Source organism: Juglans regia, chromosome 10, assembly GCF_001411555.2.
Source record: "Juglans regia cultivar Chandler chromosome 10, Walnut 2.0, whole genome shotgun sequence".
NCBI classification, from domain to species: Eukaryota; Viridiplantae; Streptophyta; class Magnoliopsida; order Fagales; family Juglandaceae; genus Juglans; species Juglans regia.
Window position 1 is genome coordinate 20,289,687 of NC_049910.1, and position 72,089 is coordinate 20,361,775.

At 38.0% G+C, this 72,089-nt stretch overlaps 1 protein-coding gene across 4 annotated transcripts; it reads right to left on the reverse strand.

Moving 5' to 3' along the window:
- Window positions 1-29,024: 29,024 nt before the first annotated feature.
- LOC109014226 (serine/threonine-protein kinase EDR1-like) lies at window positions 29,025-56,746 on the reverse strand. Of its 4 annotated transcripts, none has more exons than XM_018996595.2 (17): window positions 56,433-56,746; window positions 52,292-52,688; window positions 49,312-49,515; window positions 48,154-48,342; window positions 47,767-48,026; window positions 47,531-47,650; window positions 47,267-47,356; window positions 46,016-46,111; window positions 38,221-38,316; window positions 37,367-37,478; window positions 36,325-36,625; window positions 31,162-31,285; window positions 31,047-31,066; window positions 30,724-30,883; window positions 29,510-29,798; window positions 29,313-29,385; window positions 29,025-29,237 (listed from the first exon to the last, which is right to left on the reverse strand). In XM_018996595.2, exons 2-17 carry the CDS (start codon window positions 52,538-52,540, stop codon window positions 29,155-29,157), a joined length of 2,466 nt encoding a protein of 821 aa, XP_018852140.1. In that variant the 5' UTR covers window positions 52,541-52,688; window positions 56,433-56,746; the 3' UTR covers window positions 29,025-29,154. The 4 variants fall into 4 exon arrangements, with proteins under 4 accessions (XP_018852140.1, XP_018852141.1, XP_035550568.1 ...); XM_018996596.2 differs by having other exon boundaries at window positions 38,221-38,307; window positions 56,433-56,733; XM_035694675.1 differs by lacking the exon at window positions 46,016-46,111 and having other exon boundaries at window positions 38,221-38,307.
- Window positions 56,747-72,089: the final 15,343 nt, after the last annotated feature.

Below are 72,089 nucleotides of genomic sequence, written 5' to 3' on the forward strand. Positions count from 1 at the left end.
AGATTGATGTGAGTTGAGACATTCCTTTACTCAACTTCAGCTATATAAGCTATATTTACTAGTTCTTGAAAGTTCTCAATATGAAAACAAACCTCATGACTCCTAAATTGAGGTTGCAAGCCTCCTTGAAATTTATAAGCTTGCATTCTCTCCGTCTTTTAAATGAGGAGCGAACCTTCCCAGGTCCATAAACTTTGTAGCGTATTGTTCCACTGTAGTATTACCTTGTACCAAAAATGTGAATTCTTGTACCTTTTGCTGCTTAGTTGTTTCTGGAAAGAAACAATTATCAAATTCTTCTTCGAATCTGTGCCAAGTTAGGGCAGTTATATTTCCTAACTCCCTTATTAGGAGTTATCTTTTGGTATCCCACTAGATACATGCTTCTCCTTGTAACAAATGTCCGGCATATTGCACTTTCCGCTCCTCAGTGCAGCTACTGATCTCAAAGGTTCTTTCAAGATCCAGTAACCATTTGTTTGCTTTCAAGGGTCCCTCTGTTCCCATGAAATTTGGATATCGATATACCAAAAATCGTTCAAAAGAGCAACCTCTCTCGTCGGCCCTCTCTTGCCTTTCCACTTGATGCTGCTGCTATTGTTGATTTTGCTTAAGAAACATTTCCTTTTTTGTCTTAGAGTTTCAGTCATTTGGCGGATCTCATCTGCCAATACGTGTCCTCCATCCAACTAATGATCTTGCTCTCTTCGATTGTTGGATCCGTCGTTATTTTGTTCTCGTTTGTCTCGTGCCATCTAGATTCTAGTTCCTAAGATATATCTCAAATCGAGCGCTCAACATTAAAATTCAAGCCTACTCATACTAAAGATTAAAGCCTATTTGTTGGTACAATATTCCAATGTAATGTGGATTTATCTAGAGATGTAATTTGTGGCACCCCCGACCCCCACATACAGAAACTCGGGAATCGAGATGCCCGGATGATGACAACACGGTCATGCATCCCAACGATAAGTGCCAAGTGTGTGTTCATGCAACAATGTACAATGAACAAAGTAGCGAATAATTTAAGTAAGTCGACTAAGTACCATAATTGTTTAATACAAATTTACTTAAATAAAACGTTTAAAAAAAGTTATACAGTTATCCTGAAAAATAAAATACAAAGACCAAACACATGAACGAGTGATCCCATATCACTCCTCTGGCAGATCCGAATCCTCAGATTCAACATCAGCATCATCTGCATCAAAATATGCGATACCATAAAACGGTACCACAGGTAAATAATAATCCAAACAACCCACGAGATAAAAATGCATTAATGCAACCAACAATAATGCACACATATGATGAAATATGCATTAAACCCAAAACATCATTTTCAATTAAAATGAATATTTCCAACGCACGCCAAAATCTCATTTTGGCCCAAAACATATCCATAAAAACATTTTCCACCATTTTCCCTGAAAATGGCCCAATACAATAATCCATCATTTTCCCAGCAAATGATTCGCATAAAATCATTTTATCCAACACACGCCATTTTCCCAGAAAATAGCCTATTAACCCATTTTTTAAACCGTATGCACCATGGTCTCCCCTAGGGACCATCCACACACCCTAGCTCCCTTCGTCACACCATGGGTAATGACCATACGAGTGACTTCATAACGAGCGATGCCCAGTTCCGTGCCCAGCGCGTTCGTGGCCATGCATCCTCTAGCCCCCACCAGCAAGAAGCGCCATGGAGTTGGCACGAGAGCGTTGCCATCCCGTTCGATCCCGTTGTCGCCCAGCGACAACCCAGGGGACGTCACTCAGTATATTCCGTTGGATCGGGGCTGAGGATGGGTGGGTTAGGTAGCTGGGGGGCCAATGGTGGTGTGGTGAAGAGATGGTGGCCAATAATGGTGCAATGGCGGTGCGCGAGTTCAATGGGTGTCACGGCTTATAGTTGCGCGTGGGGGATAACAGCGGCAAGGGAGGAGCTGAAAATGGATGGGTGAGGTCTCCGGCCGGTGGGGAGAAGAATGGGAGGTGCGATGACGTTAATGGGCGGCGTACTACGACGCTAGGGCGGACGAAACAAACGGATGAGAGAGAGGGGAGGGGCGTCGCGCATGGGAAGGAAAAGCAGGGAAAAAAATAAAGGAGAAAAAGAAAGAAGGAAGAAGAAAAAGAGGAAAAAGAAAAAGTGAGCGAAAGAAATAAGGTCCAGTCTTTCAACTCGGGATCACAAAATTGATCCAACGATAAGAATTTCAAAACAGTAAGTTGGGTAAAATAATTTAAACGTAGTGGCTAGCTAAAATAAAATAATAATACAAATCCAACAATACAATAATTTTAAAGTCCAATGTTAAACTGATTTAAAGTAAAGAACAATTTAAATGCAAAACAATAATTAATATTAAGAAAGCCTATCAAGATAAATTTCATAACTTAAAAATTATAAAAATAAACCAACTAGAAATCTCATTAATTTAAACAAGGGAACCAACATTTAAACTAATTAAAATACTCCTTAAATTAAAATACACTTAAATACAGGGTATCACATCCTCCCACCCTTAAATAAATTTCGTCCTCGAAATTGTTAAGGTCAAACATTAAAGCTAGGATAGGGATAAGATTTGACTAAGAGCAGATTTAAGAAACATACCGCCAGGATCAATCAAACAAATACGGATATTGCACCCTCATGTTGGCCTCTCTCTCCCAAGAGAAATCTTGAGCCAACGGATCACCCCATGACACTTTCACCAAAGGTACCATCTTGGACCTTAACCTTTGCTCTTTCCAATCCACAATCTGCGTCGGGGCAACTTCGTAAGTAAGGTCAGGCTGAAGTTGAATGCGTTCTGGGTCAACAAAACTTAGTTCTTGTTGTCCAAAACTCTTCTTCAATGATGACACATGGAACACATTCTGAACTTCCCCAAAATAGTCCGGCAATGCAACTCTATAAGCAACAAGCCCAACCTTCTCCACAATCTGAAAAGGGTCAACATACCTCAGACTAAGCTTTCCCTTCTTACCAAAGCGCTTAACGCCATTCATATGAGAGACTTTGAGGTAAACCCAATCACCTACCTCAAAGGATAAGTCTCTTCTCCTTGTATCTGCATAACTCTTCTAACGACTTTGTGCTTCCGCCATTTTAGTCCTTATAACCCGAACTTGATCTTTCATTTCTTGAATTATCTCAGGCCCAATTAATTTACTCTCACCAACTTAATCCCAACACAAAGGTGATCTACACTTCCTTCCATACAAAGCTTCATATGGGGCCATCTGAATGGAGGCATGAAAACTGTTATTATAAGCAAACTCTATTAGCAACAAATGATTTTCCCAACTCCCTTGAAATTCCATGACACAAGCCCGCAACATATCCTCATGAGTCTAAATAGTGCGCTCTGATTGACCGTCAGTTTGAAGGTGATATGCAGTACTAAACTTTAACTTAGTGCCTAAAGCTGCCTGCAAACTCTTCCAAAAATGGGACTTGAACCGTGGGTCCAGATCCGACACAATACTCTTGGGTACTCCATGCAAATGTACTATCACTTTGACATACAACCGAGTTAGCTTTCCCAAAGAGTAGATATTATTGATAGGCAAGAAATGGGCACTCTTGGTCAACCGATCAACAATCACTTAAACTGTGTTCTTTCCACTAGGGGTCCTTGGTAAACCCACAACAAAATCCATAGAAATGTCATCCCACTTCCACTCAGGAATAGGGAGAGGTTGAAGTTTACCTGCAGGTCTTTGATGCTCAGCCTTAACTTGACGACACGTCCCACATTTCTCAATAAACATGGCGATATCCATCTTCATCCCTTCCCACCAGAAACTTCTCTTTAAATCTCGGTGCATCTTTGTGCTCCTAGGATGAACTGAATAAGGAGCCGCATGAGCTTCTGCCAAAATTCACTCTTTAAATTCTGAATCTCGGGGAATCACTCTACATTCCCAAAATCGAAGAATACCATCTTTACCCAAACTGTAATGCAAGGGTCATCCAGACTTCCTGACTCTCTTCTTGATGTCTAACAACTTTGGATCCCTTCTCTAGAGTCTTCAATTCTTCAAAATCAGTACAAAATTTGAACTCCTAATTACAACCGAAGTTTCACGCTCTTGCTACGCACTCTGATAATTCTCCACATGCATAAAATTTATGTCCTTATAAAAGAAAAAACTAACACCATCGAGTACAAGGTGGCTCCATACCTACTAACCAGAAAACTCTAACCGCATTTTGGTAGAAAATACTCAACTATCTTTCCCAAAACCATGAGTTATCACTCATATTCTTCAATTAACTCCTGCTACCTTAATTAAAATCAATATTCCGCAAAATACATCCATTATCATAGACAGAAAACCAATATCAATCAACCTCAACATCCCAAATTGAAAACAAGTAACATCACCCCAAAATACACCCGTCTCATCTAAGATAAGGAACATACCCTAAAAGGCTCGAATCTAACCCGGCCAACCAATAAGAGCGCCTATAAACTTCTACCCGACAACCTAAACCCAAAAGCTCATCACCTAAATTCTGAATATCATCTAATCTAGCGGTGACTAAACTCACTAAGAACCACCATTGACTTCTGCAAAACATTATCGAAACCTTTTTGGTAACTCGCTCATCTACTTCTACTCCTACAAGCTAGTATTAGCACGACTAGTTCCTTCAATAGCACATCATTATTAAACCTCAAGGCAAGCCATACTGCTCAAATCTTCAATCCACCAAAAACTATTGCACAACACCTATGGATCCTAATGCTTTTTTAACTCAGATACTTGATTATGTTATCCACCGTTGATGCCTAAGCTTCAACTTCCAAGATTTAATCATACACCATACATGGCGACCCAACAATCTCTCGACTGGACGCTCAATCTCCAAAGGAAAGTATGCCTTCACAATTTAAATTCCTACATGACCTCAAGTCACAATTAATTCCTGAAGGTTAATCACAACAATCATTGCCAACCATCACTACATTGAGTAACCCGCTTCGATTATACACTTCGATCAACTCATCAAAAACTCAAAGCCAAGGTCTCTTGAATTTAATACTATTGTATTTACTCCTCTTCAACACCTACCAAAGCCACTTCTTCCAAGCCAAAAAATGAGAATAGGACCTATACTCTCTGAAATGCATACACACTCACCACTACTTCACCTCGATCTCATGCACCCTTAGCCAAAACCAATAATCCTCCAAATGTGCAAGTGATCCATCACTACCATTTCCATCATCTGGACCTATATCCTTGAAATCAACAATAATCATTTCCTAAATCCACACCATCTATCATCTTTAAAATTAATATGGATCAAATCCTTAACCAATCACTGTAACCTCGAGCTAAAAACAATCATTTTTTGAACTAGATCAACATCTTCAATCATAAAAAAAGACACGAATTAGATCATTACCCTTCATCTCCAAAGAAATTCTCTCCTGAAAAATTCTCATATCAATAACTCAATTCTGATCAATCCAATTTTAATGGTTACCGACTAATCAATCGCTAGAATAGATCAAGCTAGCATACCAAGTCTACAAAACTAAGAACTCAAATTCTAATATAATTCAGCCCTTCAACTCTGCAATTCCAAAACCATAAACCAGATAAGAATCATTTCCCAAAATCCTCAAGATCGATGACCTTAAATCTAAAACATTCACCTTATCAAGCTTGTAAATTCTAAAGCCCCAAATGTTATCAAACTGCTAATCAAAGTCTGCAACATCAAAAATTTCTAATCTAATTAATCTTTCAAATGCTTGTTGAACCTACCACCTTAAATCCAATAAACTTATTTCCTAAAAACTATAGGGCCTGAAACCTTAGATGAACTTCTCATAAATCTATCATTGAAGTTTGTTGAACTTACAACCTCCTACTCCATAGACTCATTACATAAATTCTACAGAACCTAAGACCTCAATTATCCCAAGCGAATCAAAGTTATTCCCCTCCTCGGTTGCGATTTGAGTTCCTACTCCATAGAGTTCACCTAGACCATGGAGTTCCTTTCAAACCTCGATATTATAAAAGCAAACCAAGTCAATAAAAGTTCAAGCCTACTACATTAAATATTTATACCTAACAATGGCATTTTCGATCGTACCATCTTCCTGCCATAACTTAACCCTTATCCCACTTTTCAACTTCGGATAGAATGAACAAAATAAAATAAAACAAATAATATAAAATAAAATAAATTTAAAGAATAAAATAACATACAATAAAATAAACAAACAAACAAAGTAGTATACAATAAAATAAATAAAACCAATACAAAAAACATACTTCAAATTAAATAAGTTCAATTTACAACTTTAAAAATTTCTAGTACTTCACCTACAGGACATATGGTTTTCGCCATTGCCAAACTGCTCTGATACCACCTGTGGCGCCCCCGACCGCCACGTACAGAAACCTGAGAATCGAGACACCCGGAAGATGACAACACGGTCATGCATCCCAACAATAAGTGTCAAGTGTGTGTTCATGCAACAGTGTACAATGAACAAAGCAGCAGATAATTTAAGCAAGTCAACTAAGTACCAAAATTGTTTAATACAAATCTACATAAATAAAATGTTTAAAAAGAATTATAAAGTTATCCCGAAAATAATAATACAAAGACCAAACACATGAACGAGTGATCCCATATCACTCCTCTGGCGGAGCCGAATCCTCAGGCTCAACATCTGCATCATCTACATCAAAATCTATGATATCATAAAATGGTACCACAGGTAAGTAATAATCCAAACAAACCACGGGATAAAAATACATTAATGCAACCAACAATTATGCATGCATATTATGAAATATGCATTAAACCCGAAACATCATTGTCCCTTAAAATGAATATTGTCAACGCACGCCAAGATCCCATTCTGGCCCAAAACATATCCATAAAACATTTTCTGCCATTTTGCCTAAAAATGGCCCAATACAATAATCCATCATTTTCCCAGAAAATGATTCACATAAAATCATTTTATCCAACACACATCATTTTCCCAGAAAATAGCCCATTAATCCATTTTGTTTACCGTATGCACCATGCTCTCCCCTAGGGACCATCCGCACACGATGGCTCCCTTCGTCACCCCATGGGTAACAACAATGCGAGTGACTTTGTAACGAGAGATGTCCAGTTCGGCGCCCAGCACGTTTGTGGCCAAGCATCCTCTAGCCCCTGCCAGCAAGAGGGGCCACGGAGTCGGCACAAGAGTGTTACCATCCCGTCCGATCCCATTGTCGTCCATCGACAACCGAGGGGACGTCACTCAGTAAATTCCACTCCCGAGTGACCAGAGGAGCTCCACCGAGATAATGCCCCATCTCAGCTTAGGGTCGTGATACACACGCACCCAAAAACCCTTTGTCATATGAAAACCCAGTTTTCCAATATACACATGAACATGTATGCAATTATGTGAAAACCCAGTTTTGATTTACAAACATGAACATGCGTGCAATTATGCAATGTACATTATACGACTCAATATCCAACAGCCAACAACTCTCAACATACTCCAATCACACAAACAACTCCATCCTCCAACTCAACTGACCCCCTTACTCCTCGAACTTAGTCCGGCACAACCAATCAGTTCACAATAAATATGAGTTAGTGCAAAAATACATTTAAATCTCAAATGTTCTTTGGGAAAATACTTACAGTGCTATAATATATTTTTCGAAAGATCAGGGAGATGCAACAGTGTATAATTAACAAAGCAGCGGATAATTTAAGTAAGTCGACTAAGTACCAGAATTGTTTAAGACAAATTTACTTAAATAAAACGTTTTAAAAGAGTTATACAGTTATCCCGAAAAATATAATACGAAGACCGAACATTTAAACGAGTGATCCCATATCACTCCTCTGGCGGAGCCAAATCCTCAGGCTCAACATCAGCATCATCTGCATCAAAATCTGCGATACCATAAAACGGTACCACCGGTAAGCAATAATCCAAACAACCCACGCGATAAAAATGTATTAATGCAACCAACAATTATGCATGCATATCATGAAATATGCATTAAACCCAAAACATCATTTTCCCTTAAAATGAATATTTCCAACGCACGCCAAAATCTCATTTTGGCCCAAAAGATATCCATAAAAACATTTTCCACCATTTTCCATGAAAATGGCCCAATACAATAATACATCATTTTCCAAGAAAATGATTCACATAAAATCCTTTTATCCAACACATGCCATTTTACCAAAAAATGGCCCATTAATCCTTTTTGTTTTTGCTGTATGCACCATGGTCTCCCCTAGGGACCATCCACACACCCCGGCACCCCTCGTCACTCCACTAGTAACGACCATGTGAGTGACTTCATAACGAGCGACGCCCAGTTCCGCGTCCAACGCGTTCGTGGCCAAGCATCCTCTAGCCCCCGCCAGCAAGAGGGGCCACAGAGTCTGCACGAGAGCGTTACCATCCCGTTTGATCCCGATGTCGCCCAGCAACAACCCAGTGGACGTCACTCAGTATATTCCGCTCCCGAGTGACCAGAGAAGCCCCATCGAGATAATGCCCCATCTCGGCTTAGCGTCGTGATACCCACCCACCCAAAAATCATTTCTCATATGAAAACCCAGTTATCAAATATACACATGAACATGTATGCAATTATGCGAAAACCCAATTTTCATTTACAAACATGAACATGCGTGCAATTATGCATTGTACATGATGAGACACAGTATCCAACAGCCAACAAATCCCAACATAGTCCTGTCACATAAAAAACTTCATCCTCCAACCCAAACGACCCATTTACTCCTCGGACTCAGTCCGGCACCACCAACCAGATCAAACTAAATATGAGTTACTGTAAAAATACATTTAAATCTTAAAAGTTCGTTGGAAAAATACTTACAGTGTTATAATATACTTTTTGAAGGATCACGGAGATGCTAGAAGTGGCAACACAGAAATGTAACAGTGAAAAATGTACAAGGGTCGTTGGTCTCAAAATCCATCTTCTAAACTGGGACAAACGAAGACTTGAGATTACTAGGGAAGGGCTTAGGGGTGTTGGTGAAGCTAATGGTGGTGGTGGTTGGCCGTGGGTGGCGGCATGGGCAACGGTTGAAGTCCAAAAATCTCAAATCGAAAATGGAGATGGATGGCCTTCACCGGTGGAGGATCGGGGCTGAGGATGAGTGGGTTAGGTAGCTTGGGGGGCAGATGGTGGTGTGGTGAAGAGATGGTGGCCAATGGTGGTGCGACGGCGGCGCGCGAGCTCAATGGGTGTCGCGGCTTAGAGCTACTCGTGGGGGCTGACGGTGTCGAGGGAGGAGCTGAAAGTGGATGGATGAGGTTGCCGGCCGATGGGGAGAAGAATGGGAGGGGCGGTGACGGTAATGGGTGGCGTACGATGGCGCTAGGGTAGATGAAACAAACTGATGAGAGAGAGGGGAGGGGCGTCGCGCACGGGTGGGAAAAGCAGGGGAAAAAATAAAGGAGAAAAAGAAAGAAGGAAGAACAAAAAGAGAAAAAGAAAAAGTGAGGGAAAGAAATGAGATCCCGTCTTTCAACTCGAGATCACAAAATTGATCCAACGAAATGAATTTCAAAACAGTAAGTTGGATAAAATAATTCAAACGCAGTGGTTGGCTAAAATAAATAATAATACAAATCCAACAATACAATAATTTTAAAGTCCAACGTTAAACTGATTTAAAGTAAAGAGCAACTTAAATGCAAAATAATAATTAATATTAAGAAAGCCTATCAAGATAAATTTCATAACTTAAAAATCATAAAAATAAACCAACGAGAAATCTCATTAATTTAAACAAGAGAACCAACATTTAAACTAATTAAAATACTCCTTCAATTAAAATACACTAAAATACGGGGTTTCACACAATTGCTCTGATACCACCTTGTGACACCCCCAACCTCCTCTTATGGTGAAACGGAGACTTAGAGCATCAGGAAATGTAATACACGGTCACTTATCCCCATACATGACAAATAATATGCAATGCAACCTAATTCCTCTAGCAATATGTAATAACTGCAACGAAAATGTGACTTGTAAAACTTTTTGCCCCAAAATAATTAAAAAGAAATATCACTTCATTAACATTCATTCATGCCTTATTTAAAAGTCCGTAACAAAAGTTGGGTACATGGCACTTAAAAACAAATGGAGAGTATATCTCCTTATTCAAGTTGTGGTTGATGGGGGGTTTTAAAACAGAACTTTTTCAGTGCATTACTCGAATGCGCTGAATGGCTTGCAGGACCATCTCTAAAAACATCATAATCAACTCCAACTGGCTGTCTGGATCTAGCTCGTCCTCAATAATTCTCAGCCAGGGGTTGGCATTCATCACCATTCTCAGGTCCTGCTACAACTTCTACCATCCCTAATGGAATGGTAATTGAAACTAATATAATGCGATTCCTTGAAATTTCAATAAGTTAACAACCAACATACATAGAGATAATTTGAACATGATACATAATAAACTTGAGATGAATGCATGAGATGCAGAGAAAAGGATTATATTTGTTTACTATCCAGATTCCTCAACATCTTTTAGAAACTTATAGGCACATTTTCTTACAGAGAACATTTCACACTTTTCCTCCTTTTATCAATCCAGTTCTCTCTTTTTTCTTCTTCTCATATGGTATCAACATGGCTCCCCATTTTGAATTGTGAGTACCTACTGGTTACTGTGGCCCAACTTTTAGTTGAGACAACGTCATCAAAGCTGCATAGATAAATTTTAATGCATTGATCATAACTTTTCATAACATGGTCACCCACCAATGTTAGGTGCCATAATAAAACAATGCCCTGGAATCTTTCAAAGGCAAACTAGTCGAAGTTCGTTGACTATTCTTCCTCAACACAGGGGTTACCACTCCATTTTAGTCACTCTAGAGAGGACAGAGGAGTTCCACTAGGATGTACTATTTTCTTTTTAACAAGTGACATACTTCATGTAAAATTTCATAATTTCATGCATCATGTTAAATGGTACAAGTTTATGCAAAAATAGTTATGTAAGTGACTAAATGCTTATCATATCTCACAAGGCTTTTCATGCTCCAAATAACATTTATAACACGTATGTGGTGTTTACACAAAGTCATATAAACATAATCCAAGAGTATGTAAGAAGTCAACTTACAAACGTTCTGAGTTATGAATGTGAGGTGGTTGAAACAAGAGATATGTTTAAAGTTAGAACTTAAGTAGTCACTAAAATCCATACACTTAACCAATTAGCACTTTTAACTTTGTAATATTTGCTAACCTTAATCAAACCATTCAACTTCCAAACTTTCATGTTTTCAACTCCTAAAAACCTTTCAAGCATCTTGAATCAAGTGTTTACCATGAAAATTCTTACCTTTGCCGTTGTATGTAATCATGCTAATTTCATAAAGAAATCAATACCAATGATCATGCTATTACCTATATGTTGCTTCATATGAAACTTACACTTATTCACTAATCCGAGTTCTTCATGTGATGCTGATAATACTTAAAATTTATCTAGAGTACTAAACCTTAATATGATGATGATAATGCATTTATAAGAAGCAACTTTAACCAAACATCATGATCAAAGTTTTAATTTACTAGTAGACCGAGGCGTGCTTGATGATCAACCCAAGATATTACTTCAATACCTAGCACGGCATGTCATTAGTTTTCAAGATACCAACCTTCACTTGATTTTTCGAAAATCATAACTAGACTTACAACTTCATATCATAGCCCATCAAGATCATATATTAACCATAACAAACTTATTCATGCTATCATCAAAGACATAACACGATCATGCATCTCTTTTCATTCTCATTTCAAATCTTGAGCTTAAATTCCTCATGACAACAAGAATTCATACTTAGCATACTCGTTCATCAACCAATAAATATATCAAGATAAACTAATTACCAACTTGAAGCTTCCCTTCAAAGTGCTTGGCTATAGCTCTCTCTTTCTGTAATGACCCGATCTTATATTTTTTTTTTAGGGATAAATTACGGATAATTTTTTTTAAGCTCAATAAATGAGTTAAAGCCCATATGAGAATTATCAAATAAATTTTTATATTTTTAAACCTAGAGTTAAGGCTTTATTATTATTATTTTATTTTATTAGTTTTTATTTTTTATTTTTTTTACTCCAAGCACTTGAGTGTTAGAGTCCAAATACTATTACCATTATTATTTTTCTTTTAATGATAAAACTCCTACCTATCAGTTTTTCTTAATAAAACTCCAATGCATGTACGTCTCTTCCCTTTGATTTCTCTAGGGTTTTCCACCATGCCTTTTTATATACATACGAGAACCTTCTTGTTGATAATTATCAAACTATGGTTACCGCAACAGCCCTCCATCATCCAGACTCCTCACCATGGTAGATTTCTCTTCATGCACAGTTTAGTTGTGTTCCATGTCCGTCTATCACCGCATACACGGCTCCATCATATCGCTTCCTCCGCATACACGTTTATCACCTCTAGAGCTTTTCTTTTGTTTCTCATCCACCTATGTTTATAAATATGCATTAGCCCTCAAAGAAAACTCCACTGCAGCCCAACAGCCGTGCAGCCTCCATACGTTGCACTCGTCCAAACACTAGCCAGATTGCACCGCATCCTCTGCCTAGCACTACCGAGAGACCACGTATGCCCAAACCTCCCACCACCTCATCACCTGCAAATCCACACCGTTGCAAACCACATTAAGACATTCTACGTAACCAGCCACCAAATAGCCACCCAACAAACCACCTGCACTACGGAAACCCGTGCGTTAGCACTACCCAGCCCCACGTTTAGTTCCGCAGCATGGCTACCCCGCTGCACCACCTTGCCCAAGCCAAGCAAACCACGTCTCAGCTCCTCCCTCTGTCCACCTCATAGCCCAGCTACCAGAACCACTGCACGGCCTGCCCTCGGAAAAGCCAACAAGCCACTACCATCCTCCCCTGTTTTAGCCCATCAAAATAGAGTATTTTCGAAGCCCACTGTAGAGCCAAGTTCCCACCTTTTCAACCGTTGCTCCTCGCCAGAAACGTCCACACAACACGGCCGCAGCTTGGTTACTCTACGCCCCGAACCACCACACGTAAGTCCATCTCCCTCACGCCGCGATTCTCACTCTTCGTTCTCCCTCTATCACTCACTGCATGTAGTTCATCTCGTACACACTCTCTCACTCTTCGTCTCTCTCTCTCTCTCTCTCTCTCTCTCAGTTTCACAGTCAGCTCGCCAAAGTGCCACCGCGCTTACCACCATCGAGTGCAACCTAGCCTCAAGCCTAGCTCTCGGTATGCCCTGTTGTGTGTCCATCTACGTAGTTGTTTCAAACAAAATGCCAATAATATGTTCTAGTTTGTAACAATATGACAATTTTGCCCTTTTAGTTTAGTTTGTAATGTAATGAGCCTAAACAAGTATGTTGTGTTCGGGTTATATATCATTTTGGGTTTGGTAATATTTTATTAAAGCAACGGTTATATTACTTAAGTGGGATAGACTGTATTGAAATTAGGGTAAGTAAATATCTGTTGAATGTCGATGAAATTATGGAAATGATGGTATTATAGGAATTAGGAGAATTTTAAGTATCGAAGAATTAAAATAGGTTAATTTTAGCATTTTAGGGTTAAATATTTAAACAGGTGTTTGATTGGAAAATTTACGGAAATTATACGCTCATTGTATAGGTGATCGAGTACGAGTCGAAAATAGTGGATTAGTGATGCAAGGTAAGTAGCATGATCATATCCTTACACGTATGTACGGTGAACTGCTTGTCTTTTTATAAAAGATATTATGCATGTATGCCCTTCATTGGAAGCCCATTTTTACATACCTAAATGCATGATTTTATGAGAGAGTTATGCATAAAATTATTTATGAAATGCATGATTTTATGTGAGAGTTATGCATAAAATTATTTTATGTGAGAGTTATGATAAAATTATCTATGAAAAGTCATGAATTTATGTAGGGAAACATGTATCACGACATTTATGAAAGAATGCGATTTCATTTGAAATCTATGATATGATATGATAAGTATGTATGTGATTTCTTTTGAAATCTATGATATGAACAAGTATGTATGTGATTTCTTTTGAAATCTATGAAATGACAAGTATGCAAGTATGATTATGATAAGATATGTAATAGCCTATGTTATGATATGAAGATGGTACCTATGTTATAGGCATATTGCATTGCCAGGTCGTGCATGCTGGTAGTGCACCCAGTATGTCTTCCTTATGTATGGATTCCACAACCCGCGGCCACAGGCGGAATCTGAATCTACTCAGATTCGCTAACCCTAACTCACGAGGATCAACAGTGGTTAACGGCCTATGATAAGTGAAAGATAAATTAATGTTCATGCTCATGTTATTTATGTATGTATTTATGAATATGCACGTTTTTCAAGAAACCTTATGTTTATTATGTTTACTGTATGATGTGTTGCTTATTGAGTATTCGACTCATTTTAGTTTGTTTTTATGTTTTTAAACCACCCCAGGTGATGAAATTTATGAAGATGAGACTGCAGGACAGGACTTGACCCAGGGAGGCGAGGCAGAGGCCTAGACAGATTATGCTATGACTATTTTTATGGTTTATGTTTTAAATAAATTATTCTGATAAGCACATGAGACTTCCATATTTTCTTTAATAAGTTCTTCCGCAGACTCTATTTTGGATTTTTAGTATTTATTAAAGTTTGTTTTATTTATGGAAACTTTCGTATCTGGCGCGTTGTTAAAAGAAAAAGTTTTTAACTTCAAGTTTAGTAGTAGCACACTGGCTTGCCCAAAAATTCTAAAATGTCTTTTTGGGAAGCGGGGTGTTACACTTTCACTCTTTTGAAACTTCTATCTATATCACTCAAATTATTTTGCTTCTGGTATGAGATGAAGTCAGGCATGAGGGGTGCTATTTGTAGACTTTATTTGAAGAAGGAAAACATTCAAGAAACAACACATACCATGATTCATCCGACAACTCACTCCTAGGTTTACCATGGTGTAATCGGCTAGCGTTATGATGATGTTCCTTCTTTGTTTTCTTATATGCAACTATGGAAATCTCTTATCTACCCTAGGATGGAGTCTTTCTGAGTTTGTGGGGCATAGGGTGTAGGATTTTTAGAAGTTTGAACAGATTTTTGTGAACAAAGCTAGATTATGATCGGATTTCTTTTTGTAAACAAAGCTAGATTATGATCGGATTTCCCAACTCCTTCAAAATGGTTCCCTAAAACCACTTTTTTCTCTTAGCTAGTTCGGCTCGAATGCCAAATAGATGTAGAAGTGATTCTTTTCTTTTGCAAGAAATAGATGAGAGTGAGGGACACTTGGCTTCTTGGTGAAAGACGTGGAAGAATGGTGTGTGTTGTGTTGATAGCCGAGAAGAGCCATTTGGCTTCCTTCACGGCTGCTACAACTTTAGCAGAGTTCTTGAGTTTTAACGTGCATAAGGGCTTTATGTACGGGTCTGAACCAATCTTTTAAATTTTGTTTCATTGATATTTCTAGTTTAGGTACTAGAACATAATATTTCGGTATAGATGCATTATGGGGTACCATTTCGAGATTAGCTATATATAATATATATGTAAGTGTTTATCATAGATGTATTTGTGTGTGTGTGCTCATGTGTGTGTGTGTGTGTGTGTGTGTGTGTGTGTGTGTGTAGACACACATAAGAGTTGAAGATTTCTAAAATGAATATAGGTTAAAAACATTTTAAACAAAAAGTGAGAGATATTGAGGTATGTTAGGGATAAAATTGATTGGGTCCAGCCCAACGCTAATAATAAGGGAAGAGATAGAGTCAAGAATCTAGCCTAGAGATAAAGACAATAAGGGATAAGGTAAGTTGACTCAGACTCCTAAAAGGAAAGGGGTTCACAAGGCAAGTTAGACTCAATCACTCTATGAAAGGAAATAGATCTCTATGGATCAAGGGGCTTTCTACGACTTCTCGATGCATAGGCTCCATGTAATACCCTGCTCCTTCCTTCTTACGTACGCTTCCCTCTTTTTGACGTACGTTCCGTCTTTATGACGTAGGCAAATCCTGAGGGCAGGAATTATGTAAATTGTCTGCCCATTCTATCTAGCAATTGCGAGACTCGTTATGCATGCTGAACCATAATGGCGTGTTTCGAAAGATATCGTGTGACTTCTAGGGCATGCCCAGTGTTTTAAATATGCTGGAAATATTTATAAGGAGTATTTCCAGTGTTATTGAATTAAGATTTGACCTTAAATACGACACTTATAATATTCTTGAAGAGCTCCAAAAATATTATAATTGTCGGAAATCATTTTAATATTATTATTAAAATGATTTCAACTATTTTAGATATTATGAGATTTAAATTATATTGAAAGCTTTTATTAATTAAATGGTTTTATTCTCTTAAATATGTTAAGTGAGATTTCATCATTTTATTAATGATGAAGGAATATTATTTTATAAACTAAAGTTAGTTTAAATAATATTCTACCTTAATTCCTCTAAGCGTTTTTAATTAAGTTAATGTTATGCATTTTAAATCAGTGTTTGAGATCCATCGTTAGATTGGTACGTGGATCCTCAGATGAAGGGATTGAGTTAAATACCCAGATCCCACTTCCTTCTCCCTCACTTTTCCCCATCCCTCTCTCTCTCCTCCCTCTCTCCTTCGACTTGCACTGCACAACACTCTCTCTCTCGCTGATGCTCCACTGCCCAACCCAGCGCCGCCGTGCGCCAGTGAGCCTCACCTCCACCACCACTGACACCACCTCACACCGGCGAGCTCCCACCGGCAAACTCAGCCCCCACCTTGCAACTGTCCTCCCCCACTCACGTAGGGTTTCACCGTGCAGAACCATCCCACCGCCGTACACGGCCACATAGGCCACCACACCACCACCAATGGCCTCCCCTCTCACCAGTGAACCTCCTCCATGGAACCCCAAGCCATGGGAAGCTCCCTCTCCCCCTCCGTCGCACGCACACACGAAACCCATTTATAGGTTTCACACGGCTACAAGGCCACCGACGGCCTTAGCGCCGCCATGTGCCAGTTCCAGCTCCCCCAAGCACCTCCCCTGGTCACCATGGCTTCTCCCCAAGCTCCTCCATGCTAGCCAAGTACTCCCCCTCTCCCAAGCTCTCTCACGGACTCTCCCTCCTTCCCAAGCCCGACCCGCCGTCGTAGGCCACTATGGCGCCACCCTAGTGCCACCACGAGCTCCACCAGCACCCCCTCAGGTCCTCCATTGCCAGCCATGACCAGCCAAGCCGTCCTCTCCCATTCCCATGCTTTGAGGCACACGGGTTCCTCTTGGAAACCCACGGCTCCGTCGTGCTTCGCCACCTCAGCCGCCATGAGACCACCAGAACCCTCCCTTGACCCCCCTTAGCTGAACCCTAGGTCCAAACCACCACTTTATGTGGCGGGTAGCCACTGCAGGTGATGGACAACCACTGCGCGTGGCTGACCGCCACTGTACACGGCTAGATCTGCCATGTTAAGCTCCTTGCACCATCACAAGGCCCACACGAGCCCTTCCAAGACCACACCTAGCTATCCAAACGCCCAAACAGTCATTGTATGTGGGTTAGCCGCAACGTACGACCCTTCCGACATCTTTGACGGTGACAGTCAACGTGCAACGCACGGGTTATCCTGTCGATGGTATAACCCTCTATCCCTCGTTAATTATGCTAGATATTGATTAGTTGATTAGGTTGTGGACTCTGCTATTAGTATTGTGAAGTTCGTTGTGTTGGGATGTTCTGTGTAATGAAGTGTTGGGCATTTTGTGTAGTGAAGTGTTGGGCTTATCTGTGTAGTACGCTGTGAAGTGTAGAGTGTAGTTAGGAACTGTGTTGTGCAGTGTTGTGAACTGTGCAGTGTAGTGTGGTTGGGGAGTATGTGTTGTATTGGTGATGTAGCAAGTGGAATGGGAACAGTACACGCTGAGTGTACTCTGTGTGTGGCGTAGTGTGAGATGAGGAGAGTATATGTAAAATATACCCTCCTGGCATATTGTGGAACGGGATGAGTACAAGTGGAGTGTACTCTGTGGCATAGTCTGTGTAAAAGGAGTACACGTGGAGTGTACTCCATGTGGTGGATTGATGTACAATACAGTGAGTAAACCATAATGGTGATGTGGCGTGATGTGCATGAGGGGAGTACATGCAGAAGGTACTCCATGTGGTGGATTGATGCACCATATGGCAGGTACGCCATAGTGGTGATGTGGCGTAGTGCGTGTAAAGGGAGTACACGTGGAGTGTACTCCATGTGGTGGAGTGATGCACCATATGGCGGGTATGCCATAATGGTGATGTGGCGTAGTGTGTATAAATGGAGTACACGAGAAGTGTACTCCATGTGGTATAGTGACGCACCATATGGCGGGTATGCCGTAATGGTGATGTGGCGTAGTATGTATGAAGGGAGTACACGTGGAGTGTACTCCATGTGGTATACTGATGCACCATATGGCGGGTATGCCATAATGGTGATGTGGCGTATGTGAAGAGAGTATACGTGGAGTGTACTTCACTCTACGTGGCATCGACACTCCGTGTGGCGTGTCGTAGAGATAAGGATGATTATGTGATTGATGGGCGTGGAACGTGATGGGTAGTGTCGAAAACTGTGGAACAGTGTCCCGAAGTAATCATGGTGTAGCCTATAGTCTAAGGTGACAAGTGTCACCGTGATGGACTTATGGCTAGGTGTATGCGTGAAGTAGTAGAACAAGTGTAAGAGGGCACAACGGAAGCATGACTGAGGAATGTCACAAAGTGACATGACTATTGACAGTCGTGCTTGTGATGGGTAAAGTAGCGGAACAAGTGTGAGAGTACGCAGTGGAAGCATGACTGGGCAACGTCACGAAGTGACGTGGTTACTGGCAGTCATGCTTATGATGGGTGAAGCGTTAGAGTGTGAATGGCGTAAACTGGAACGTGACGAGATGTCATAATGTGACAGGAGTATGTCAAGCACCGTACTCACGTTGAGTTAGGAGTTGACATAGTAGGATGTCAGGTGACATGACAAGGTCACGGTGTAGCTTGGGAGTAGTCTCAAGGTATATGACGTGACGTAAGGTGTAGTTATGAATGGAGTCTTATCGTGTTAAGTGTTGAGATGAACTGTCAAAAGGGACGGGTAGCGTGAAGAGTCATGCTAGCCGGGTTAAGAAAAGGTTGATATCGGAGTATGGTGCTTGTTTATACAAGCAGGTGATCAACGTGTCATATGTTGATCTTAGGTGATAAAGGGGTAAGGTACACGTGTAATCGGGTTAGACACATGTGCCGGACGGATTCACCATATGTAATGGGTAATCTATCATTAGCACAATTACACGGTGCTTAAGCCTCAAAGTTGGCTTAGAGCCGTGTGGCTTGTATGGATGGGAATGTGGATTAGTATGGGCTAAGGTGCATGAAGATAGTGACGGGCGTATTATCTAGGATTAGGATGCGTGATTCCATCGGTCGGAGTCATGCGTCGGAATGTGGGTGTAAGAAGAGTAAGACGAATGTCTTAGTGTCTTAATCCTAAGGTGAATCATGGGTTCACTTTAGTGGATGAGCACTTGAGACAAGACTTTGAGTTGGAAGATGTGGTGACCGTAAGTGGTCCCCGAAGCGTTTAGCATAGCAAAGGGCACGTAAGTGCACGGGATAGAAGGAGAGTGTTCCAAGTGAAGTATAGTTCTATTTCTAGTTTAAGTTGCTTATGCATTAGATAGAAAATGACACTAAGGTATGTGTATGCATGTAGGTTGCCATCTGACAAGCACATGAATGGACTGCATGACATGCAAATAGCATGGAGTCCAGGTAAGTGTTACGTTCATACTCTTCTAGAGTTTTCCAAGATACAAGAAACGTTTTTCCTTTAAGATGCTTACGAAAAGAAACGAAAGACGCTTTACAAAAGAAAATGCTAAGTGTTCAAAGGTATAAGTATGTACGGCCCCTCCTTGGCAGCCCCTATTTACGCACCCAAAGTATTAATTGTATGCATGTGAATGGATAACTATAAGCTATATCTATTGTATGTATTTTCTAAGAAAATCCATAAACTGATGAAAATTCATGAAAGGCATGAAAACAGATGCTTTTATGGATATCCTACGAACCGACACTTTCATGTGCGCCATGAGGTGATGCTTATGGACGCCATGAAAGACGACGTTCAAGGTGATATTTATGGATGCCACGAAAGCTTATGTTTAAGCCCATGTATGTTCTTAAATGACGTTTTCCATGAACGAACTGTTAAAGAAAGGATAGAGCTTAAATGAACTGAAAAAGGAAAGACGATTTTCGGGCTTACGCCCGGAACAATGTTTTTCTCATGAAACGATGTTTTCTCATGAAAATGAATGTTTTCTCATGAAATGACTGTTAAATGAAAGAAAGAACTGAATGAAAGCTCCAGCTCTTTCGAGCTGACATGAATGAATGAATGAAAAGCAAAGAAAGATATGAAAGCATAAATGTATGAAGATACGTAATGGCCACATGAATGAATGAAAAGGGTATACCAATGAATGGGCAGATTGCAATGCCGGGTAAGTAGCACTGGTAGTGCACCTAGTGTTGCCCCTGACTAAAAAGGGATTCCCAACCCGTGGCCACGGGCGGAGTCCGGGTCCAAAGGAAGACTGCTAACCCCAACACACGGGGCGTAACAGTGTGTACTGGCCTATGAAAGTGATAAGATAAATGGATGAATGCATGTATGTATGAACGCACGAATGCACATATTCTTGAAGAAATGAAGGCACTGACGGGGGAAACGTTTACAAGAAAAGAAAGCCCCTTTAAAAGAAAACCCTGTCCAGTGACGTTTTCAAATGAACGCACGTATGCATGCACGCATGTATAGTATGTATGAATGATGAATGCATGAATAAAAACCTATGTTGTTATATTTTAACTGTATGAAGTAATGCTTACGAGTCATCAACTCATTTTAATTTTTATGCATGTCCCTCCCCCCACAGGACTACATGATCAGGACGGACACAGCCCATAGGCAAGAGCACGGAAGTCTATGCGCGAGTTTTAAATGTACGAGAGGCCTTTTATTGTAAAAATTAATATTTTCTGCTGTAAACCTCTTTTATCCTAAAACACATTTTATTTTATGAACGTAGAGTCTCGCACCCTGGGTATGCAAGTGAAAAGTTTTAAATCGGATGGTAATTCCCGTCGTCCTTTCTAAAAATATTTTATAAAAAGTCTCACCACAAGAACGGGCGTTACACTCCACCACACACAATGACTCCAAATGATCTTCTCTCAAGGGAGGCATCATCTTCAACCTCCTAAAATCCTAAATTTCTCTATTGTATTAAGATGTATGTGAGGTCATGAGAGATATGTAAAATCACCTATCATGGTGGATCCCCCCCCCCTCCAAAAAAAAAAAAAAGCAGATGGACGTAGGCTTTTACACCGACCACGTAAATCTCTATGCTTCTCTATTTGTCTTTTATTTGCTTTTTTTTTAATTTTTAAAGAGTGAGTAGTCACGTGTCCAATAGTGACCACCATCCAAGTTTATTAATAAGCCCTCACTTGTGGCAGAGGAATACCGTGGTAACAATTAAGGTACTCAAGCTTTACAATAATATGAAAGGATAATTAAGCCCCAAGCACCAGACACCAAAACAAAAAATTCAAACAATATAACCAGGCCTATAACTGAACAAAAACATTTAAAACATGCCTATATAAAGGATTTAACCAGACAAAATGAAATTCTTATGCAAGCGCATTGACACGCATGCCGTCCTTCCTAAAATGTATTAACCATACTAACGACATCCACACTTCCTGAGATAAGCCAATCCACATGAATATGTTCTAAGTATACCTCTTAATAGAACAGGAACTTCCATCTACCCTAACCACTCATGAGAGACCCCATTACCACCCAGCCGAGTCAAAAAATTTGCAGCCTTATTACCTTCCCAATAGATATGCTTAATGGAAAAATTCATCTCTGCCAACGTATTCGTAATGTCTTCCCAAAAATCCTCTAAGTACCAAAGACTACAACTTCCTTTCTGAACCAGTTAACAACCAAAAGAGAATCCATTTCAATAATTATATTATTAAGCCTCAATCTTTTACAATGCTCAAGCCCTCTTCCTAGGACTATAACTTCCGCAAAATTATTGCTACCGCTTCCAATGGATTCAGCAAATGCAAAAACCACCTTCCCAAGCTCATTTCTTACTACTCCTCTGGCACCCAAAATTCTAGGATTATTAATACTACTTCCGTCCACATTCAGTTTAAACCAATCTTTCTTCGGTTTCTCCCATCTTACGGCCATTAATATCTCCTTCTTTTTTGAATTAATAGAAAGATTCAAAGACTTCAAGATCTGTACATCCTTTTCCACTAGCCGGGAATCCTTATGAATCTTAATACCCACCCAATTAATCCAATACTTTATCGATCTCCATAGAACCTGAACCTTCTCTTTCATTCCTTCCATCCAAGCTGTACATCACCACTTCCATAAATTCCAGGTGATGATCACAAGTATAACTCCGATAAGATTACCAAACTGAGATGACTTCGATGCTCTTTGAAACCAAGCCTCAACAGTTGCCCTCCAAGACCGGAATGGGACAAACGGGATACCCAAAGTATTTGAACTAAATTTCCATATGGCCTTAGCAATATTCCCACTATATAACACATGATTAATATCCTCAGATGCACCTTCCCGACAGCATTCGCATTTTGAGACTAAAGGCACACCAAGTCTCCTTATACGATCATCCACACTAAGGCATGAGTTTAAGGCCTTCCACATAATCACACAAAATTTCTTTGGTAAAGCCGAATTCCAAATCCATTCCGACCTTTGACATTTAGGATTACTAATCCGAACAAAAGACCAAGCGCTTTTGGTCGTGAAAGACCCATACAAATTCTCTAAACAAATAAGTTGATCCTTACCTATCCTTCTACTACTAATTTCATTGACTATCTCCTCCGTTTTCTCTAGCCCTACTAGCTGCTCAAGTTTCTCCACATCCCAACTGTTATTAATCATACAATCCTTCACCATCAATTCCGGATCTCCCACCATTGGATACTGCTCCATCAAAGGTCAAGAATTAAGCCAACTGTCTCTCTAGAACGACACATTCCCCTCCCTAATCTTCCACTTGGAACGTGAAAGTACCGAATCTCTTTTAAAATTGATTTCCAGAACTCAATGCCTCTAGATGGATTAATCTCCAATGAATGTTGTCCATGCATGAATTTAGCGCAAAAAAATATTTTCCATAAAGAATCTGAACACAACAAATTCTAGGCAAATTTAAGATGCAATGATCTTTGTACATCAACAAAAGTTCTCAAACCATCCCCTCCCTCATCCACTAGTTTGCATAATCTTTCCCATTTAATCCATTTCCTCTTAGGACTCCCATTAATTGAGCCCCAAAAGAAAGTGCTAAATATTTTATTAAACTGGAGCAACACCATTTTTGGAACCCGCATCACAGATAACAAGTGAACCGGCATACTAGACAACACATGCTTTAATAGGGTGACTCTCGCCCCTTCAGAAAGAAAATTCAACTTCCAACCTTCAATTTTCCAACCTTCAATTTTCTTCCAAATTTTTTGAATAACATCCTGAAAATGAATTAACTTCAATCTTCTTGAAACAACTGGCACCCCAAAGTACCTGACCGGGAACACCCCTTTTGAAAACTGTGTAGTCAATAAGAGATGTCAACGTCTAACAGAATTAATTCTCTTAGAGAAAAAAAAATTTGACGATTTGGCGTTATTTACCTGTTGACCAGACCACTCATCATAAATATGAAGAACTTCATCAATCTCTGAAACTGAAGAATTCCCTCCATTTGCGAAAATCACCATATCACCAGCATATAAAAGGTGAGAAATAACAGGACCATGTCTAGGATGAGAGAAACATTTAATTCTTCCCACTTCAAATTTCTTCTTTAGCCAAGAGAGAACTTCTTCTACTAAAATGAATAAATAAGTAGATAGAGGGTCCGGTCCCTTGACGGAGACCACATCCACCCTTAAAAAACCCTTTTGCAGCACCATTTATTATCACAGAATACCAAGGCGTAGTAACACATTGAACCAATAGATGACAAACCTTTGAAGAAAATCCAAAAGCTTCCAAAATATGAAATAAAAAATCCCAGTCAATCGTGTCGTAAGCTTTTGCGAAATCAATTTTCATCATAATATTACCTCCTCGAGCTGGCTTATTAATATCATGAATAAGCTCCTGAATAAGACTAATGTTTTCAAAAATATTTCTAACCGGCAAAAAAGCTCCTTGTTCCATGGAAATAATCCTGCTGAAAACTGAAGTAAATTTGTTCACTAGAATCTTAGAGCAAATTTTATAGACCACTACACAAAGACTAATGGGCCTAAAATTCCCAAACGACGTAGGATTCTAAACTTTTGGAATTAAGACAATATAAGAGGCAAAGTAAAACCTTGGTAATGCAGCCCTGCCAAAAAAATCACTAATAGCTTCCATTAAATCTTGGTACACCAAGAACCAACAATGCTAAAAAAAAACCCGAGCCAAATCCTTCCGGCCCAGGACTACTATCCATAGGAATAGAAAAAATGGCATGTTTTACTTCCCCAACAAAAGGATTACTACCAAAAAATTGATTTTCCTCTTCCGAAACTTCCTCCAAAATTAACCCAACCAATTCTGGCAATGAACTTGTTGACTTTGCTTTGAGGAAATCCTCAAAATAAACGCATGCAGCCTCGTGAATATCTTTCGACGAAGTAAGCACTCTGCCATCAAAGAGCTTCATTTCCATCACCACATTATGTCTATGATTCTACAAAGCTTTAAAGAAAGCAGTCGAAACCTCACCATGTGATACCCACTCTTGCTTGACTTGTTGAGCAATACGAGACTCTTCCCTCTTTAACCAGACATCAAGCTCAATCTTGTTAGCTAAAACATATGTTTCAACATCCTCTGAGTAGCATTCTTGTAAACTAGATTCTCCTTCCTCCACTTTTGCTTCTAATTCTTTAATGTGCTTTCCTGTCCAGCCAAACACCTCCTTGTTCTAAGTTTTAAGAACCAATTTTAACCTCTTCAGTTTTCAGCAAGTTTCCATAAACCAGTACCATTAACCTCCACCTACCAAGAACTTGAAACACATCTCCAAAAATCTTCATGACTCGTCCACATATAGTGAAATTTAAACGAGGCATGACCATACGGTCCATACCTAGTAGATGAATCTGAAAGACCCAACACCATAGGGGAGTGATCTGAAGTCCTCCTAGGAAGATACTAAGTTCTACCCAATGGATAAAGATCCCGAAACTTTGAATTACATAAAGCTCTATCAAGTCTAGCCCATGAAGGCGCCATCCCTATTTGTCCGTTGCACCAAGAAAAACCATTACCTGAGAAAGGCAACTCAACAAATCTGCCATCATCAATAAAAAAATCCTCCATTGCAAAAAGCATCATTGGATTTCCCCCTCTTCTCTCACTATCGTTGCGTAAGACATTAAAATCCCCAATAATCACATGAGGACGCTGCAAATTATTAACACCAAGCATGTCGACCCACAAAGACCTTAGATCTAAATACCAGCACTTAGCATAAACCGCAAAGATCAATACACTTGAATTAATAAGCATAGTAATGTGCTTATCCGAAACACCCATAACATCCACCTACAAACCAGACTTCCAAAAACACCAAATCTTTCCTGCTTGACTAGCGTTCGACAGGCACTCATCAAACTTTAGAGACGTCTTCCAATAACCCAAATGATTATCACCCCTAAAAGGTTCCGCAATAAACAGAATAATGGGGTTCTGCATTCGTAACAGCCCCCTCAAACGTTTTCTCGAGGTGCCAAGACCTTGGATGTTCCAAAACAACAATTTATTAATCATTTATTCTGCTAAGAGGGCTTGCTCGGAACCCTATAGGAACTACGTAACATACATTTACTTGGTATCTTTTTTACTACTAATTCAGAATCAGAAGAATCATCTTTCTGTTTACTAGGGTGAGGAATATTACCTTCATCATCATATTTGGACTCCATGGCAATTACATGGTGAACACCACCATTTGCAATTCTGGCGGATCTAACTACACAGCAACTTCTGCTACTGGCGGATTATCAACCAAGGGGTTATTCTCAACAATCAGTACTTGATCAGTTGTTGATAAAGATACCAACTCCTCAACTGGTATGGTTCCGCTGGGTTCTCCAGAAATCAACGGATCTTTCCTATGCACTGTAACTTCCATATCTTCAATATCTGCCTCAGACTTCAACGTCGACTTTCCTACATCCTTGCCCCCATCCAAAACAGGCTCCTCAGTCTCCAAGTCTTCCAAAACCAAAACAGGGGACTCTGAAGTATTCTCTAACTGCCCTTTATTAACCTTCACGTCCTCTTCTTTATCCTTTAACACCCAGATTCTACTAGACTTAATAATCGTCAGCCTCTTACTCTCTTTTCCTTCCTTCATGTTTGCCTTACAAGTCTTTGAATCATGCCTTTGCACTTTGCAAAAAGAACAAAATGAAGGCAACGTTTCATAATCAACTTCTTGGAAAATGCTATTTGGATGCCTCGGCGTCCCAATCCAAATGGAGTGAATCGGCTCCTGATCTATATTCATCAGAATGCACACTTGTGCACCATCTGTTTGAGTCGCACAGCTTGTCGCATTATCTATCCTCAAGAAGACTCCAATCGGTGCAACAATATTAGGTAAGAACGATTCTTAATAAAGATTTGGAGGTAGCCCAAGTAACATGATCCAAACCGGAACTAGCGTCGGTTCCTCATCTTCTGTAAAATCTGTCGACCATTGAAAGGGCCTATAAGCAACCCCTTCAATATCGCAGCTTTCACGGGACAAGGACTTAAAGAAATCATCTTCATTTGAAAATCTCACAAATACATTCCAAGCCTTCCTCATCGCTAAAACTACTGCCTATTTTGAAAGGCCCCATCTGCTATGAATAAATCCTCTGATTCGATCCAAAGATGGTCTTTGCCTTAAGAATTTTAACACCATAGAGAATCGAAAAGGGACTGCTAAACGATCTAACTCCTCCTTTGTAAATTGCACGAAAAACTCACCTTCAACACATTTAGGTGGCCATAAATGAATCAACACCTCAGAGAGGGCCTGAGGAACTTGGAAAACCAATTTGGCAAAAGATCTTGGCTTGGCATGCATATTTATCATTTGTTATGCATAATTTATCTTTGTGCACATTGGTTGTTGACTTACTAAGATTTCAAGAAATCTCATTGTGGTAGTCCCACTACCATTAGCCTCGAAAGGTAAAAATTGTATCAAGACCAGAGGAGATATACCAAGATGGACCAATGGATACGATTGGTTGAAGAGGAGTTGGACTTGGAAAGGAGGTTATATCTGATTATGATATTCGAAGCACTAACTCTGCATACGATAGTGTATGAGAGAGTTGATTAATTGTTGAGACTTGGCTTTAAGAATTCTGTATTGAGGATATACTACCTTTAAGTTTGAATTTATGATGGTTATGAATGTTATTGTGATGTTTTAGTTCATTCTGGCATAAGTTATGTTTAGTAACCATTATTCCGCTACAATTATTGAATATTACGAGCTGCATTTTAAGATGCATTGCATATTAACTATCATGAACAGGGATAGTAGCATTGTATTGCATGTCCCAACGCTCCAAGTCTATGTTCCATCCTAAGCGGAGGTTTGGAAGTGTCACACATCATTTTCAACCTCTTAAAATCCTAAATTTCTCTATTGTATTGAGACATATGTAAAATCACTTATCCTAGTAGATTTTGTCCCCCAAACAACCCATGAACATAGACTTTTATGCCAAACTACGTAAATTTCTGTCTCTCTATTGATCTTTTATTTGTTTATTTATTATTTATTTTATATATGAAAGCGAATAACACCGCATTGACGCCTGAATCTATCTTAGGCCGGGGATGACTCTTTCCTCCATTCTAACCTGTTGTGCAATTTTTGGTATTAACAGTGTCAAAAATATTATAAATAAAATCACAAAGTTCAATTGAGAGAAAAAAATAAAAATAAAATAAAAAGCTGAGAAATTATTCAAAATAAAGAGATTTGAGAGAGAGAGAGAGAGGACATATTTAAAGTTGGAAGAAAAATTAAATTATATAAATCCCTTTTAAATTTTAAAATTACATGAATGTCATCTAGGTTTGAGATTTACAAAAATTTCATTCAAACATTAGAAAAAATAAACAAAAATAAACAAAAATAAATAAAATAAAAAATAAAAAAGGACTTACAAAATTTGCCATTAAAATAGTCTAAAAGCGGAATGTAGTGCATAATTGGCCAGAATGAGCTAGAATTTGGAATGAGATAGAATGAGGATGTATAGGGTACAGGATATTACACCGAAACCGAAGGTTCCGGTCGTTCTAGCCAAAACGGAATAAAATTCAAAACTATGACGACTCTAGATATTTATATGTACACGGGTTAGGTCTTGAGTATCACGGGTCAGGTCTATTTCATGGGCATGACCTATGGGTCCTATTGAAGTGAAGCCACCAGCTAAGTAAAGCAAGCCAGAATCTGATCTATGGGTCCTATTGAAGTGAAGCCACCAGCTAATGGGGCAAGATACCAGAGTTGTGGTTTTTTAACAGTTAGTAAAGCAAGCCAGAATCTGATCTATGGGTCCTATTGAAGTGAAGCCACCAGCTAATGGGGCAAGATACCAGAGTTGTGGTTTTTTAACAGTTACGTAAAGCAAGCCAGAATCTGATCTTGATCTGATTTCACCCAAAAAAAAAAAAAAAAACACATGAAGAGTTTGAGGGAGTCAAAACTGGTAAATGAAATCATCTCATGTTATCACAGTGACAGGAAAAATTATTCATGCATACAACTTAAGCCGGAAACACAATGTAACACCTCTACAATGTCTTCCTTTATATACACAAGCAAAAACAGATTGTTTCAGCAGAGTGAGTACTCGCAGTCGAGCAACCGGGAAAGTATTTCCTCACAGCTTGGCCGTTCATGTGGTTCCGCCCAACAATCTGAAACATAAATAAAAACATGAGCAAAGCTAAATTGAAGTCTTCTTCATTCACTTAGTTTTTGTCATACTGGACCTGAAATTAGCTGGCCAAGTGGACCTTCGGGAATCTCCAGTCGGGAACCCTTATTAGCAACGGCATAAACTACCTGAAGAGCAGAGAAAAAGAGGTCCATACTTCAATAATTATACATAAATATCACTTAGCGGTTAGGTTCAGCCAAAATATGAATGACAATTCAACAAATAAATCAATGAATATGCCAGCCTTACCCTCTCTGGTGGCACCCCATCCCATGGCCTACTTAAAGTGCAAAGCTCCCACATCACCACCCCCAGGCTAAAAATATCACATTTCTCGGTGAAGGGTTCATTTCTTATAAGTTCAGGAGCCATCCATTCTGGAGTTCCTGCAGACGCAGGGTCTCTCATAGATGATTCTGTCATTATCCTCGATAGCCCAAAATCACAGATCTTGACAGTCCAATGCTTATTCACAAGGCAGTTCGCACTTTTTAGGTCACGATGAACAATCTTCATCCGATGTATGCACATCAAACCCCTACATTGATAGCAGGAAGCTCAAGTCAAAATGAAATTGTTCATCATTTTAAAAGTCAGCTTATGAGGGGAAATAATATGATGCTGATCCTAGTAGCAGTACTTGAATAATAATCATAATGATAATAATGATGATGACAACAACATCAACAACAACAAAGCAAGAAACAAGTTGTAATATCTGTTATATATTCGGCCATGTTCACATATAATATTGCAAGATCAAATTAATTTCAAGCTAATACACTAGTGGAGTCCATCCTATTACACCATTCGACCATGCATGAACAAAATAATGATGTGGTATCACCAATCTATATCCGACCCTCCAAGCCTCGTTTCATAGTAAAATAAACTCAATTCTCACAATACACCATCTTCATTCCATTTCATGCGACAGTACAATCTTCCCAAGTTGGTCACCCACTAGAACTGCCCCCAAGATCTTAAAAATACATCCCAATTATGTACCTACCTGTCTTCACAAGGCCACTCATCTGCAGCATAAGAAAATTGTCAATTTCAGCTATGTACATTACATAGATTTGCTTCATGACCAACCAGAATTTTCCAGTGAATCAGGGTGACCTTATAATTTTTCATGATAAACATTTGTTGCAATAGATTGGTATATCCTGACTACAACAGTTTTCTGAAGCCTGTGCTGCACTAGACTAGAATCCTTTGGGCAACATCCCATCAAGTCTTATTCTATGTTACAAACTGCGATCAAATTCTGTCATGGAGTTTTTTCTATCCAAGATTTCTACACCTCTACCCATAAACTCTATTAGAGGGCCATGCTTGAAAAATATCTATTTCATGGATTACCAATACTGCACAAAAGCATGATGGCCGAGCAAGAGGGCACAACTTTTTAAATTACAAGTAAAGAATTCTTTAAGCCACAGGTAGACTGAGTACACCTGCAGATATCACGCAACATTTTCAATCTCCTCCGCCAGCTAAGCTTCTTGTGCTGACTGCTGCTCAATTGAATCAAATAATACAAGGATCCCATCTCCATGTATTCAGTAACCATTGACAAGCGTGGAGGCCTCATGCATGCACCAAGAAATAAAATAACTGCAAAACCATCATCAATATTAATTAACATACAATAACACTTTTGCCACTTGCTAGTCACAGGATAGAGCGCAGACAAAGTTTTAACCAATATATGCAGCTAGCATAGAAAAACAAATGATGAAAAGGCATATTTCCAACAATAGCAGGTTAAAAGTAGTACCATTAGGATGTCGAAGACGGCTGGAGAGACACATATGCACAGGAACAACAAGCATGTAAGTTGGAAGGATGTAGAGATCAAAACGTCTGATTTTAACATATCAACTAAGAGATACCTGAGAATGGATATCTCATTGCAAAAATCTTCCATGTTTTCAGCAGTTAGATCTTGTTCTAGAAAAACCTTGACTGCGACCTCTGTTCCGTTCCATATGCAGCGAAAAACTTCTCCAAAGAAACCTATACATGGAAAATACAACAAATCTCAACTCAGTGGTGTTCAAAAAATAGGAGTCATCTGCAAAAATCAATATTGTTTCACGTTTTGAAAACAGACTTGAATGTTTTGCCATATGTGACATTTAGGGTCCATTTGGCAACATAACTGTTCTCAAGTATTCTCATATATTCTCAGATATTTCCTTCTCAAACATCACTCAAATACAAAACACTTTCAATTTCAAATCTTTAACTTTTTCATCGAATCATTTTTTTTTTTTTTTTGATAAGTAAGAAGTAAGTTTCATTGATATGAATGAAAGATAGGCATAGCCCAAGTACACAAGGAGTATGCAAAAGCAAATGCCTAAATACATTCTAAAAGAACTACATTAAAGATAAGAAATCATGCACATTGTTTCCATTAAGGACAATAGCTGAAAACCATAGAAGTAAAGTGTGTAGAAAAAAATTCTGGAGCTCCGCTATTGTTCTCTCTCTATCTTCAAAACACCTCGCGTTCCTCTCCATCCAAATACACCACATAATGCATAAAGGTATCATCTTCCAAACTGCGGCCACCTGGGGACAGCCTTGAATATCCTTCCAGCAGGCAAGCATATCAGCCACCTTTGACGGCATAACCCAAGCAACATTCACTCTACTAAATATCCCATCCCACAACTCTCTTGTCACCTCACAATGCAATAAAAGGTGGCCTACTGATTCCCCGTGTTTTTCTGCACATATAACACTAATCCATCACAATGAGGCCCCTCCTCCGCAAGTTGTCCGTGGTTAAAATATTCCCCAGGGCTGCAGTCCACACAAAGAAAGCTACTTTGGAGGGTACGCGCGATCTCCAAATGCTCTTCCACGGGAAAGGTACATTACCTTGTGAAGCCAGCCTTTATAGTATGCCTTCACTTTTGACTTCTTGCTACTACCGGTTCTCCATTGTATTCATCGAATCATTACCTAATCATTACAACTTTCCCAAACTCCCAAACAAAACACAAAAATAATACTACTTTTTCAAATTTCAAAACTAAAGTACTATTAAAAACTATATTCAAACAATTTTTTAACTTTATAATATTTTTATTCAACTTTTTCTCTCTCCTTTCCCAAACCTAATAAAACATATTAACTCAAACTATTTCACTACTATTCACAGATATACTGAGATATTTGAAGGATCCAAACGGGCCCTTAATGTGTGACTTGCTGGTATGCAAAATGCAATTCTGATTTCGATCAATTACAATAAAAAAATATGGGATGCCCCGCAAAGTAAAATACTATTCCATAGAAAACTAATCCTTATCCAAACTTGTTGAGGTCAGCAACAAGTATCCAATTATTCTGTTTTGAGGCCAGCTTTCTTAGAAGTATCTATAGGGTGAAGTTTCATTTCCAGTGTAACTTTTTTTCCCGATACAAGTAAAAATCCCGGCTAGAAGCCGATATTACAAATTGATAGGGTTTCTACTTTTCAATTCTTAAGAAGCTGTTCTTTGTGCTGAGCCTTCTCAGGCACAATGTTCTAACACAATCTAGAGCATATTTAATTTTCAAAACAAAAGCTTTGTTCCTGTTGTCTAGTCACAATATCCTTTCTTGAATTAAATGACCATAAATAGGTTTAAAATAATTTGAAAGATTATGTGAATAAATATTGAACAATTTGGAATTTTAAACGTCTGAGGAACCTCTTCTTATTTCCTCTATATTTACTTTATTTTTTATAAGTTTTTTTTTTTTTTTTATAAGTTCCTCTATATTTACTTTATTATAATTAGTAATTGAAGAAGGCCCTGATTAGACAACTCTACAACCAGATCATATACAATAAAAATCTAAAACAGAATTAAAAATTAACAATTTTCCTGCACATCGCGCGGATACGCTACTAGTTTATTGCATTCTTAAAATGAGAGAGAGAGAGAGAGCTTTAAAACAGGAAAATCCAAAAAAAAAAAGGTGTTTTGCCAAACAAGACCCATGAGAACATTGTGTGCATAAGAGATCCAGTTTAGTCTACCTCCTGCCTAGCCTTTTCTAAGAAAGGAGTATGGAGTATGTACGTGCAAAAGAGTTCCAGTTTAGTTAGGCCAAATGGTTGCAGTTTTTTTTTATTAGTAAAAAGTATAACTTTATTGATAGAAAAGGCATAATCCAATTACACAGGAAATATACACCTAATAACCACTAAGCATAGTGATGGATACAAGCAAATAAAATGAAAGCTGTCCTCATTACAAACAATGACCCAAGCCCAGGAAAATAGTGTCACAAAAGAATCTCTTCAACTTGTCCAAGGAACACTCCCGGTCTTCCAAGCACCTATCATTTCTCTTCATCCACAAACACCACATAATATAGTGAGGGATCAATTTCCACACATCGGCGATGTAAACATTACCCCTAAGGCCTCGTTTGTTTTCATAGATCAGATGAGATGAGATGAGTTGAGATTAAAGTTAAAAGTTAAATAAAATATTGTTAGAATATATTTTTTTAATATTATTTTTGTTTTGGGATTTGAAAAAGTTAAATTGTTTATTTTATTTTGTAAGAATTTGGAAAAATTGTAATGATTAGATGAGATGAGTTGAAAAGAGTTGTGAAAACAAATGAGGCCTAAGAGTTGTCCAACACTTGAAAATATCCACTACACTTCCAGGCATAACCCATGCCACACCAATCCTGATAAAGATCTCATCCCACAAAAACCTAGCCACCTCACAATGTAAACATTAGATGATCCACAGATTCACCCTTTTTCTTACACAAGAAACACCAACCCCTCCGTATCCACAAAAAAGTAATGGTAACTAGTTCACAAGTATACAAGAGATCCACCTAACCAGCAAGAGGAGAAGGCACTAGAAATACTCGAAAACTATAAATAGAATGAACTGCACTATTTGGGATGATACAATGATAATCTGCTGGTTAAAAAATAACCCTTATCCTTGATATTTTCTTATATAACTAACCCAGGAGATGAGTTTTATTAGTTTGTTTCCTCCACGACAACTACTTAAGGTTCAAGATGGGTGCATTTTTTTTTTTTTTTAATCTTGAAAACCTTAAACCAACAAACAATTTTTTTATACTCTTCCTTCAACAAAAAAATTCTTTATCTTTTAATTCTTTAAATGGCATATACCGAAATCTCTGGTTAAAATTAGGTACGAAGTGTGATTAGTTAATTTATTTTGATAGTAAGCAAGTTTACTTAAATCACAAAGGGTGCAACCAAAGTACACAAGAAGTATATAGAGGGAGAAACTCAACTAGCTAAGAATTGTAGAAAACTAGAGCAGCAAAGCTACACCGCCATCCAAATATGAAGTGAATTGAACATAATGGCTCTTACATAACAATATCCTCTCGCAATCTTTGTATGTTTCAGTGTTATGTTCCACAAAATATAAATCAGACACAAAGGGACCATCCTCCACAAACTGATGTAATAAAGTAATATTTCCTTGGAATGAAGTCATGATAATTCTTGTGCATTATCTCCACTATTTCAAAATTTAATTTTTACAAGGTACATTAAGGAGAAGCTTGGGAAATTATATGAGATGAGATGAGAATTTTGTGAATAGTAGTAAGATGGTTTGTAAATAGCAATGAGATAGTTTGAGTTAAGTATTTTTTGGATTTTGGGAAAGGAGAGAGAAAAAGTTTAATAAAAAATATTATAAAGTTAAAATATTGTTAGAATATAATTTTTTGATATTATTTTTATTTTGGAATTTGAAAAAGTTGAATTATTTTTTGTTTGAAAGTTTGGAAAAGTTGTAATGATTAGTTTGAAAGTGTTTGTGTTTGAGTGATGTTTGGGAAGGAGATGAGATGAGATGGGATGGGATGAGAATTATTACCAAACATCCCCTCACTTTTTATTTGATAACAACCACTAAATTCAAAAGTATTAATTAATTTTTTCATAAGTAACGCAATCTTATTTAAAGCAGCAGCACAAACCTACACCCAGCTATTGTGAAAAAGAACAAAAAGCCATAAAATCTAAGAAGCTAGAAAACTGGGAGCTAAAAGGTGCAGCAATTCGAACATAAAGGGAGTTGTATATGAAGGCTTTTAATTCTTATCACCGTCCTCTACACCACATTATGACTCCCAAAAGGACTTACTTGACAACTCCACCACCCATGCACCACACAGTCCCAAAAGTACTTAATGGCGAAGCCCATAAATCTGTAGTCACCTCACAACGAAGCAGAAGATGATCAATGCTTTTCCCACTCTTCTTACACACCACTTCGATACTACGACAGACTTCTTCCTAAAAGTATCAAGCATTAAATTCTTTCCCAAAGCTGTCATCCAAGTATAAAAAGCTACCCTCAAAGGCACCTTATTTCTCGAAATACTCTTCCAAGAAATGAGAACCAACTTAAGGGTGAACATTTTGATGAATAACTTGACCTTGAAGGCCCGCCTTGATTAGATCCAACAAGTTTTGCCATCAACATCTAACAATACTCTCTCTCTCTCTCTCTCTCTCTCTCCCTCACTGCCATCGAAAGTACAGTTAGCTTTTACAAGATTAAAAAAAAAAAGTTTTTATAAGTAAAATCTAAGAAGATTTTTAAAAAAGATTATATTAGTCTTGAATTCAACCATGGAAAGAAAAATGCAAGAACCATTTTTTTACCGTACTCAAATTGTAAATTGCAAACCACAAATATAGTTCCTGATCTGCAACTTAAACCACAATATGATAATGTGCAAAATACTATGACCAACATGAAATATGAAGCATTGAGCTTTCAGTCTAAGTCTGTTTGGCAAAAAACTCACCCTTGTTAAAAACTATTAATTTACAAATTTGGCAATGGTGCTATAATTTTACTCTTCATTGGGCTTTCTTTTTCTGAAGAAAATTATAAGAGCAACCCTAGAATAAGATTATGAAAAACACAGTTCACAAATATTAATATCAATCTAGAACTATAAGCTAGCAAAGGACAAAAACTGAAAACATAAACTTGTAACACAGAATGTAAACAAATAGTGCTTACCAATCCCGACACGAGTTCCAACAGTCAATTCTGAGAAATCAATATTCCATTCTTCATAAGGCAATAGAGGTTTATTTTGAAACATGGGAGATTCAAGAACCTTATTCCACATTGACACTAATTCATCTTTTCGGCCATATTCAGAAGGCTCACTTCTATCAGAAGTTTGTCTACGATATTCATTTGGTGACGAGGGTAATGACATTGCCTTTTGAGAACTTATCTGGTCTCGAGGAAGAGAATATAAAGCAGACCTTCCACTAGATATGTTGTGATGACCATCAAGATGGAAACTGGATGCCTAGAGTAGAGCAAACGAGTGATTATTAACCATGCAGAAAGCTAGAGAGAGATAAACACATTAACCACGCATACTAAATCCATAAAAAGCATGTGTTGACTGCAAATCCTACAATCGAGCTCAAGTTTTTTTTTTTCATCAGTTACAATTTTGACACAAGTGACTAACTAAATAGACCGATATTTGCATGTCTAGCAATATATAAGTTCCCAACTAACCTGACTATCCAAGATAATGATCACAACCCATGTGCTTAAACAATTATGTCCAGCAATAATCTAACTTGCCCCTCAGTATTTTATTTTTGGGTTATTTATTTCTTTCCATACTTATTTCTCATTTTGGTACTGTGGAATTAAAACAAGGTACATTATGCATCAAACCACCTGGTATAAGCAAACAAAATAAGATGACGGAAAAACACAATACTAGACAATAACAAAGTAACAAAAAGGCCCCATATTTTAATAACATAAATAATCTATCTCCAAGATAATGATCACAGCCCATCTCCTAAGACAATTAAAAAGTAGAAAACTTGCCAAATAGTTTAAAAAATGACAAATGTACAGAACAATATAACTCATCCAAGACAAAACATATTCAATCAATGGAACATCTTCTATCTCATTCTAAACATACGAATATTATAACTCCAATAAGAAGAGAAGTGACTATGATGCTAATGAAGAAAACAAAGTACAAATCTGGTCCTCCGTTACCAGGAAAGAAGAAACATACATTCTTCTGAAGATCTGAACTTGTGTCATTTGAAGGGGAGAATGACCTTTCATCAACTTGCTCTCTCAATAGACGATTTTGCTTCAATGTTTCATTCATTGCACGTACAGCCCTGAGGAGTTCAATGTATCCTATGTTATTTCACCATATAAGAACAAATTTATATTATCGGCAAGTTCAAATGATAGAAAAACATAGGCAGTGAAGTCCCCAAAGTTCATATACAAATTGATTACAAGCCAAATAGGACCAAACAGTTGAAGTGGCAGACACATCATCAATACAGGTTAATGTTTAGTTTAATACTTCACACGAGTCCCAACTTGATAAACTGAGACTTAAAAATTGATGATTATTAAAAACTTACAACACAATCTCATCATTGCCTGCAATAAAGAAAATTTGTTATAAAAAAAGTATATATGTTGGACTCATTTTCAAAAATGTTTGGGGTTGCAAGGAGCAAGTAATATGATGATCTATTTTCTCTATTTGTAGGTCACTTTTCATTCTTTCTTCCTTCGTCAAATTTTTCCCTAGTTAACAAAAACAATTTTCAATAACGTCTTTATCAAGTTCACAGCAAGGATATTAATTAAGAAGAAATTAAAAAAATCTTCCACAACTGTAAATGCTCAAATAGTATATCGGAAACATTAGAACATTTATTCACAAAGGTACCTAGAGTTAGTGGCCTATACAAAAGACCCAAAAGGAATACTACAAAGGCATATACAGAAGTGCCCGTTTAGCAGAATTATGGGCAACAAAATTGTCAATAAACTAAGTTTACCCAAAGAAAAAAAAAAAGAGTAAACACTCTTTTAAAAAAAAATAAGGACACAAGCATCAACCTTACGATATCATCACCAATCTCCGGAGTAATGCTAATGCTTCTTCTTCTTATTCTACGAGCTTCTGATGTTGATGCGCCATCTGACCTGTAGTTACTATGAAAATAAGATATTTTATTTGCTTCAGTGTTAGAGATGTTCGTTTTTTTTCAATTGTTAGAGAAACTAGTTCTATCATCAATCAAGGATGTTCCAAAGTGAAGGGAAACCATAACAAGAACTCAATCCAACATGGAAAATTATTACAACAATTGGTTTTCTAATTTTGCTTTAACGATATAAACTTATCAAGAAACAAAATTGCAGGGCAAAAGAGAAGTTGAGACTTCATTATATTCTGCCATGTTCCATAACAGATGGAGATCGGCCAAAATGTTTCTTTTTTTTATAAGTAAGAAGAATTTATTAATCCACATAATTAGGCAAAGCCCAAGTACATAGGAAGTATACAAGAGAAAAACCTAATTACAAGCTAAGAGCTGTGAAAACAGCAAAAAAGCCATTAAAACTAGTCCCATTCAATACAATAGCGAAAGCCCAAAGTAACAATGTATGAAAGAAAAAATCTCTAAACCCTGCGCCATCGAATGTTCCCTATTATCAAAACAGAGACCATTTCTCTCATTCCAAGTACACCACATTAGACATAAAGGCACCATATTCCAAACAGCCATGATTTGACTATTGCCCCGAATTCCCCTCCAACATAACAATAAATCTACCACCCTCCTAGACATTACCCATGCAATACCAAGCCTAGTAAAAATTCCATCCCATAAAGCCTTAACCACATCACAATGAAGAGGAAGGTGGTCCGCCGATTCTCCATTTCTTTCAAACATAAATTACCAATCTATTATAATAAAACCACACTTTCTCAGCTTATCTATAGTCAATATTTTCCCATGGGAAGCCAGCCAACCAAAGAAAGCAATCTTGAGAGGAACATTGCTTTGCCAAATGCTCTTCCAAGGGAAAACAATAGAAGAATGGGTCAACATAACCTTATAAAAGGATCTGACCGAGAAATTCTTATTCCTCGAATGAATCCAGAGCAACTCCCCTCCTTGAAGGGGCAGGGGAGTTGTTTATCTTATGAAGCCTAGAATCTTATTGTGGAATGTTAGGGGGATCAATGATGTTAACAAGCGACTTCACATTAGATCTCTCCTCTGTAGTTGGAAAATTGATATTGATTGTCTTCAAGAGACTAAGTTGTGCTATGTTAACAGAAATATTATTCTAAGCCTATGGGGATGTTCTTGTGTGGGGTGGAGTTATTTAGCTTCTTTGGGTGCCTCAGGAGTGGTGTTGATGTGGGATATGAGAGTGGTGGAGTTAGTAAAGGACTGTATTGAGAATTATTCAATGGCTAGGTCTTTCAAGAATATTGAGGATGGGTTGAGGTTGGCCTTGCGGGTGTGTATGGTCCTAATGTAGTTCGAGAAAGAAGCTCTGTGGGCGGAATTAGCGGGTATGCATTATTTATGGGACTTGCCTTGGGTTGTGTGTGGGGACTTTAATGCTGTACGTTTCCCATACAAGAGGGAGGGGGCTACTTATTTGACAAGGTCAATTTTCCCATAAAATTGACCTTCCTTTGATTGGGGGGTTTTCACATGGTCGAATAGTAGAGGGGGGGTCAAGGTTGGACAGATTTCTAGTTTCTACTTGGGAGACACGTTATCCAAACCTAAGCCATAAGAGATTGCCACGGGAATACTCTGATCATTTTCTCATCTTATTAGATTGTGGGGGCATTCATGGAGGCAGGCGTTACTTCAAATTTGAGAATGTGTGGATACATACGATTGATTTTGTGGAGAGGGTGAGGGATTGGTGGGCTTCCTCTTCCTTTCACGATACCCCGAGTTTTATTGTGGCTGGTAAACTCGAAGCCCTGAAGATGGATCTAAAGAAGTGGAACATTGAGGTTTTTAAACACACGGACGAGCAAATAATTCTTCTTTGGAATGAGTTGCATTCTCTAGAAGTTGGGAGGACACCGAGGAGTCCTTGTTGAGAAAGACTGAGGTGGTGTCTGAGTTAGAAAATGTTTTGTTGGTGGAAGAAATTTCTTGGAAACAAAAATCAATGATGACATGGTTGAAGAAGGGCAACAAATGTACTAAGTTCTTCCACAAAATGGCAAATTCTCATAGGGGCAACAATGTGATTGAGGTGATCCGATCAAGTAACACGGTGCACCAATCACCGGAGGTTATACAATACCATATTGTGAATTATTATGAAGATCTTCTCAAAGAGACTGCGGTATGGCGTCCTAAACTGGATGCGCCGTTTTTTTATCAGCTGGATGCTAGTGCAACAAGTTGGCTAGAGAGACCATTTGAGGAAGCCAAAGTGCAGCAGGTGATGAGTGGTATTTGCAAAGATAAAGCCCTGGGCCCAGATGGATTTTCTTTAGCCTTCTTTCAAGAGTGCTGGGACATAGTAAAGGATGACATGATGCGAATTTTTCATGAGTTTCATCTTTGTCACAAGTTTGAAAAGTCCCTTAATGGTACCTTCATTACCCTTATCCTGAAGATGGTGGGGACCATTGAGTTGAAAGATTTTCATCCTATTAGTTTAGTAGGCGAGAATTATAAAATCATTTCAAATGTGTTAGCAAATCGTATGAGCATGTGATGGAAAAAATTATCTCCAAATCTCAAAATGATTTTGTAAGGGGTAGGCAAATTTTGGATTCAGTTTTAATAGCTAATGAGTGTTTGGACAGTTGGTTGAGGGATGGCATTCTGGGAGTCCTTTGCAAGTTTGGATATGGAAAAGGCCTACGACCATGTGTGCTAGGATTTTTTGCAATATATGTTGAGAAGATGTGGCTTCGGGGATAGGTGGTGTAGATGGATCAAACATTGTGTTTCGACCGCTCGGTTTTCTGTTTTAGTTAGTGGCCAACCTTGTAGATTTTTTAAGAGTTCGAGAGGTTTGAGACAAGGGGATCTGTTATCTCTTTTCTTCTTTGTTGTAGTAATGTAGGTTGTTGTTAGGGGAGTTTTCTTGCTGGTTTTTCAGTGGGTAACATTAATAGAGGTTTTATGAATCTCTCATTTATTATTTGCGAATGATACTCTAATTTTCTGTGATGCTGAAAGCAGACAGATTCAAGCTTTAAGGGTTGTTCTATTGTGTTTTGAAACTTAGACAAGTCAGAATTGGTCCCAGTAGGGGAGTTGGCAAATATCAACCTTCTAGCCGAGTTGTTGGGATGCAAAGTGGCTGCTCTTCCTATGAAATACCTTGGACTCCCTTTGGGAGCCTCTTTTAAAGCAAAAAATATTTGGGATGGAGTCGTGGAGAAGGTAGAGAAAAGGTTGTCGGGCTGGAAGCGGCTCTATCTTTCAAAAGGAGGGAGAGTAACTCTCATCAAAAGTACCATTTCCAATCTCCCCACGTACTTTCTTTCCTTATTTCCCCTTTACTGGTGGGGGTGGCTAATCGGATTGAAAAATTATTTAAGAGCCTTTTTGTGGGGTGGCATTGGTGAGGAAAATAAATTTCATCTTGTTAATTGGCAAAAAGTGTGCAGCCCGAAGGAGTTCAAAAGTTTGGGGGTGCGTAACTTGATCACTTTTAATAAAGCTCAATTAGGAAAGTAGTTGTGGAAATCCCAATTGGAAGGGACTTCGTTGTGGAGAATGGTTGTGGGTCGGAAGTATGGTTGTGAATGGGGGGTTGGTGTTCCAAGGAGGGTAGGGGGTTTTATGGTGTAAATCTTTAGAAATTTATTACAAAGGGGTGGAAGGTGTTTGCAACACACATTAATTTTGAGGCAAGAATTAGGTTCTGGTTTGATGAATGGTGTGGTGAGAGAGCTCCATTTTCTGTTTTTCCAGGTGTTTTCAGATTGGCTGGAAATCAGCAGGCCGCTGTCTCATATGTGCTATGTCGAGCCAATGGCACAGTACATTGGAATATGATCTTTTCTAGAAATGCGCAGTATTGGAAAGTTGAGGAGATAGAGGTTTTTTCAGCTTGCTTTATTCCAAGAGGATAGGAGGTAATGGGAGCGATAGAATGCTGTGGAAACTTTCGGGGAGTAAAACATTTTTTGTTAAATCTTTCTATAAGGTGCTAACAAATTATCAGCCCATTGCGTGTTCCAGGGAAGGGTATTTGGAGAGTTCCTGTGCCTCCCAAAGTTGCATTTTTTACTTGGACAGCAGCTTTAGGAAAGATTTTGACGGCTGACAATTTAAGGAAATGAGGGATGATCGTAATGGAGTGGTGTTATATGTGTAGAACAATAGTGAATCGATTGACCAACTTTTTCTACATTGCGAGGTAGCAAGGAAGTTACGGGATGGCATATTTGTAGAGCCAGGTTGACTTGGGTTATGCCCAAGAGCGTGGTGGAGCTCTTAGCATGCTAGAATAGGCATCATCCTAGCCCTCAACTGGCTTCGATGTGGAGGATGGCTCCTTTGTGCTTATTGTGGTAGATACGGATGGAAAGAAATGAGAGGTGCTTCAACAATAAGAAGAGAGCTATGAGGGAATTATGGAATTTGTCTGTACTTTCTTTGGTTAAATGGCTTTCTGCTATAGTTTTAAAGGGAGGGAATGTTCATGAGTTTTTGCTATCTTTTCAGCTTTCTAGAATGTAACTAGGTGTCTCTTTTGTATACTTCTTGTGTACATGGGTTTTGCCTAATTTTGTTCAATCAATGAAATTTCTTACTTATCAAAAAAAAAAACATCCAACCAAAACAAACAGGAAAAGAGACAAAGGGTCCCCTTGTCTTAAACCCCAAGAAGTATTAAAGAATCCTTCAGGGGTGCCATTAACCAGAACCGAAAATCTGATAGTTGAGATGCAGTGTTTCATCCACTAACACCATCTCTACCCAAAACCATATCTACCAAGAATGTACACCAAAAAATCCCAATTAACTTGATCACAGGCCTTCTACATATCTAGTTTACAAAGAATGCATGGGGCACCGGCTCTAAATCTACTTTCCAAGCATTCGTTAGCAATGAGGACCGAATCAAGGATTTGTCTTCCCTTAACAAAAGCATTTTGTGACTTCAAGAATATCTTCCCCATAACTTCCCTCAACCGATTAATCGTTAGAACTTTTGATATGATCTTGTATACCCCAGACTTATAGAACGGAAATCTTTCAGCTCCACTAACCTTGCCCTTTCTCAAATAAGGGCAATGAATGAAGCGTTAAGGCTTTTCTCAAATTTCATTAGCAAGTGAAACTCAAGAAAAACCTTCATGACGTCCTCCCAAACAATATCCTAACAAGCTTGAAAGAAAGCCATTGTGAAGCCATTTGGACCCGGTGTTTTATCTTTGTCCATCCCCCTTAACATGCTAAGCACCTCATCCTCTTCAAACGATCTCTCCAACCAAATCGCGCTTGACTGATCAATCGAATCAAAAACCAACCCATCAACCTTAGGCCTCCAAAGGTATGACTTCATGAGAAACTTATCATACAAGTGAACAATGTGATCCTTAATTTCAGCGCTGTCCACAAGTACCCCACCTTTCCAATGGCATTATTTCTACTATGTGAATTAGCTACTCTATGGAAAAACTTAGTGCAGTTGTCCGCTTTCTTTAACCAGAGAGCCCGAGATTTTTGTTTCCATAAAATCTCCTCCATAAGAGTATTTTTTCCAGCTCCAACTCAACAGCAATTTTCCTTGCCTCGTCTTCAACCAAGAGGGCCCCATCGACCTCTTTTTCATCAAAACAATGCAGCCAAAAAGAATATTCCTCTGATGAATAATGTTCCCAAAGACTTGCATATACCATTTTTTCAAATCATTTTTCAGGGCTTTAAGTTTCCCAGCTAGTATGAAACTAGGAGTACCCGAAAGTTGATACGAGGGACCACCACGATCTAACCTTGTCTGTAAACCCATCTACTTTCAGTCACATTCTCAAATTTAAAGATCAGCCAAAATGTAATTGCACAAACAATAGATTATGATACGAAAGAAAAGTTATCCCCAAGTATAGCCTTTATATTTCATACGTCTAAGACAAAATTTCAGCTCCAACCCTCCCCATACTAACAAATTGGAATGTAAGTCCAGACGCCAGTGTCAACACATCTTCATGTACCAAAAAATAAAGAATTATTCACTTCAAATTCACCAAGAAGTTATGCTCAAACTATCTATATTTCAACTATATTTAGCCATGGGCCATAAATATTTTTTTTTTGATAAGTAAGATAAGTATTATTAACAAAAAGGCAACAACTGCCAGTTACAAAAATGTATGCCCTATTTACAAAGGCACGTTAGAGACTAGGAAATCATGAAGTTCCATGCCATTAAAGTCCACAGCAATGGCCCAAGTACACAGAGTCCTAAAAAAGAAAATTTTTAGTTCTTCCATCGATCTCTCCTTGTCTTCAAACGTCCTCTCATTTCGCTCTTGCCATAGGCACCACATGATACAAATAGGAATCATCTTCCAAATCTCTTTGATTTGATGCACACCTCGAATAAATGTCCAACACGCCAATATATCCACCACGGATTCCGGCATAACCCAAGCGAGATCCATCCTTTTAAATACCTCATTCCAGAGCGTCCTAGCTACCTCACAATGCAAGAGTAAATGATTTACCGCCTCACCTCCTCCTTTACACATACAACACCAGTCTACGATAATTATCCTTTTCTTTCTCAGATTATCTATAGTAAGAATCTTGCCTAATGCTGCTGTCCACACAAAGAAAGAAGCTTTTGGAGGGGCCTTGTGTCGCCAGAGCCTTTTCCAGGGAAACTGTGCCCCTGGCGCTTGTGTAAGGACCTTATAATAGGAACGAACAGTGAAAACCCCTTTTCCTGCAGGAATCCACCAGAGGCTATCCTCATGCTGGGTATTAGGACTAAAAGAGTATAGATAACTATAAAATTCTGCAAAAATCTCCATCTCCCAATCCTGTGCCGCCCGGTTGAAATTGATATTCCAGTGGATACCCTTTTCTGAAATTCCCATGACCTCCGCCACTGTAGCTTCTTTGGCACTTGCTATCAGAGAATAGGAAACAACTCTTTGAGGGCACTGTTACCACACCATGTATCCTTCCAAAATCTGATCCTGGCACCTGACCCCACCTGAAATCTCGTGTGTCGATAAAAAACCTCCCACCCTTTTCTAATATACTTCCATAGCCCCCTTCCATGTGCCCCTCTAACTTCTCTATTACACCAACCTTCCCCTAAACCACCATATTTATTTTCTATCACAATTCTCCATAGGGCTTCTGGCTCCTTGGTGGGGGGGCCATAAATATTAGCAGCGCCCCCTGCCCCCCAACCCACCATGACTCCCACAAGGGAGGAGAACATACTGAGCGACCAAGAAATACTTTTATGAGAATACCATCAAACTTAATATATTTAGCTCAAGGGAAAAACCAACCATAAAATAACAATCCAATCAAATAACATTTATATTTTTATTGGCACCAGGTGTTCGAGAACAAAGTCGCGAGTAATCCCGAGGGTTTACAGGCCCTCAGCAGGGCGTTTGCCGCAAGTGCACCTTATGTAATTCAAGGGAAGCTCCCCCAGTTCGATGGCCCCTAGAAATCATTTGCATCCAAGAAGATTTGCTTAGACTTGGAGGGAGCTTAACACCAAGACCAAGGCCATTACCACTAATCAAATAACATAAAACTAGCCTTATGTCTCTCTCGGTAATACCACTTCCAACACTATAGAAATTCATCAAAAGGATACTAATAATCCTTAAACATATAACAAAATGAGATCATAGAGAGGTAAGAACCTTGATGGAGCCATGTCATCAACATAATCTCTAAATGATTTTCTATCACCACTAAGCATTGACCGTCCACGTGCTCGGAAAGAAGGGTGCTCTGGACTGAAAAATAAAAGCATTTGAGAAAAGAAAAAAGTACTCGATATTGCAAACTTCAAACAGTAACATTTCACATCAACTAAAAATTATAGGACTTTCTGAAACCATCATTATATGGCCTCAACAAAAATTTCACATAAAAAGTGGTAGATAAAAAATCATTTACTTTTAAAAATTAAAAAAAAAAAAAAACTATCAGATCGTGTGGGGCAATGAAATAGCACAAGAGTGAATCGCTGTTTGGGTGTGTCTACATTTGTGTACACACTGCCACTAGTACCCAAGCACTTCCATAGGTTTCTTTGTGAGTATATCACATTTAAGGGACCAATAAAGCTAACTCTTGACCTCCAAGAACAATATATACCCCAGGCATATTGGTGTGTCTACATTTGTGTGCATGCAATCAATCACTAGTGGCCGAGCACTTCCACAAGTGTCTTTGTGAGCATGTCACATTTCATGGGATCAATAAATATGACTCCTGACCTTCCAAGAACATATACCCCAGCCATATTTGGTTTTTCCTTGAAAAACAAAAGGAAATTTTAAATTTAGGTGATGAAGAGCATTTACTCACTGAGAATCTGGAATTTAAACTAATTCAACTTAAACCAAAATTTTGACCACATATAAGAATCAAGACTCCGACTTCAATTTTCAAAACAACATATTTGAGAAAATTATTATTTTATTTCATCCATTGAGTCAAGTAATTGGAAACCTGTCCAGGTTGCAAAGGGCCAAATACATTAGTTATTTCTGGAGTACTCTAATATCCACCTAAATTCTTGTATATTTATTTTTTCCGTTAAGTATATTTTTTATGAGGCCAACTCCAACTGGCATCGATGATCCATCATCTCCCCAACCACTCAGGAATACATCAGTTTGTTCCCTCTTAATCAAATTCATACAGATCAAACACTTTTACAATGCACTCAGACAATTAGATATGCTTATCGTCAAGATAAGCTCAAATAAAGTTCATCATCCCCTGCCCATGCTCTAACTTCATATAGCTTTGATAATAAAAACTCCACAATCAGGCAAAAAGGATATTGTAATCTTGCATACAAAATAAAGCTGGGGAATCATTAAATAAGATATCAATACAAGATAGAGAGAGAGTATAAAAAGGAAAAAAAAAAAAAAAACCTGGAACTAGCAGTTCGCTGTTCAGCAATGGCCTTTCTACGGCTGCGTCGCCAAAATGTATTTGCAATGTTGGGTTCGCTATGTGACAAACTGTAGAATTGGTCAAAAAAGGATTTAGCGGCTAACATCTCATGAAACACTTTCAAGATTTTTAATCAAACAGATATTATAACCTACAACAGAATTTTAAATGGGAAAAAATTCATTGCAAAAGTCATTCAGAAATCAAAATGGACCTAGCTGGGACTATGCAATTACTATTACCTCAACTTCCTTTCAATAGATGTACCTGATCGCATCATCACATTTCGTAATGAAGGACCAGATACATTTGACGATGCTTCAAATTTCCTTTGAAATACAAGGCCGTCATCTTTTTCAGCACTGTTGCACAAGAAACAAAAATAATGACCTAACTAGCTTTAGAGAGCATGCATTGACTAAACATCATGTGGGTGTTATTCTGGTTCATATCTAAACATCAAACACCATCAGCTAACCTATCCGGATCGACTCTCTCTGGAAAGCCATAAAGAGGACTATTTGGTTCCAGTGGTGAATCACAGGAGTCATTTTCTGCTGAATCACTCTCCCCTGCTGCTGAAATATGGGTCATAAAAAGTGCCTTGGTTGATCGGGGTAGCAGCTGGCCAGGATACCGCATAAGATCGACCAATAGTTCCACAGAATTCAACATAACAATCACCGACATATGCTTATAAGAGTCTACACACTCAACAACCCCTTCATTTGGCAAACCCTGATCATTATAGTGGAAAAAACAGGCAAAACCTTAAAGATATTACAAATGATGATTAGCAATCAAGCATACCTTTCACATTAAGTAGGCAGAACAGTTTATCAAACCAAAAGAAGTTAAAACTTACCACCATGAGCCTACTTTCAAGACCTACAGTATCTGCTAGAACTTTAAATAAGATTGCTCTAGGACGACATGAACCATGCCTTATTTGACCCAGCATCTGAACGCCTCGATTTTCAAACATGTGGGAAACTTCTTCTAGAGCAGACTTCGCAGGACTTTCCAAATTCGGCCGTTTATAAAAATCAGAGACCTGAGTCGAAATATAATCTTTGTTGGTAAAACACGATATTTAACATATTCCACCATATTATCTCAAATAAACCTATGGGATTAGTGACAATTTGTGAAAACAAAGAGGTAAAACAATTATCGTAATGGTGATCCCTATGTTGGCTAGGAACAAAACTCCTTTGCTCAATTGTTATACAATCTCAAGATTGTATAACAATGAAAAGTGGAACTTTTTTGTAATCAGTACACCTGCAAATCCTTTTAACTCATCATCTCACTTTTATTAACATGCAAAAATCCATCACAAGTCCACACCTTGAAGGAAACACATGAAGAACAACAGATGCACGTATATTAACAAATATCAGCAAATAAAAATACAAAGAAAGCGGGGTGGAGATCCCCCTGCCACTGACCAACCTTCCCATTCTACACCAAACTAGGGGGATCCACCCACTTGCTATTCATGCGGCAAAGAGGGGCCGCCCCTCTCTCCATGGAAAAAACCCGCAACACTAAGAGCAGGTGGATGGGAACCCCCTGCATCACCCCTTGCATGTGAGGATCTACGGCAAGGGAGGGTCTGCCCCTCTATCTCTTTGAAAAAAAGTAAGGTGACTTCTTGAGTAAAACGATATTTCTATTTCATCTTTTAAAAAAAATTATTTGTTTTGTTATCTTTTAATTAGTTTTCATTAAGTTTTAAACAGTGTCTAACAATTAAACAGATTTCAAACATTCATAGTGTTTGTGGTGTATCTAACGGTTTGCTAACAGAACACTGAAGGCATGAATGATTTGATCAGAGTGAAAGCTCAAGGATTAAAAAGCCCAAATTAAAATCAAAGGAACATTTTGTCCCAAGGCAAACCACAGAAGGTAACAACTAAGCACAAAGTATGTAGAACACATTCACAGCAAAGAAAGGGTTGAGAGCATCACGAACAACAAATTGTTTGACACTTGCACGTGTTAACAGGATTCTTACCAGTCCGGCAATCTTTTTTATCATTGCATGAGGATTTGAGCTCAGCCCTTTCACCAGTGCCGCAATCAGCTGCTTCAGCATAGATAGCTTTTTATCTTTCTCGCTATCTACAAGAATGATATCAGCTTTGAAACCCTCACCTCCCAAAGCATGAAGCTCATCCAGAGTAGGAATAGCATCAAAAAGCTCCTTCAGCCTTTTCTCCTGTACATAGTTTTATACAATAAATTTAAATCATGGTTTGAGACTAGTCTTCAGTGGAAAACCAGCCAAATCGGACAAATGTAACACTGACTCCTCCTGAAAAGCAGCCAACATCAATGGATGCACAGAATAGGCACAATTACAAGTTTGAGAAAACATAAGTCGACATACAAAGGTGGGGTTCAAAGATTATATTAAAGGGTCTTCACCAAGCACTAGTCCCACCTGTGCAAGTGAAGACAGATTATTGCTGGAGAAAATTAATACATGTGAGGATTTACAAGTCAGCTCTCATTGAAAATGAATAAACAAGTCGGATAAGTTTAAGTCATAGAAATCAACTCTAGTATAGTCCTCTAACCCTATGTTGAGGATGTTATTATGATTTAAGTAGGGATAAAATGATTAAATCTTTTTTCATGGGTAACAGAATTAAATAAAAAGCAAAAATAGTAGCCACAATACTTGAATGTGAGAAAACAGTAACGCAAAGGGAAAAGGGATCTTAATTTACAAACTTCTGAAAACGAAAATGAAGATACACAGCCACTTGATGACAACCCTCAAACAGCGACCTCAAAAACAACGTCTACAACGTCTTATAGTACGACTGTATAGTAAAACTCCCCTTTCTTGGACTCTGACCACATAATCTTATCCGTTCCTCTAATGACTCTACAATCTTATCCGTTCCTCTAATGACTCTACAATTATACACAAGATTGAAGAAATCTGTAAATGTATCAATTTCCCAATCTTTTGGGTAGCTCTAAGAAAAGTGATATTCTATTGAGGAGAGCCACTAGAGAGAGATTCATGAGCTCCGCTACTGAAGCCTCCTGTCTTTGGGCGATGTCGTATAGTGTTTGGGTAGGCTTCTTTGAGGATTCAATCTCCACACCATAGGTCGTTCCATAATTTAATTCTAGAACCATCCCCAACCGCAAAACGTGTGTATCGATGAAGATTGGTCCAGCCTCTTCTTATGTATTTCCAAAGCCCCACCCCATGTGACCTGCTCACCTAATTCGAGCACCATCCTCCCTACAATCCACCATATTTTAACTCTATGATCACCCTCCATAAAGCTCCCCTCTCTTCGTGGTATCTCCACAACCATTTACCCAATAAAACCTCGTTGAAAACCAACAAGTTCCGAATTCAGGTGGTCAGCTATGATCGGACCACTAACAGCCAACATTGACAACTAAATTGTTTGGAAATAGATCTCATCCCAAAATTCTCATATCATCTCATCTCATCTCATCTCCTTCCCAAACATAATTCAAATACAAACATTTTAAAACTAATCATTACAACTTTTTCAAACTAATCATTACAATTTTCCCAAACTTTCAAACAAAAAATAAAAAACAATTCAACTTTTTCAAATCCCTAAACAAAAATAATATTATAAAACTATATTCTAATAATATTTTAACTTTGTAATATTTTTTATTCAACTTTTTCCCTCTCCTTTCCCAAAATCCAAAAAATACTCAACTCAGGCTGGGTTTGGGTAGTGAGAATACCTGATAAGTATTGAGAATGTTTGTGAATAGTAGTGAAAAAATAATGAAAAAGTAATAATAGAATATTGAATAGTAGTAAAAAGTAGGTGAAAAGTCATGAATAGTAGTAAAGGTAGGTGAAAAGTCATGAAACTTATCAAAAAAATAGGTGAAAAGTAATAATAAAGTAAAGAATAGTAGTGAGAGTGTTTGAGAGTACTTGAGATACTCTCATTAGCCAAAAACTCTCACTACTATTCACAAATTATCTCACTCCTATTCACTAAATTTTAATCTCATCTCACTCCCCAAACAAGCCCTAAATCAACAAGGTTGGTTTTTCGAATCCAAAACCACCTACCACCCATAGAACCATCATAAACCAACCCATATCAATTGATTTTCGATTAAAATTTTAGGTAGGTCTGGTTTCTAGCACTGTTCTCACCCTAATTTACTCGCTTGCAATGCAACTCATTTACTAATTACAAGTTTTACATCAAGCAAATATAGTTTAGCATATGATATAACTCCTACAAGCCATAACCTCAGTGTTCCTACTCCTCATCCTGTGTTGAATTTGTAAGACCCACATAACCTTATCTACCCAAACCCAACAAAGAGAAATGCATTTCCAAAATATGCTCTTTGAAATAGATACATGTAAGAGACTGAAGCTAGAGCGAAAGTAGGATATTCTCCATCTCTCAACTAAGGTCAAAGTCTCCATTTTTACCACTTAATATAGAAATTGCACAGTCACTTGTATATTTAAACTTGGGAACTAATGCAAACTCAAAGAATCTGACTCAAGAATAATTGAATTAGTCCAGTTTTTGCATCGCATCCTATATTTAAAAAAAATAAGCATAGAAATACTCTATTTGCAACAAGGATAGGATGTCAAGTACATTTACCTGTTCAAGCACGGGTTTCTAGTAGATTTGCACAAAAACAAGAAACAAGAGCACATATGAGAGGTAAAAAAAATCAATCAAATATATTTTCATTATCAAAATAAGATCGAATATGAAGCAACCAGAATAACTCCAATTTCAAAATATTAACAGCCCCTTCATGCAGCACAACAATCCGAAATCAGCAAAACTAAAAGCAAGAAAGAACAACTTCTAGCATCTAAGGTTTATAGCAAGAACAAGAAAAAAAATGATTATATATAGGAGAAACATTTTCTTTTATGAGTAAAAAGTTGTGCGGGCAAGGAGAATTGAAGCATGGACCTCTTGGTTAGGCTTCAAACTCACCGGAATGACAGAATAGAAGCCATTTGGAATCTTTTCAGAAAGCATTCCAGTGCGCCAGAGAATTTGAGATGCTCTTTGAGGCGTTAACCGATCTTCCTCAGAACTTCTAGGGGATTCTTTATTACCTAAGGTCTCTCCTTGAGACCCCAAAGAAACAGATCCAAAATTTTCCACGAAATCTGAAGGCCACCATGAAGCATTTGAAGTCCCTTGCTCTGCTGGCCCTGCATCATCTCTTGTCTCCTCCATGTCTTTAAATATCTGGAATGTAAAACCATTTCGCCCCCACTTCTTACCCCATAAAAGACATTTTCAATCTAAGAGAAGTTCTTAGACCAAAAAACATTTGATTACACACTAGAATTGTTCTGAGTTTTCAAGCTGGAGGTCATATGACCTGCAGAACACAGACGAAATGAAAAAGAATTGACATCTTGAACGAGCAAACAACATAGAAAAATATCACAAAAAAGGCGTCCAAGGCACAATTGAAAAAATCAGGAAGCATACATCAAGAGAACTAAATTTCATATCTACAATCCATATACACGTTTGCAAAATCAATACAAAGTCACCGGTCTCTACTAAGAAGTCACAAAAAATAAGAAACAGCCATTTAAGTGATGCATGAGAACTTATTATACAGACCAAAGCTCCTTCAAAAGCAGCTTTTTTTGTTTGGACAGCAGCTTTGGACAAAATTCTCACCACGAATAATCTCAGGAGACGAATGGTATTAGACTGGTGTTATATGTGCAAGAAAGATAACGAATCTGTTGATCATTTGTTTCTACATTGCGAGGTGGCTATGACTCTTTGGAATGATTTTTTTACAGGACTTGGTTTATCATGGGTTATGCCAGGCAGATTGTTGGACTTTCTAGCATGCTGGAGAGGCCTTCGAGGAAATACAGAAGTTGCAGCAATATGGAAAATGGACCCTATATATATGTGTTGGAGTATTTGGCGGGAGCAAAATGATAGAAGCTTTGAAAACCAAGAGAGAACAATGGAGGAGTTGAAAGTTTTTTTCTTTAAAACATTGTTTTCTTGGGTGGGGGCTATTGTTTGTAATGGACTTAATGTCCATGATTTTCTTCTTTCAATTGTACATTATAGATAGGTATTTCTCATGTATACTTCCTGTGTACTTGGGCTTTGCCTATTATTATGAATAAAACTTCTTGATTACTTATAAAAAAAAATGAGAACTTATTATAGAACTATGAACCAACTCCAAGGACTTTAAGAGGTGAAATGGCTGGACCTAACTGTGGACGACTCTGCAATTCTGCATGGTGCTACATGTGTAAGAAGAATGGTGACTGATTTATTATTGTATTGTGAGGTGGCTAGGGCGCTTTGGGATGAGATCTTCAGTAGATCAAGTATTGCATTGGTGATGCTGGGGAGGGTGGTGGATCTCCTAGCATGCTGGAATGGTCTTCAAGGTTGCCCTGGTGGCTGCAGTTTGGAGAATGATTCATTTGTGTCTTATGCGGTGTATTTGGCAGGAAAGGAATGACAGGTGCTTTGAATATAGGGAGCGCACTTTGAAGGAACTTTAAAGGCTTTTTGTGCACACTTTAGCGCTTTGGTTTTCTGCTATTGTAGTTGATGGAACTAGTGCTCATGATTGTCTTGTTTCTTTTCCTGGTTCATAGAATGTAGTAGGTGTTTTCTTTTGTATACTCTCTGTGTATGAGCAATGTCTATTTCATTCTCATTAATAAAGTTATTTTTACCTAGAAAAAAATCAATGCATGCTACAATGCCTTTCACGGACTTCCCCAATCACAAGCAATTCATAAAAGCGATGCTGTCAATACCTTACTGACACAATTTCCATGCAGAAACAATTAAATTAACTCTACCTTGAGTAGGCGGAGTTCTACCTTTGCAAGCATTAAGGTTCACAAATTGACAAAATAAAGAAAGAATATGGCATTAAGGTCCATGGCCAAAACTATATACACTATTCTCTTTTTTTTTTTTTTTTTTGTGAAAAGTAAAACCTATGCACCATTCCAATTATATAGAAAATCTCCATTGAGATCCAATATCTCAGGAAACATCACATCTTAGAGAGAATAGATAGTTAGAGGATACTTTTTTTATTGCGTGAAACCTTGTTGAGGCAAGACCCTTCAACACACCCTTGGGAAGTAAACTCAAGATACACGAGACCCCACCCACCAAAACTATATCAAGTAATCCAACAGAACTCCTAGAATGGCATCAATCCTAGGATGTCTGAACCCACAGCTCATCCCATGCACACTCTTTGACTACTAGGCTCCAACCTGATGGGTATCAGAGTATACTTATATATTAAGGAGGAAAAGCTATTTGAATACATGCTTATTCTTTAACTTAAGTGCATAATTACAAATGACAAAGAAAGAGTAATCATAGAAGAATAAATAGTTACGAATATCATATATATTCTTCTAATTATAAATGTAATTTTAGCAAATATTTTGGAAATCCTATATGGTGATTAAAAATATCATTTACAACAACCTATCAAAACAATATGCTATTGCCCATAAAAGTTTTTAAACAAAAAATTAAATGGAAATACAATTTATATTATTATAATTTGTAATGAACTACTAATGATATGGCATAAGTCATTACATATGCACAATTAACTACCATAAACTTCTCACACATACCACACATACATACTAGCAATGGTCCATAGACGCCAAAATTTCCTAAATACAAATGTAATGATGTAAATTACTCACCTCCCTCTCTTAATCCAGATTATCCTTCACCCCTCTCCTCCCTCTTTCTTTCCCTTGATTTTTATCCCAATTTTCATGTTTTTCCCTCCTTAATGCTATGGTCATTAGAGGCTCAATCTACAAAGTTCCACCCATATTCCACCCACATGCATCCCACCAGGATAACTGCCACCCCAACTACAGCAAGCCCAACAATTTACAGGCCAAAATCACAAGCACATGGCCTCCACAATGCCCACTGCCATCTTATCTTGGCCTGATCACCCATTTCCCCTCCTCAGTTTTCTATTCTCTTTTATTATATTTTTTCTTTTTTTCCTTGGTTGTAGAAGGCCAAATCCATTGCTTTTTGTCCACAAATACTCTATATGAGTCCCCACCACATTACCACACGACTAGGGTTACACACCACCTCTTCCCTCCCAAACTCCTGGTTTCACTCATTCCACTATTTTGCAAGAAGCTGTATGCCTTTTTTGGCAAGAGCTACCAATGTGTGCTCCCTTTCCCATGTAGCCAGTAGAGGAGATCTTCACCGACCGCCTCAACATGGACAATCCCAATGCACATCCGAATGTTGTGGGGTCCTCCTTCAGCCAAGAAAAACGCCTTCTTGACCTCGGGTTAATAAATATGAGACTGAAATTATTATGTTCCATTTTCCACTTGTGGCTTTATGCAGTAAAACCTTTGATTGAGGTGTTTTTTGGCGCCTCTGAACCCTGCTATTATATTTCTAATTTTATTTATTTTTATTTTCACACAAAAATCATAATGTCTCCATGGACATAATCACTGAATAACAAATTATTTTATGTAATCATTGGAAGAAAACAAAGAATTGCCTGCCCAAGAACAATTCTCTTATATCCACAAATAAGAATTCTTAAAAACCTTATAACAACTATTCCACCACTCAACTCAAAATGATGATGATGATGATAAAAACCACTTCACTGTTTAAGTTCAACTATATCTGACGAAAGAGTGTTGTTTCCAACTTCAGTCCCTCCCATATTTCCAATTATAAATATTGAAACCAAAAACCAAAGCATTCCAAGAAACAAACAGATAAAAAAAAAAATCAATTCGATATATAGGAAAAACGCCCATCCCTCGAAAAAGATTCAATGACACAAATACTTGACCTCAGACTCTTCAAACCACACACATTCCGAACATACACAGTTTTTTACAAACACCTGAAGAAACCAGTCCACAAGATCACAATAGTTTCACCATGAAAATACACTCTCCATCACAATCAACTCAGGATTCACGAATATAACTAAAGTTGGAGAAAAATGTATAAATGTTACAAAAAGACGATTCCATAAAAAAAGAAAGAATTAAATTGAGTATATAAATACAAGAAGGAAAAGCTTTACCACCAGCAGATCCGGGCATTTGAATCCAAATCTCCTTTCTCATACACCAGCATTCAAATATCAAAGGCTTGGCATCCAAATCCGCATCCACACCTTCCAAGAAAGAAACACCAATATATATATATATGGAAATACAGAGAGAGAAAAAAAGAGAGAGATTGATGTAAACGACGAAAAGAGGAGGGAGAAGGATTTGAGTTTGAGGGGGCGGGGGGTTTTGATTGATATAATTGATCGCTGAGGAAAAGCGATGGGCTTTTTCTTTTCACAGAGAGAGGGAAAGGGAGAGGGAGAGAGAGGGGTGGTGAGTCACGTGAGAAAGGAGGGGGGAATGGATCTTGGGGGGGTGGGTCTTGGGGACCTCTCTCCGACAGCCAGCTGTCACAGCGGGTTGCTCACCAACATCCACACCTTCTACTCCGCGTGAAACAACCAAATCCAAAGCGCAACTCAAAGCCAAGCCAAGCCAAGCCAAGCCAACTCCCCTCTCTCTCTTTCTCTCCTCATCTTTATTAGAAAACTATCCGGATACAATCTTAATTCTTACCCACAAGTTTGCGTACTCTTTTTAAAAGATAAATATAATTATAATATTTATAAATATCGCATAATCACTTTAAAAAAAATAAAATTTTTTATTAAAAAATTAATTTTTTATATAAATTTTCTATTTTATTTATTTTTTTAAAAACGATTACGTGATGATTACATAATTCACGATTGTAAATATATTTTTCTCTTTTTAAAATTAGCAATCATTTATTAAAAAATAATTTTTTATGTGAATCTACTTGCACACTCTAGGTTGTATTTGGTTGTTAAATTTATTTCAACTCATTCAACCCAATTATGAATGGGACTCATTACTTTTTCAACTTTTCATAAAAATGTTAAATTCATCTCAACCTACTTCATATATTTAAACACATATCTTAACCTATTTATATTCAAACACATCTTAATAAGACCCATAAAATATTATTATTTATAGATTAACCCAAATCATATGAGATCATTTCAATATTCAAACGCAGCCTAAAACTATGCAAATCATTTTCCTTCTTAGAAAGTTGTGATGAAAAGACATGTTTACTCAGGTTGCGTTTGGGTAATGAAGTATTGTCATGTATTATGTGAATAGTAATGATAGAATATTGAATAGTAGTAAATAGTATTGAAAAATATGTGAAAAATAACAATAAAATAATAAATAGTAATAAGGTATTCTCAGTACCTAAACTAGTCTGCAAGCTTGCAATAAAAATAATAATAAAAACATAAAATTAAAATCGAAGTGCTCTATATGCTTGTTATTTGATTGAGAAATATTACTTATTATCTCCACACTATATATCAATATATAATTTTTCATTTTGATACTTCTAGTTAAACACATATTTATACATTAATATGTGTGTGTTTAAATAGAATGACAAAATTGATAAATCACATGTTAATGTATGGTGTAAGGGATGATAAGTACAATTTTCTATTTGATATGTAATGTATATACCACTTGTATAAAATATTAAAATTCTTAAAATAACATGAGAAGAAAAAATAAATAAAAATTTAAAAAAGAAACAAAAACTAAAAGATTGAAAGTACATAAAAATTATTGAATTTTTATAGAGAGAAAATAAACTTAAAAAAAATTAAAAATTAAAATTCGTAAACTAAGAAACCCTAATATTTAAAAGAAATAAACCAATCAATTTCTTAAAATAAAATAAAAATAACACTAAACTATGCACATCAAAGAAACGTGAGATTATGTTGAGATTAGAACAAGAGTGTAAAGTCTCTAGATTTATGGATATGTTTATGATTTCTTCTCTCTCTTATTAAAGTCTATTTATCTTCTTTAGTTGTATAAGATTTAGTAAGCCTCGTCACCAACCACCTTTGCCACCGAGTCTCGCCACTGCCACCCCCTCTCATCCCTCTCTTAGATCTCTCTCTTCTCTCTCTCAATTTCTCTCTCTGACAGCCCCCCCGTATCTCACCAACCACGGGTGGCCTCCTCCTCTCTCTATCGTCGCAAGCTGACAATGCCACCGTTGTTTCTTATCCCTCGTCGTGAACCTTCCACCGTGAGACCCAATCAAGGCCCCCATAACTCATAGTCACGATAGTGACCACCGAACATCAAGCGGCACATGGTGATTTCAACCTCTAATCATAATATAATTTATGTCTCTTTACCTCAATAATTTACTATGTTTGTGAAGTTGAGATTGTATAGTTGTAATTGGTGGTATGATGTGAAGCGTTGGAATACTGTGTATTGTGAATATGTTGTGTTGTGAACTATGAACGGAGTAATTTGTGATGTGGCTGTAAGTAGTGTGAAATGATGGTGTTGTAGTGCAATTGTGATGTGGTTGTGTGTAGTGTGAAGTGACGGGGTTATTGTGCAGTGTGTGATGTAGTTGTGATATGGCGGTATGTTGTAAAGTGATTGGGATTAATGTGAAGTTCTAATGTAGTTGTACTTTGTGAAGTGACGAGATCGTTGTGCAATTTGGAAAGTAGTTGTAAACTATGTGACGTGATGGGATGTTGTGCAATTGGCGATGTAGTTGTATGTTGCATATGTCGTATGAATAAGTTATGTAGTTGGACGTGTTGTGTGAAGTGTTATCTTGGTTGAGATTGTATTAGTTGGTAGGAAGCTTGTAAAAGCAAGTGGGTGTTTGGGTAGACTATATATTGATCTTAGGTGATAAAATGATAGAGTATATGTGTAACTTAGTTTGACGCATGTGTCAGACAGTTTACCAAATATAATAGATAGTATGTTCTAAGCATGAGTGCATGATGTTTAAGCATCAGGGTTGGTTTAAAATTGTGTATTATGCTTGGTTTGGATTGTGAAGAAGTGTTGATTAGATTATGCGTAAATGGAGGAAGATATATATGTATTGATTAGAGTTGAGTTGTATAACTTGGTTAGTTCAAGTTATGCATCAGAATGGATGGTTAGATAAGAAAAATGTGATGAAGGTGATAGTTTGTCTTAACCTTTAAAATGAAATAAGGAGGTTCACTTTAAAGGATAAAGACCAGGGGTGGATCTACTAAGAGGCTTGGCCCCAAGATTTTCAAAATTTGATGAAAATTAAGCTTTGAAAAGTATTTTTATAAAGCAAACTATATAAAAATTAGTATTTGGTTCCCCAAAATTATTATTTTAACTTGGCCCCCCAAACCAGATTTTCTGGTTCTACCCTTGATAAGGACTTTAAGTAGAATGTTATGTATTGGGAATGTGACGTCAAGTGGGTCCCAATCTATGAGTTTGAAAATTTAGAGAAGAGTGATAAAGGAAAGTACAGAGGATGGACTTAGATAATAGAGTATGTCTAAGCGAATGAAATTTAAGTAAATGGTAGTATTATGTAAATTCTAAGTTTAATTTAAATATACGCTTGAAAAGTGAATGGAGTAAAGTTATGTATCCATGTAAGTTGTCATCTAATACGCACATGAATGAACTGCATAAAATATAAATAGCATAGAATCCTGGTAAATATTATGTTCATACATTTTGATTTGAAAATGAAAATGAATGTTTATCTTTATGATGCATTATGAAATGAAAAGAAATGATGTTTTATGAAAGTATGTTAAGTATTAATGTTTAAATGTATGTATGTAAAAGCCTTCTTTGGTAGCTCTTATTTATGCACCAAAAACATAATTGTATGCATGTGAATAGATGTTATATGATGTAGCTATTGTCTTTATTTTTCATGAAATGAATTGTTGAGGTTTATGTTTGATGCTAAGAACTAGTATTTAATTGATAATATGAAAGTGTATTTAAATGACTCAATGAAAGTGTATTTAAATAATGCTATGAAAGGAATGTTTAATGGATGCTATGAAATTATGTTTAAATGATAATGTTTATAGTTATGTTTTTAAATGATGCTTATGAAATGAAATGGACTGATGAATGAAAGAAATGAAAAGGAAGGGACTGAAAGGAATGAAAGGAAATGAATGAATGTTTAATATATGAAAATACGTAACGATTATGACTAAATGAATGAATGATGGTACTAATGGATTAGTCAGATTGCAATGCCAAGTAAGTTTTACCGGTAGTGCACCCAGTGTTGTCCCTGACTGAAAGGGATTCTCAACATGTGGCCACAGATAGAATCCGGGTCCAAAAAACTAATAATCCCAACACATGGGAAGTAATAGTGTGTATCTGCAAGAAGAAAAATGAAAAGAGTAAATGAATGTATGAATGATTTAGTTTCTTTACGAATGAATGTACAATGTGTGGGAAGTGTTTTATGAAAAATGAAAAGTTTTGTAAAGAAAAACCTCACCTTGTAATGCTTCTAAAGGAAGTGAATATTTTATGTAAAATATATAGATGAATGTCAAATGAATGAATGAAAATTTATATTAGTATATTTTTACAGTATAAAGTAATACTTACTGAGTATTCGACTCATTTTATTTTTACGTATGTCCCTTCCCCTCTCAGGAACAAAATAAGTAAGAAGTGTCAGGACATACATGGTCCAAGGGAAGAGTGACATAAGCCTAGCCATGTTTCTATGTAATGTATGAAAGTAAATTTTTTGTAAAAGACCTTTTAATTCAATTTAATGATTTCCACTATAAACTCTCTTTTAATTTATAGAGAGATTTGTAACTCACCATACATCACACACCATACTCATTTTTATTTATTTTATTTTATTATTCTTAAACTAATTGAGTTCTTCTACTCATTATCTATACATCACATATTTAGTAAGAAAAAAAATAAAAAATAAAAAAATTACGTATAGTGTGCAGTGTGTGGGGATGAAGAGTATAATTTTTCATTTATAAAACATGTATTAATTTTAAAACATAGAATTTTTCATATCATTTCACTATCTAAACGATCCATTAAATTCCTCATAATCTAAATACTTAAAAGAATAAAAAATGAAAAAATCTACACAACCTCCCATCCTCCACACACCACACATTTTTTAAATTTTATTATTTGTTTCTTTCATCAAATTTTTAATATATGAATAATGAATAGAAAAATAAAATTATTTTAAAAAGAATAAACTCAAAAAAAATATTAAAAAAATATAACGATTTAAAAAAAAAAAAGTGGTGTGTGGAGGTTGGGGAGGTTGTGTAGTATTGCTCATAAAAAATATATAAAACTGAGGATTTGTGATATTATTGCAAAATTTAAACGATATATAATTCATTATTTTCATCAAAATAAGTGAAATTGTAACTATTTTATATAAATCAACCAAAGATATTATTTTTCACATAAGAATCAGACAATCATTTAAAGTTATAAGACAAAGATGGTTGACCAAGCAAGACTTGTGATGGTCCAGTCCTATTCATTTATACAAGGTGAGTGGGACAAAAGGGATTAATTGGCTCTGGCTGGCTCAATGCTTCCCATGGAACGTGAATCACGTGGGAGAATTATTTAGAACAAGTTGGCGCTACATTGCAAAATTTTGACTGTATGAACAAGAACGACTTTGGAAGAAACAAAAATATCTTAAAAAAATAAAAAATCTGGGAAAATAAAAATTATGAATATTTTTTTCCTGAAAAGTGGGGAATAGTACATTGAGAACATCAGAATTGATTTTCGAGTTTATAAATGTTATTGCAAAAGTTATAAGAGTTTGGTTAAAAGAAAAAATTCTTTTTTTTTTTTTTTTTTCTTGAAATCTCTTCCACATCAGATTGTGCAAACTTCGGCTAAATGATTTTGTTTTTGTTCACGATATCCAACATATTCAGCTAAATGAGTATATTAGTGATGGTTTGAATAGTGAAATAAAATGAGATAATTTTAGACGAATTGAATAAATTATTATTAGAATATTATTTTTTAATATTATTATTTTTTTAGATTTGAAAAAATCAAATTATTTATTATATTTTATGAGAATTTAAAAAAATTATAATGATGAGATAGGATAAAATGAGATAAATTAAAAATATTTATGTATCCAAAGGGCCTGTATTTATTTTCTTCGGGCGTTCCTGTTCTGCTATTCCGATAAAATGTCTAGCAAAAATTTCACAACACAAATACCGTTAAATCAGAAAGATGGTTAGATAAAAATCATTATTAGATATAAATTATTCTAATTTAAAATTAAAGTTAAAACAAATTACTGTAAATAAAAAGGCTTTTAAATAAAATAATTAATATGATAATTAGATTTTAAAAATATGACAGTTGGATATGTTAAATAAAAAAATATTAAAAAATATTATTATAATTGTTTAGTCAAGCTTATACATAAGACTAATGCTACTTATCATATTTTACCATCATTTCTCATCATCTTATGATATTGTATTAAATGATTGGTAACTATTCATTATGGAAAAATGATAATTGGCTTCATGAGTTTGCCCCATCAAAGTTACCACTCGGGTATTTTATTTTATTTGTTATTTTTCTTAATGGTTAGAAAAGTGAATATTAGTGAAGTGATGTATTTTTATTTTCAAAAAATATTTGAAAGAAAAATAAAATAAAATAAAAAGTACAATTTGCACTAGTGATAAGTTTGAAGGGGCAAACCCATGAGACTGTAGCACCATTTATTATATTTCACTTATGTGCCTATTATTTAAAGTCACATCAAGAGAAATTGAGAGGAAGATGTTAAAAAAAATGATAAATAGATTTTTCTTATACATAATTCAGTATGTGATGTATACGAAGTGTTGATGTCTTGTTTTGTAACATAAGCAGCTCCAACCAAGCTCATGGGACCTGCAGCTAAGAGAGGGAAGAGGCTTCAGACGTCATCGAAGCCAAAGCCAGTAGAGAATACTTGGTGATAAAGAGAGAGCCGAGTAAACTGGAAAAATAGTAAAATGTTCAGAGAGCCTTCTCGTAGGAGGGATAGCTGTTATTTATACTTGGTTTGAGACCCGACTGCTGAGAGGGATTGTGGGTGTCAAGCAGTGTTTTAAATTTCGTACCGTACCGGCCGGTACGGCCAAAATTTTTCGCCGGTACCGTCCGGCTGGTACAGGTACTATATCTGTTCCGTACAGACTAAAATCCCTGCCGTACCGGCCGTACCGGCCATACCACTAAATTTCGGCCTGTACCAACCTATATTTCGGCATCAGTTTTTTTTTTTTTTCATTTTTTCAAACTATAAACTTATTTTGTAATCCCTAATTCAGACTAAACTATTTATAATTTATATATATATGTATTTATATATAGACTATTATTTTGGAATATAATTTATTTATATATCGACTATTCCGGAACGTTATCCCGAAACGCTATCCCGAAATGGTACCGGTACCGAAATATTTCATTCCAGTACTTTGACCGGTACGACGTCCGGTATAGTATTCAAAACATTGGTGTCAAGTCGTACTTGGGTCAGACCTGCTACCACTCCATCCTGTCATGACAGTGTGTCAAGCTGCGTCTCAAACTGCCAAGGGAGATCGTGGCATGTCAGGTCATGCTCGGTTAGACCTGCTGCCACCGTCTTGTCGTGGCAGGGTGTCAGGTCGTGATCGAGCCGTCCTACGTACCTTCGACAGCAAGTTGTTGCGTACTGGGTTCCTTGACATGCATTAAATGTAACATGTCTCAGGTATGACGTGCCAACTATCGGACACGCCCAGCTGCCTGCATCCAGCGGTGGTAGTGTGCACTATACCTTATGGTAGGGCTCGATAGGTTACCGAGTCACGAGGTGGGATTCTTGATGTAGCCGAGCTCAGTACCAAAGCCTTTTCAGATAGGCTTATGGTCGTGGGCTCAGTACGTGGTCTCCCATTCTGGGCTTCTAGCCTACTTTGGGTTTTTGCTTAAGGGGCCTAGGGTCTCTGTAGCTTGATCTCTTTGGGCCTGGGCTCTCCCTCCCCTCACAGTAGTACCCCCCGAATTCCTATCACATAAATGTGGTCGGAATTCCAAACACCTCCCGTGGATTCGAGTTCCTGAGGCCACTCGTCCATTTGATAAGTGTGTCTCGTCGACCCCCTTTACTCTTCCATCTTCTGTCTTTAATGAGCCATCCGTCAGTTGAGTTCTCGAGGTCATCCGTTCGGCTCCTGCCGATTCGGGTTCCCGAGGCCACTTGTTCGTTCAATGAATGCCTCTCCTCGTTTCTCGTGGTTGTTCCGTCTCCTGACAGCTGATTGGACGTGCCGGCTACCTTTCTCTCCACGTCTTAGGACCTTATTGGCCCGTGCCCCCCACACGCTTGACACGACAACTGCCATCCGTGTTGTCACCTCGGCTGTTGGGATCCGAGGCGACTTCGTCCAACCTTCCTTTGCTATATAAAGCCCGCTTCTCCTTCCTCTTCCTCCATTTCTTCCTTCAGTTTCTTTAAGTTCTTGCCATTTCCCCCAACTTCGTCCCCTGTTGTCGTGCCTTACTTTCATTCCTAGGCCTTTTGCTCCTCCTCTACAGCCATCTCCCTCTTCTTTTAGTGTATTGCCTCCACTGTTTTCTTCCCTTTACTTCTCACCACCACTATGGCACCCAAGGCTGACTCCGTTGTGCCATATTTCGTGGGGAAACATTGGATTTCGTTAGTTTTTGGCGCGGACCTCAAGGCGTTTCGTGCCAAATAAAACATTCCCCAATCCATAGTCTTGGAGATTCCCTGAGGGAGCAAGCACGTGGTGAATCTTGACGGCACGACGTCACAAGTAGGGCTGAGCACCGACGGTTTCGGAGTTGAAGGGCCTAACCTCCAACTCCGACTCCGACTCCGACATGTAGAGAATCCGCTCCGCCTCAGTCTCCAACTTGTCGGAGCGGAATCGGATTTTTTGACTTTTTGTTTTAATTTTTTTTAACTTCATATTTGACCCACTTTTTTTTTTTAAAAAAAAAAATTGTGGGCTTTCAAATTTCAATTTTCTCAAAATTACAATCCAAACTTATTAAACTTTTGATTATAATAAAAAATACAACTAAATAAAACAAGTAACATACTAACATATATTCAAAAATTAAAAATAAAAAGAAAGTCTTATTTTTACATGTACTCACATCATCCATGATTCCATATCCATATCCACATCCAACTAATCACTACAATAAACAAAGGCACCGTATACGAAATGAAGATTAAAAAAAAAGGCACCGTGTATGAAACGAAGATTCAAAAAATAGTATTACTATTTTATATATAATATAGTATTAATATATTATACTATTAGTCTATTACTATATCTTGTAGTATAATTACTAATACTATAGTATCATACTATTAGTATGTTAGTGATATAATATTATATATATATATATATATTAAATCTCTAATCTCTTATACTTGATATATATATTAATATATATAAATATTAGTAATACACTAATAATATTAGTATATTAGTTATACTAGTAGTGATATTAGTTATACTAATAGTTATATTAGTATTAATTATTATTAATACTATATATTATACTAATAGTGATATTAATACTATATATAGTTATAATGATTAGTGTAACTACATTATTATTAGTTATAGTGATTTAACATAACTATATTAGTATAAGTTATAGTGATTTAGTATAGGTATAATACTATAAGTTATAACTATAGTCTATAATAGTTTTAGTATTTTTTTTTTTGATGGAAAGAGTCTCATTTCATTAATGAACTGAAGTTACAAATGTGACTTAATACATGGACAAATCCAAACTATAAGCCAACTACGCATAAGCTCTGGGGCTTCCCCACACACAAAATCCTTTGTAGTGGACATTATCTTAACTTCTCAATAAATTCTCTCAAAACAGAGAAAGCGTTCTGTAAACAGAACTAGAAGGCGTTTCTATCCTCCTAGGGAGGAAAAGTACAGGACACTGCTATGGATACTAAATCCAATAGCTTATTTCTATTTTATTAAAACCTAAAAACAACAAAAGACCAAATAAAGCACATTAACTAACAACTACTAACTAACAACTAAACTACAAAACCACAATCCTCGGTGTGACTCGGATGACATGCCCACTGCAAGCATCGGCATCTCGAGCCCTGACGGCACGCGCACCCAGCTCACGCACGAACACAACAGCCTCCACTACGCAGGTAGCACCTACGCGCGAACACTGGTCGTACGATATCACTGGCCATGACATCGCCCCCCACTCTCAAATAGCTCTTGCCCCAGATTGCGTACGATCCAAAGGCACAACACCTCACTTGGGTCAACAAAAGAACACAAGCACACAAAAACAGACACTACACAATACTGGAATAGAACAAAAAATAAAAAATAAAATCGAATGAACAGTGCACGATGCGACGACAGTGGCGCGTGCAGGGTGCTAGTCACTCTGGGAGGCCCCGGAGTCAAGGAGTCCAGAGAAGCCGAGCGTGGCATTGGCAGAGGACTCCGCGGTGGCACGTGATGAGCACGCGTCAACGAGATCCGCAGCTTTTGTCCAGCGCGTGCGGGCTACGCTCCACTTTGATGAACTCCGTATTTGGTGGGCTTGAAGATTGGCGGCTGGGCTTCATCCTGGTGGAGCGCGTGTAGGAGGTAGACGGCTGCAAAAACCCGAACGACGATCCTTCCTTATTCGGCCTGAAAAACATAACAAAATAAAAAAACACTACACAGAGATAAAACTGGACAGACGAAAAGGGGGAGGGGAAGGAGAAAGAGGGGGGAGGAGCCGGAGCTCCCACCCCCTTTCGTTTCAAACTGAAGCTTTAGAGGTTTAGAGAGAAGGAAGGGTTTTTTTCCTAGAGAGAGAAGGGCTCTTGTTCATAGTTTTAGTATAAATATTAGTATTAGTTATAGTGATTTAGTATAACTAAATCACTATAACTATATTAGTATAAGTTATAATGATTTAGTATAGGTATAATACTATAAGTTATAATTATAGTCTATATAAATATTAGTATTAGTTATAATGACTAGCATAACTATATATTAGTATTTGCTTTAGTGATTTTAATTTAGTATAACTATATAATAGTATTAGTATAAATCACTATACTAACTATATAGTATTAGTAATATAGTTAATAGTATCATATAGTAATATAGTATTAGTAATTAATACTATAGTGATTTATAAGTAATTTATATATAGACTTAAAGTGGATTACTAATAGTATTAGTATTAGACCATAAATTAATTAATATACTAATGTATATTAGTATTACTAATATATTTATCAAAAGGAATATGTTGAGAATTTATTAAGTCAAAAAATATAATTAATACAAGATATTGTTATATAAAATTTATATGAATAATACTTTAGTTATTATACATTAGTATTATATGTTATTCTAAATTTATAGATTAGTGTTTATCCATTAGTATTACATCTTGATGTTATTATACATCTTAGTGTTTATAGTATATTATATATACATTAGTATTACATGTTATTATATTTATACATTAGTAATTTAGTGTTACAACTTACATGTAACATGGTAGTAATATTGTAAATTTGTAATAGTATGATATTTACATATAGTCATATACTAAACTATTATTATTTATTAGTCAATTTAGTCTATATATTATAGTATAAATATATTATTTAACTATTATATTATTGAGTTTAACTAACTATATAATATATAGTTGTATAAAATTTAAATGATTAATATATAGAAAAACACATATTTTTTTATGAAATATGTATAAAATCGGAGGCAGAGTCGGAGGACCAAGTCGGAGGTGGATTGTCGGAGGCGGATCGGAGCGGAGTCGGAGTCAGTTCTTCAATGACTCCGACTCCGACTCCGACTCCGATTTTCAATAGGGAAAAAACTCCGACTCCGACTCTGACTTGTCGGAGTCGGAGTGAACCCGGAGCGTAGCCAGAGCGGAGTTGGATTCGGAGTCAGATTGTCGGATTTTTGCTCAGTCCTAGTCACGAGTGTCCCTTTTCCCCTTGATGTTTGCCAACGGTCTGCGCCTACCATTTTGCAGTCCCATTCGTGAGGTTCTCAACTACCTCGGGCTGGCCCCGGCCCAGCTCCATCCCAACGTTTGGCGACTTCTGGTGTCTAGCTGCGTGATCTTCCATATGGCCCTTAATGGGACTGCTAAGGAGTATCTTAACTTGACGGCTTGGGAGTTCTTGTCGGTGTACCGCATCAATTGCCAGTCGAGGAGCATATGTAGTTTCCAAGCTCGAACTCCTAGCCGAAAGATTGCTTCGCTCGGACTGGGAATACCCTAAGGGGGAGGCAGCCCACAAGGCGTATCCTATCCAGGCGGTCTGGGGGTTCCTCCCTTCCACGGAGAGTCTAGGACTCACACTAAATTGTAAGGAGGAGGCCTGTCTAGAGACGGTGATGGCTTGGGTGAGTGCCCATCCTGAAGAGTCACAGACCGATTAAGCCCTCTCTGACGAGAACATTCAGGACTATTTGTCCATGCCTGATCGCTCACACGCAGTCAGTAGGGACTTCTTCGGCGAGGTTCCCTCCTTCTGGGGCTGGAAGCATGCCTCAAGCTTTTCTGGCGGCAAGGCGAAACGACCGAAGGTGGGTCACAATCCTCCTCAGGAGAAACCAAGTAATGAGGCCGGGGGTTCCTCTTCTTCCAGTGGTCGTGCCGGGGAGTCGGGGAGCTGTGTTGAGGCCACTTGTGGACAGGACCAGTAGCAACTAGTGTGCCCGGAGATTTCGATCCCTTAACATAGGGGAGCACAACGTTCCTGACCGCTCCACTGTCTGGCCTTCTTTGTCTTCAACACTCCCCCATCCTGCTTCTGTTGGGTCCTTCCCTGACCAGTTGTTCCCTTCCAAGGAAGAGGTGGACGAGTGCGACCTCCAGGTGGCTTTCTTTAGCTCCTTCGTGCATCCCCCCCCCCCACGTGCCCATCATGTTTGAGATGTTCGTGTCCTTCGAAGACACTCTAGGGGAGGAGATAGTCCATGCGGTCCCCGGAGACAGGGTGCTAAGAAAAAGAGTAGAGCCCCTATAGGGTAGTGAGTGAAGAAGGAGCAAGGGGAGGAGAGACTTGGCTCGAGGGAATCTCCAGTTCTTCTTCCAAGCGGAAGAGGAAGAAGAAGGAGAAGAAGAAGAAAGAGAAGAAGAAGAAGAAGAAGATGGAAGAGGATGGGAAGACGTCCTTTCTGTCGCGATCGGGAACCTAGAGGAGGTCGCCGGGTTCGCCTCTCCCAACACTAGGGTTGCTCCTCCCGCCTTCCTTCGCTGAGTTGAGCGGGGCTGATCATGAGGGACCCCCTTCATCGTGGAGTTAAGTGATGACGACGACTCCGAGGCTCCGTCCCCAGTCGCGCTTGGACAATGCAGCTAGAGTTGGAGGTCACTCCTAGACTTTTCTTGGCAGCTGGCAGTCACCGACCTTTCCTTTTCCGCCGAGGTCCAGGGGGGCAGGCTTCAGCCTCGAGCCTGGATAAGGCCCTGGCTGTGGCCATGGAGTGGGCGGCCCAGATGCTGCTGCCCTTCTTCGCCCAGGTAGGCTTTCCCTTACTCTGTTTATTTTGTTGAGCCCTCTTGGCCCCTTACCTTAATGATTGTAATTGTTCTCTTCATTGTAGGCCGCAAATTAGTTGGCCGCGATGATCGGTGACGAGTTGGGGGAGATGGAGGAGGCTAATTGGGAGCTCGAGACATTGGGCCGCTTCGAGTACTTCAAGATGAAGCAGGCGGCCCAAAAGATCAAGGAGCTCAAGACCAAGCGCATGAAGGAGGTGGAGTACATGAAGAAGCAGAACCAGCTCTTGGAGATGGTCACCGCAAGGCATAAGCAGAAGAAGAAGATTTTGAAATGCTTACTACGCGAGGCTGAGGAAAACATCCGCTCGTGGTGGTCATTGAACGATCGCCTCGAAGAGGCCCGTGTTGAGGCTGAGTGGAATTAGGTCACCTGGGAGGCAGAGCTGGAGTCTGCTCGGGAGAAGTTGAAGGAGTTTGAGCGAGGTTGGGCCTCGGTCGCCGGACAGCGCTCGAAGCTGTTGTCCGAGCACTTCAAACTCGCCCAGGAGGCCTAACACTTAAGGGAGCAACTGCGTAAGGCGAATGAACGCATTAGTGAATTCTCACGCATGGGGACACAAAGGAACATTGACCTCTTAGTCCACGACATTGAGATTGCTGGTTTGAAGTCTCAATTGGATGACGTTGCCCAGTGTTTTAGGGAAATCAGATTCCGGATTGCGAAGGCCAACACTATCCAGGACATGGCTTTGTCTTACAGCTACCAGGAGGATTTTGAACAGATGCATGAGCACTTGCTCCAGAATCCCGGGCTGGACCTACACACTTTGTCCTTGGCCTCCCTTCCTCCGAACGCCCAAGCGCAAGCTTATGTCAAGAATTTCGGGAAGTCAAGGTATCCTCCATATCCCGTGGGTGCACCTTCACCTCCTCCTCCCTAGTGATAGGCTCAGGTTGTTTTGCTTTGTAGGACCTTTGTATAACACCTTTTTGTTTATGTTTTGTACGGGTTGTATATTGTTGATGAAATGAAATGAAAATATGTTTCTCAAGACTGCTTGTGCCTCACTTATTGCTTTTTGACTTTACAGCGAATCTTGTGGCTCAACCCCACAGCAGACCAAGGGGCTCGGCTTTGTTGGATGGGGGTTTAGCAAGTCAAAGGACTTAGCCTTACCCCGCAACGAGTCTAGAGACTTGACTTCTTTAGTCGCGAGGCCTTGACGAGGGCTCAAGATCTGAACCCCGGCTTGGACCCCACGACGAGTCTAGAGGCTCGGCTTTGTTGGACGGGAGGATCGGCAAGTCAAAATACTTGGCCTTACCCCGCAGGGAGTCCAGAGACTCTACTTTGAGACGAGTTTAGGGACTTGACATTGTTGGTCGGGGGCTCGGATAGTCTAGGTGTAACAGCATGCTAGAAATTCATTGGTGAAATTTCTATTCACTTTAGGAATCTCGTGAAAGGCCCATAAGTTTTTACGAATCGACCAATCGCACCGGTTTTAGTCTGTCAACATAGTCAGTGTTATCACTCACTATGGTGCTAGAAATATGAGTTTAATTATTTGAGATGTCAGAATGTGTTATGGTCTACGCCATTAGACTCAGTGGATTATTTAGGATTTTATGACGCAATAGCCTATTTTCATAATTCCGGACGAAACATTTGTTGGAAATTGTGAAATTATTTTTAGGGGCACTTCAGGGTTAAATTTCGGTAAACGATTTTTACTATTGGTTAATATGAATATTTAGAATTTTTCAGTACTAAGTTTATTATGCATTTTTTTGAGTGAATAGTAATCTCGATAAGCGCATCCAATGAAGTGTTTTCAAAATCACAGTGTGAAATATCCAAATTAGGTTGAAGGAGTTTTATTTGGACACTTGGCAAGATCTTAGCCACACATAGTGAATAATATTATAGACTTGGTACAAAGAGGAACCATTAGATGGATTTGTGAAGGAAGTTAAGGTGTGAGATCATGTCACTTAAGTAAAGTTTTGTTTCATCTGATCAACCAAATTGTGCCAAACCAAAGAGGGTTTCAACCCTAGCAAAATCCTAAATGGTTAGAATCCAATTGAAACCCCAAAAACTTGGTTGAAACCGAAATCCTAAACGGTTTCCCCAAACCCTAAAGTTGGTCTCCAAACCCTTTTTAACCCGATTTCTAGCATTGTATTTAATCACT

Coding starts and splice junctions, on each gene's coding strand:
- LOC109014226 (XM_018996595.2), bottom strand. CDS start 52,540: ATGGAGGAGACAAGAGATGATGCAGGGCCAGCAGAGCAAGGGACTTCA. Junction 49,516..52,291: donor GCTTCTATTCTGTCATTCCG/GTGAGTTTGAAG, acceptor AACTATGTACAG/GAGAAAAGGCTGAAGGAGCT. Junction 36,626..37,366: donor GTTCAGATCTTCAGAAGAAT/GTATGTTTCTTC, acceptor GCTCTACTCTAG/GCATCCAGTTTCCATCTTGA.